We start from the raw sequence: 72089 nt of genomic DNA, 5'->3' as shown, positions 1-72089 counted from the left end.
AGAGCTGTGTACGGTATTCTAGTCCTCTAGTACCAAGGCACTTTCATTCTAACACTACATGTCACGTGCAGTACAATATGATAATTAACCTTCCTAAGGCAGGGTTTTGATGTAAACAATGAAAACTTTTATTGGTCTTTCCCTTTTTCCATTGTAATAGCAAGTTCCTTGTTTCATGTTAATAAAATGTTAGTATCAAAATGAAAATCGTAAATATATCAAATTTGCAGTAAAAGAGGTTACGATCACTAGGATATTAAAAGGCACTAAAATGGTAATTTTGGATTTAGATAAGTAAACTTTCATTTTATGTAAAGACTGACTATAAAGTTCTCTAAACAGAGATTTATCACTGCAGAAATGACAAAGTTAAAGAGGTGTTCAGTGACATAAAAAGGAAGTAGCAATTACATGTATAAAATTCATCATAAGTTTTAGGCTTGATTTTCAATTATATTAAGTATAGCAGTGTTGTATTTGGCTAGAATGTTCAAAGAATAAAATTAAAATGTTTATACTTGTACGTATTTCTGTGCATTTATTTGTTCATACTTCCCATTTCTTTTTTGGAGACTCATGATAACCTAAAACAGGCCTGACTTTATGCTTTTGCAATTTTCAATTCTGTGATTCTATGATTAAATGCTGTCATGAAATAGAATATTAATAAAAATAACTCATTGTATATCTGAAGAAGGAAATGTGTTTGTGAGACATTACCAGTGGACACGTGGGCTAATACCCAGCTCAGAACATGCTCCAGAGCTACCGTGTATGCACTGGCTTCAAGAGACCATCAGCTGGAAATAATAATATGCAGTGCTTCTTGGAAAGAAACTGATGTAATTTGTAAAATGATCAGTAGAAGAGAATTGTTTTTCTGTTTCTGATGCAGACTGCTCTGCATCACTTATAATTGCATGGTAAAATGTCTCATTTAACCCACACAGCAGTCCAAGAACTTCTGCCATGGCTCACAGAAAAGCAAAACTCTTGTTGATTTTCATAACCTTTTATGAAATGTGAATGAATAATAGTTAATAAAGAGAACAAAATATTCTGAGTGCTAACAAGGAGGCCCAGAAATTTTGGGAATGGCAGTAGGCAAGCACCAGTAGAAAATAATGAGCTCTTCTGGATTAGAACATTTGCAGGTTATCTGCTAATGTGAACCAGCAGAAACATTGGTACTCAACTGGGTAAAAACACAGGTAATGGTGAAAGCCTGGCTCCATTCCAATCTCAAACCATTATGCACACCAGTGTGATGCCATTGGGGCTCATATTTTTTGTATTCTTCTCTGTGAGGATGGAATGGACCTCTTGTTGGACTCTGGATCAGTGCTGGAATAATGCTGGAATAATATCTCTAATGAAATTGTCTCTTACTAACGTGAAATCTTTATCTGACAATGCTACCCTCCTTGTAAAACCAATCAAATGCTTGGCTTCAGTACGTCCACTGTAATTCTGAATCCTGTGTAGCTCTTGTTGTGATCCTATTTCATGCTATAAGGCACGCTTAGTCTTGGATGGAATTATGTCCTTGCAGGAGAAAATAATAATAAAGGATTTTGAAGAATACTCAGCTGATTAACTGTCTTGTAGAGAAGATGAAAAAATAAAATAAAAGCATTTCATTATCTGTGAGGTTTGTTAATTCCATGAACTGATCTTGCTCTGCAATTGGCAGTATAAGAATCTCTTACTAAAAAGAGAATGAAGATGGGGATATCAACATAAGTGGTGGATGTTAAAGAATTGTAAGACATTATCTTACACCATAATGTTGCTGAGCCTATACGAACCCATTTGAGCTCTATATTGGAAGTTGTTTGCAACATACTGGCTCATCCTTATGGGCTTGGGCAGGAAGTGCAAGTCCTCTACTTGAGGTACAGCCTTGCTCCTACACATCATCATACAGTACTTGTAACCTGCTGCCTGTAGATGACTTGTTTTGGAAATTTGATTCTACGTTAATGGTATGTATGTCTTCTGTATTGCTCTGTTTGACCCTACTTCCCTATTTATAAGGAAAACAAAACAAACAAACAAAAACTCAAATGAAATTGAGAAGTTTGATAAAAATAACTTTTGGAAAAAAAAATCAGTTCATCAATTCATGTTCTAACAATTTAATTTTAAATATAAAGGGTCATAAAATTAAAAATTAAGTTGATTATTAATATTACCTTGCAGAAGCTGCTACTGCATGTCAGAAATCCATCCATTCTCATTGATAAATAAGATCCTAGTTACATCACTGTTGAGACTTTTCCTGCAATTGTACCTTTTGAGAACTACAGTAAAACTTATGTTAATACCAACTCATACAGATGGAACTGAACTCACATCCTTTGGGCCAAGCCAGGTGTGATTTTGGTCCATTTCTCTGTGCTAATGTGATTTCTTGGAGAAGATGTTAGAAATAATACAATAAAGGTTATAAACAATCTATTTTCTGTGAAACAGACAGTATTGTACACAGTTACTTAACTTTAGTGTTTGCTTCTTCACCAACCAGTCACATCTTCTCTTATTTAATTCACAGAATCACAGAATCGTGTAGGTTGGAAGAGACCTCCAAGATCACCTAGTCCAACCTCTGACCTAACATTAACCAGTCCTCCACTAACCCATATCACTAAACTCTACATCTAAACATCTTTTAAAGGCCTCCAAGGATGGTGACTCAACCACTTCCCTGGGCAGCCCATTCCAATGCCTAACAACCCTTTCTGTAAAGATGTTCTTCATAATATCCAATCTAAACCTCCCCTGGTGCAACTTTAGGACATTTCCCCTCGTCCTGTTGCCGGGCACATGGGAGAATAGACCAATCCCCACCTCGCTACAGCCTCCTTTAATGTACCTATAGAGAGCATTAAGGTTGCCCCTGAGCCTCCTGTTCTCCAGGCTGAACAATCCCAGCTCCTTCAGCCGCTCCTCGTAAGACTTGTTCTCCAGGCCCCTCATCTGCTTCATTGCCCTTCTCTGGACTCCCTTGAGCACCTCCATGTCCTTCTTGTAAATTTGTATAAGTTCTCAGGTAATAAAGACAACTATCTAACTGGTATTTGGTTATATTTAAAATCTGGAGTGTATTCCTAATATTTTAGTAAGGAAATTCTTTGATTGTTCCAATCAGAGGAATAATATTCTAAAGAATATATTGCTTTATATATTAAAAAGTCTCATCACTGGAGCCTAAAGTTTCAGTGACTGCACTGGATAATTCTGTTCTTAATTCTCCGTCACCAGTCCCTTATAAACTGTTGACATTTTTGCTGCTAGTATTTGCTGGAATTTACAGTTATTAAACCAGAAAGATTTGTGATAATTTCCAAGTCTGTGATGACCATGAAAGTAAGGCATACATAAATGAAAGTGGTTTTGCTGCACAGTTGTTCTTTCAATGTAAAGACAGCTGAAAAAATAGACCAATATTGTTTCTTACTGGATTTGCTTTTGCCTGAATTCTTCTTCATTCTTAATCCAGTCATGGAAGCTTCATTTCGTTTCAAAGTGGTTGGTGCCAAACAGTTGTAATGCTGGTAACCTGTCTCCCGCAGAGCTATGTGAAGATGATAAGAAAGAAAACAAGCTCTGTATCCCGAAAAGCATGAAGGACAGTTTTTGCACGTGTCAGTGTTTTCCAAACTGTAATGCCCCACAGAAGAAAAAAATAATAATAATAAAAAATAAAAAATAAATGGACATGATATGTAGAAAATGACAGCAACATATCAGTTGGCCAACTGAGTGTCAGTAAACATGAATATATTTTTTCCCCCTTTATAATGAGAAGCCATTATACAGGATAAGACATAGTTTGGTAAGACATTCCATCTAGGTCATCCTTTCAACAGAACTACTCATGAAGACTGCTGCTTGCAAATGTATTGCAACAATCAAGAACTGTGCAAACATCAATAGTATTGACAGTGATGCTATTAATGGACATAGAGAACAACTCTGTGTTACTGTGGAATCAGTCCTTGACCTCTAGAAAGAGATTTTGCCTTTGCAAAATCTTAAAGTATGTTGAAGTTGAAACTCACCAGTCTGCTATCTTTGCCTATCTATTAGATTCCTATTCAGAAATATTTGAAGAACTGTAAATGGCTTTTTCAATACTGTGCAAAAATTACTTTTCCCTATCTTTTCTGCTTTCTGTGTCAACCCATTTCAGGGATAACTTGACACATCAGTGTCTTTTGTGAAGTACTTTATGTTGTGCTAAGAATACCGTCTTTTAATTTTGAACATTGTCAACAAAAATACTTTAGCCTCCAGATCTATCTGTCGCGTACAGGTGCCTCCTCTGTTCCATTAGCTTAGTTAGGTCTGGTATTTTATGAATGTAGAGAACAGATCATGCTTCTTTGGTGCAGTCATTGAACTAACTAGGTCTGCAGAGCCCATCCTACTCTGCATCTTGGTCTTGGTTCATTTTTCAGGTAAGGGAGAAAATGCTATCACTTTGTACATTGTACTCTTTTTTTTTTTTTTTTTTTTTTTTTTTAATGACAATTTAAAGGAATCTCTCTTTTTTTTTTTTTTTTTTTTTTTCATCTGTATCATGCACTGATACTTCATCCCTCTGAGCCAAATCATGCCCTAAGAAAAACTATCACTCTGCTTCCATGAAATGTTACTTAGTATGCAGAAGTGTTGCCTGTGTAATATTATATGGAATCTTTCTGTTCCTCTCAATCTTATTATGATTGATTTGGCTGAGCTGTCTGCAAATATCAGATTCTCTGCTTGTCTTAGCCAAGATATTCTTATCCAGCTCTTTTTGTTTCACAGTGAAAGTCTATCAATCACTTTATTAAAGAAATGTAAGACTTTCCCTTCATCTAATATCCCAGCTTACATGAATTGCAGTACTTTCCTAGCTATTTTACTGGTGATGGACATGAAGAAGAAAAGTGGTAATATACATGTATCAGAGTTCTCAGATGCCCAACAAACTACCTTGCTGACCCTTTAAAAGACAGCAAGCAGGCAGAAGTGCTAGTATTGGAGCAGGATGTGACAGAATATAAGTATTATTTTCCATAACATGGTAGAACCTAAAAGCCATCATAAGGCTGAAATTCTATTATCTGGAAGAGTGTTCAAAGGGGTAGAGAGATGCTGTCCTTGCTATTAATTCAAAGAAAGAAGCTTTCTGGGATGGGGCTTGAGGAAGGGGTGGGGGTAAGAAGTAATGCGGGTGGAAAGCTGTTCATTACTGGTACATTAATAATTAATAGAATAATCTTACAGTTTCACATATTCATAAACTATAAATACTGATTGCTTAAAATATGTTAAAATAATTTTTCGTATTAGCCCTCTGTGTTCTCATTTTACATATCTGTCATCCTGAAAAAGGCATTAATGTTTTTCTGGCTATTATTTCTATACTATTCATTCCTTTACTTATGCATTCAGTTGAAAAGATAGATAAAATGTTGGAATAGGTAAATTATAAGATGGCATCCATGCTGAAGCAGCTGAAAATGGGATAACCCAAGAGGATAATTCATGTACTGAAACAGGAGCAGATGTCAAAAGAGACAGCTTGTCTGGTTTGTTTGGATGATGATTCTCTAGCATGTATTGACGGAGCAAGATTGTCAGACAGCCTGTTTGTGAAGTTCAGTGTTGCCTGTCTTAATCGTTCTTTACGGGGAGGTGACATTTTGTTGCAGGCAATTGTTGAGTAAAATTTTTAATGAATTCTTTAAAGCAAACCAAAACTGCACTACCAAGTGAGATTCTTTGCAAATATCTGAAGTCCAGTGGAAACAACTGTCATTTTGATTTCTTAAAATTAAATTGGATGGAATGCCCTGTCCATGCATTGTGCACAGAATTTTTCTGTTCTCTTCCTCTGGTATCCAGAGAAAGAGAATTCAAATGAAACAATGAGAAGGAAGATGACATCCTTTCTGGACAGAAGTTTGAGAAAAACAAGACTTTTAAAAAATAATATACATCTTCTACACCTAGGGAGATGTGTTTTCTCAGGATGCATTTGTGTTATGATGAAGTTTCAGAGGAAAACATGAAGAATATGAAGAATTAGGTTTAGCATTTAATTAGTGTCCTGAAAAACAAACTTCTACCTTCTTGATCCTGTCTGGTAGGTAGCTAAGTACCACCACACTTCTCTCTCACTCTCCAGCCTCAGAAAGACAGGAGGAAAAAATATGATGAAAAAGGGCTCATGAGGTGAGGTAATGTCAGGGAAATCACTCACCAGTTACTGTCACAGACAAGACAGACTCAGCATAGGGAGATTAATGTAATTTATGGCCTCTTGATAACAGAATCGAACAGTGAGCACCTAAAAGCAAACTAGAAACAACTTCCCACCTACTCTCCCCCTCCTCTCCCCAGGCAGCGCAGGGAATGGGGAATGGGGGCTGCAGTCAATCCCTGACACTTTGTCTCCACTGCTCCATCATGTCACTCTGGGGTCCCTCCCACGGGATGCTGTCCTTCCCCAACTCAGCCTGCGGGGGCTGCCCACAGGCAGCAGCTCTTCAAGCACTGCTCCCATACGGCTCCGTACCACGGGATCCATCCCCCAGGAGCAAACTGCTCCAGCACGGGTCCCCCACGGGTGGGCGGCAGCTCCCCCCAGACCCCCTGCTCCTGCGTGGGCTCCTCTCCACGGGCTGCAGCTCTGGCCCGGGGCCTGCTCCTGCGGGGGCTCTCCATGGGCCACAGCCTCCTCCAGGCCACATCCCCCTGCTCCACCGGGGGCTCCTCCATGGGCTGCAGCGTGGAGATCTGCTCCATGTGGGACCCATGGGCTGCAGGGGGACAGCCTGCTCCACCAGGGGCCTCTCCACCAGCCGCAGGGGAACTGCTTTTGCTCCTTCCTTAAATCTGCTCTCTCATTCCATGGCTTGTCTCTGGCCAGCAGCAGGTCACTTCTGGAGCTGGCTGGAGCTGCCTCTGATCTGACATGGGGCAGCTGCAGGGCTCTGCGCACAGAGGCCGCCCCTTCAGCCCTCCTGCTACGAAACCCTTGCCTTGTAAACTCAATTGTAAACTCAATACAATCACATTTTCAAATTTCTGCTGTTTTGTGTAAGCAACTTCAAAGGAGTAAAACATTCAGCTGGAAATTTGGCATTACAGTGTTAAAGGGAATGAAGTTACCCCTTAGTTTTTGTGAATCCCACTGATACTAAGGATCAAGGGTCTACTTAGCTCCTTGTAGCAAAATATGAACATGCTCTCCCAGAAGAATAAGGAATAAAGGTTTGTAAAACCCTGACTTCAGAGACAGAAATGGAGGTGTAAGCCAACCTGATATGGTCACATACATCCACCCACCATCCACTTTTTTTTTTTTTTTTTTTTTTCCTTGAAATTAAATCTGTTTTCTTACCTATGTAACTATTTCAATTCTTCAATAGCTCTCTTACTGAAACAATTTCAGTGTCTCAGATTTTTCTCCTCTTGATGCTGTGGTCATTTCTGGTTGATGTACACAATATTCTGCTCCTCATCTCCCTTCTCCCAGTTTTACTAAGTCTGTGAAACACTGACAATGACTTTAGGTTTCTTCCTTTTCATTTTAAATCTAATTAATTGAACAAAAGATTGTTCAAGTCCAAATTGTTTACTTCTGCTCTTTCTATTTTTTGGTTTACTATTACTTCTGTGCTTTTTACTTGATTTCTCTGTCCATCACTTCTCCCATTACCTTTTGGGTGAGCTTCTCCATGTCGTTGAATCAACCTTCTATCTCCTCTATGCCAACCATCCAGTCCCTCTGCTTTGAAATCCATCCTTAACTCTTACTTTTTAACCTGCCAGTGATGACTTCTCTAGTAGATCAATTTCTCACCAAGCAAGTAACAAACAAAACAAAAACAAAAACAAAAATTAAATAAATAAATAAGGACATAAATAAATCAAGACACAGACTTTGCAGATATTATAGTTTGTTTTCCTTAATACCTCAGCATGATCACCCCTTCCATTTTGGATCTTCCATCTCTGAAAAGACACAGGTATGTATGCATTGCCTTTGTTTTTCTTCTTTTCTCTTGGTCTTTTAAAATGATCAATTTAAGTTGATATCAAAGCTTAGAGTAACACCATATCAAGGCCTTCAGATGAAAGGTCATGAGGTGAAGTCCTTTGTTTTGCTGTATCCTTGCTAAGTGAAATATATATTTAACTATACAAATAATACTAATAGATGGAATGAAAAGGCCTTCAGAGGTTAAACTTAACATTAGTAAGAAATCTGTGAAAACACAGGTGTTTTAACTACTTATGCTTTTGTGCCAGCCATGACATATGGAGCAGACACCAAGGAGATGGAGCTGAAGACTATTGTTAGAATTCATTAGTATCATCTTGCATTTTAAGCATTGCAATCTAATTTACTAATCAAATTTGTATCAGCATATGCATGCTTATGCTTAAATATATGATGAAACAGCCACATATTTTAAAAAGATGACATATTTTTATTTACACTTAATTTTGCACTTCCCAGAATTTTTCTGTCTTTTCATATTGCCTTATGGTGTGTTGCTTGACTCCCGTTCTCTGTAAGTGTGAAAAGTCAGGAGGAGAGTTCACAGCAGGTTGATGGCCTGGAGATTAAAAGTCTGTCTAAGGACATTTCAAAGTTGTAAAGGTATTATTCTCACATGTACTTATTTCTTGGTGGGTGTGAACAACAGCTACTCACCAAGCTGGTCTAGTGTGAAATAGTTTCCTGTGAAATGATGTGCAGACATATGCAGAGAGCCACATGTACAGCACATGCACAGACTCCATCCTTGACTTATGATTAGTGGGATTCTTGCTGATAACTGAGTTAGGAATGACCAGTGGGGCATCCAATGTTTTAATTACTCACACAACTAAGTGGATTTTCCATGTTTACCAGAATAAAACTGCAATCCTGTCCTGATGCTTTGAGATTAACACATTAGAAATGACCTTGACTTCTCATCAGTAGTTCCCTATCGCTAGGCCAATTGCAGACTGAGCATTTCCAGTGTGCATCTCTATACATGCCTTTGTTTGTCAATTTCTGGCATGAATTTTACCCATGCTTCATAAAAGTAACTTTTATTCTACTAAATAGTAAATGTTATTCTTTGTCAAACTAAATATGTCAGCTAAATTATACAAAAGAAAGTAGTCTTTTGAGCAATTTTTAAAACCTAAGAAATAATTTGGCATCTGGTTACTATGGGGGATGAATACAAAATATAGTAGAAACACTGCTGATAATTTTTATTTTATTTTATTTTATTTTATTTTATTTTATTTTATTTTATTTTATTTTATTATTTTATTTTATTTTATTTTATTTTATTTTATTTTATTTTATTTTATTTTATTTTATTTTATTTATTTTATTTTAAGGTAGTTTGTAGGACACTGAGGCAAAGCAAGACAATCCAGGTCTTCTGACAAAGCTCAGTCTTAGAAGTCCAGTGTGACTGTGACCAGAATAATAAGTCTTCTCATATGCACTAGAGTAAGCTCTTCCAGCCCTGCTACTCTACACAAGCATAGCCACACCATTTTGATGGACCAAAAACTAGTGTGTCATATTCCAGAAAAGACAAAAGGAACAGTAGGTGGGAACTGGGACAGGCAATGCATTGGAGGAGGCCCTTTGCATTAGGGGAATGAGAGTAAAGCAAAACTTGGATATAATTCCTGACAAATTTTAAATTATTTCTCTTTTTGTGTTACTTTGCTCAGTTGTAATGTATTTATTGTATTAATGACCCTATATTAATGATATGCTGAGTTTTGTTCTAGAAACAGATTTGCTACATCTGCTAGGGTGACATTTTTTTTGGAATAGGTCTTGCTGAATATTTACTAACCTATGCAGATACTTTAATCACCTTAAAGCCAGGCATTTCATCTTGTATAGTTATATAGACTCCTTCTGAAATCATTGAAGTCATTGAAGAGCCCTGGAAAAGCTGAATTCTCTCCATTGAATAGAAGGACTGCTTAGATATGGATAATACTCAGATGAGATTAATCCAGCTCCTGGTAAATATTTTCTGATCAGGAACTTAGAGGGATGTACCAGCATTGTGAGCTCTTCTCAGATAATTCCTGATAAATATCCTGATAAATTCAGAAATGAAGTGTAGGAACTAATGACATTTAAATGGCAAACAAATACTGCAGTGTGAATTTTTATACTGAACACTGGCAGGGATGCCACCCACTAGATCAGGTTGACCTAAGCCCCACACAAACTGGCCTTGAACACCTCCAGAAATGACTCTTCCTCAACTTCTCTGGGCCACTCATTGCTGTGCCTCATCACCCTCTGAGTGAAGAGTTTCCTCCTAACATCTAACATGTAATCTAATACTGTAGCCTTGTTACATTGATAATAAAACCTTATTTTATACTGAACAGAAAAAAAATCTTTGGTTTTGATTGCTAGTATTCGTCTCTGATGCTGCTTTTCTGTAGCATTGCCAGATCTCTTTGCTTTTGGGCTAGCATTGTAATTAATCTTTCCCTACTTAAGAATTATTTTTGTTGAGATTTTCTGCATATTCTCTCTTCCCAGTTCTATGTCCATTCTGGTATCTTTTCCACTCCTTTTCACTAGTAGAAAACTAAAATAAAACTTTGATAGCTATTGTCTTGAATACCAAAGATTTTAAACATAACTTCAGTATCAGTTAGCATTCTACATATGCTTCTGTAAATACTGAAGAAAATGTGATGAAACTCAAATCTCAGTGCTTCAGTTATTTCCTCAAGGATCTAGTGAGGTTCTTCTTGCAGTTTTTGTGCAGGAAGATGTCTGTGCATATAGAAAATCACAAATAATTTAATTCTAAATGATTTCTTTGAGTGCTTTGCCACATTTGCTTGCCAGATATCCCACCTCAAGCTCTAGTCTTACACCTTTTCCTATGGAGAACAATTAAAAGAACAAAGTAAAACTTCACATTTTCACAGATTACTCAGAGAGCAAAGAAATGTTCAATGTGAATAACCTGTCAAACTCTGACCCTAAAAAGAAAGTATTAATTTTTGCTCTGTCACAATCTGTTTAAGACAATGAAGATCCAAGCCAAAGAAAGAAGATCAAAGCTTTTACATGACATTCAACAACCTCTAGATGAATAGTCCCATCCATGCTGGCCATTAGCACATTTTCAGACAAAGAAATCAGACCCCAAACAAGATAAGCATGTTTCAGAATAAGGCCAATGATAGAAAATCCCAGGGGGAATAGGTAGCTATCTGATTCAGATAAAACAACTGCCTTTAACGTAAATTGTTCTTGACATTTTAAAGATATATTAAGGTGTTAAAATTTGTTGGATGCTTATTGACCAATGAGCATCCATGCAGTCTTGTATCAGTTCATCTGTCTATTTTACATACTTGTTTGCTGATGAGCAGAATTTCCCTAAAGGAAAGCAGAGAAAAACAAAGGTAAAAACAGCCCATTTAGTGAAATTATCATTAGACATGAATGTCATTATCTGTGATTGGGCACCATTTTCATTAAAAAAAAATGAATCCCAGAGGTGTTCATCATTACGCATGTGTTCTCATAATTGACTCACTATGTGGTTGTATGTCCAGGGTGTGACAGAGCTCCCTCTCTGGGAAAAGAGGTGGTTTGTTTTTTTCTTTGTTGTCTTTTTTTTTTTTTTTTTTTCTCCATATTCAGTCCTCTTTTTATTTCAAGTATTAGCAGAGAGTAGTTGGGCTTTGTCTTCATCTTTCTCCTAACTAAAATAAACTTTTTGGACATGACCATAGATTTTAGGCAGGCTGCTTGAGTCACAGTGACTCAAGGAAGAGGTGACATTATTGAATTTTTAAAATAAGCTTTATTGAAAGTGTGGGGATAGAGCTTTCCTCTTTCCAGGAACTTGAGAGGTAGTTTTTCAAACTCCTAAAAAGGCACAGGACAGTTTAGTTAAGAAATAAACTCCAAAGGCCAATTGGTCCAACACCTTTCTCAACACAGGACTACTTGTATCAGGTACCTTGTCTGACTATCTCCAAGGGTGGAGGTTCCACAGCTTCTGTAGGCAACATGTTCCAGTGTTTGCTCTCCTTCACAGGCAACATTTGCTTCCTGATGTCTTGATGGAATTTCCTTTACTGCAGCTTGTCTGTGGCCTTTGTGTTGTCCCTGTGCACTGTTAAGTTCTGTTCTCCAGACTGAACAATGTGGGGCTGGATGTGGTTGACCGTTGATGCTGGAGAGATGCATGATTGACTCATGCCCAACTGTTTGTACACTTGTCTTATCTCTCAAAATATAAACAAAATTTCCACAAAAGGAGGAGAACATGTTCATTTGCCTTCTAATATTTTTCACTTTCCAAAAGAAAAAGAAATATGCAGATGAATCACAGGTACTTGTGTTTACTTATGTTATAGAACCTAGAGTAAATCCATTGTTTGAATTCTTCATTGCTGAAATTTTTTCTTCCACAGACCTATAAACTTTCATGCACATAGTTTTGACTACTTAGAACTGGAAGTAAAGAGCATGTGGTGGATTGTCTTCATGTTCCTGTTACAAATCATTGTTAAATTTTGAATAAATAATTTAGAGGGACTATCTTAGACCTCTTTCTGATGGCTCCTACAAGGTAAGTAAAAGCTATTCTCAGAAGTAGTTACTTAATTGGAAGGTCCTGTAAAATATCTTAGACTGTGAACACATTGCAGCAAACTCCTCTGTGTCTGATTCCTGAAAAATAATAAAAAAAAAAAAAGTGGAGAAAAAAGGAGACTGAAATGCAGTTGTAATTATCTGCCTTCTAAAAAGCACATTGCAAGTATGTGTGCCATTCAGGTAAAAACAATGTCATTTTTATTTTTATTACTCTTACAATTGATATTTTTAATGGATTTATAATTAATCAGTTTCTGTATATAAATTTGTGTCTTACTGTATGTAAACAGTTGCACCAGAAAATATTTGTATCTACTATCTGTACAGAACATAAAACTACACCCTGAAGAGAATCAACTCATCATTACAGAATTAAATTAAGTTTATCAATTAAACTTTTGTATTGTGGTTGGGCTTTTTAAAGATATGGAGTAGTTTCATTCAGTTACATTCCAGCAGGGAGAAAGAGTATATTTAAGGCAAAGGGAATTTTTCTGCAGAACAATATTGATGTACATTTTTTTGTGACAAATGACAAATAAATTAAAAAAATGATAAATAAGTAAAAAGCAATTATAAACTGGGAGGATTATTTTTGCATGAGGTTTTTGGTGACAACAATTTTAAAAGCAAAGCTTGAATGACTTCTCAGGTTTCTACTGGCGGTCTTATGCCAGTCCTACTACCAGTCTAAGACCATGGACATTTGACAGATGTGAAAATCTGTCATTCTGTTGTCTTTCATGGTACGCATACACTACAGTGTGCTGAGATCAGGAATGTCACTCCAAATGGATTCTTCTTAGCATAACTTTTTCTTCTCTCCCCACATCACCTTCTTCCTTATCTAATATTGTTGCTGCATTCTCTTCTCTCCAATTCGCTATTTTCAAAAGGAATGCTGAAGAATTAAACTGTGTTAAATACTTTCTGCTCTTCTTAGGATTGGAAGGGAAGCATATGCTTTACCTGAATATCTCTTTCTAACAGTCCCCTTAGTATATATATAAAAAATAAATAATAATAATAATAATTTTTTTAAAATTACTCCTTTTGAGGACAGTTTCTGTCTCCAACAGAGGTAAAAAGTAAAATAGATAATTGGCAAAATGTCATCTGCTGACTGAAACCATGCAGTGCATAAAGGCATTTTGCTTATGACTTTGCTGCTGTGACTGACTTACAAACAACTTTGTTATTAAGTTTCTGGATCTTGAGTGGAGAACACTAACTGATCTAACCTGCCTGATAAGGCTAGGCTTCCACCAGATATTAGGAGGAAGCCAAAAGTCTCAAGCCTATCTGTAATCAATGGAAAATTTGAAACCAGGTATTTCAGAAGTGCAAGGATACTTTTCATCAACAATAGTGATTAGTGCCTTTGTTACATCATTTTATTGTTTAGGCATGTGTTGGTCTGTGTCAACACAGATTGACAAAGTCATAGAATTTTATTGGACAGTGTGAAAACTCATTTGCAAATTTTATTGCAGTCTATCATTGCCTGCATTCACAGTCCAGAGGCCTTGCATTGTTGTGAATAACAATTGGGAGTAATTTCTGGCTATGGTCAATGTAGAGGTTGCAGTCTTCCACCGACAGGTGTTCCTTTCTAATTGCTTCCATTAGTTTCTCTTTATTGCAGGGCTTCATCGCCCGATGAATGCAGTGCTTCAACGAATACCAGACCAGAACTATCAGCTCCAGTGTGTGGCATGATAATCAATGTACAGTCATCAAGCCCAACCTTAGTAAAATCCTCTAATCAAATGTACCGTACTTATTTCCCAATAAAATATTTATTATACCAAATGCAATGATTTAAACAGAAAATGCTATCAGTGCAAAATCTGTGGCAAAATACAAGTAATTGCCAACACTTGTAAATACGCTGACAAATCATGATGCCTATGGGAAGTAAAGAAACTTCTGACCCAACAATGTCAGTGCACCATAAAGCTTGATTTCATTCTAGATTGTCAACCTTCTTGATCATCAAACCTTTGTCTACTTTGGATTTGGAAATATAGATATTTTAGCAAAAAAAAAAAAGAGAGTGTATTTTGTATTTTTATTTGCCTTTCTTCTCATACTCATTGAAATATTCACATAGGTATGAGTGCAAATTGGATTCTTGCCTCCATCCTACATTCTGAATTATCTGAATTTTGTGGTATCACACAGAGTTAAATGAAAACTTATTGTGCCTTTCAGATCTTTTGCTATGTGTGGTAATTCTCAAACCAGACAGAATTTGTGTTTTTGTTGTTGTTGTTGGTGGTGGTGGTGGTGTTTTTGTGTGTGTGTGTGTATGCGTGTGTGTGTGCACTTTGTTTGTTTGTTTTTCAGATCTGAGGTTACATTTGCAGAAAACACATTTAAGAATGACAACAAATGCTTGGTGTCTTCTTACTAAGGAACTGAAGAAATTCAGTTGAGAATTAATGGAGATAAAAGACCCAGAGAACCATTGTGTGCATATTTAGAGTCTTTCTCCAGAATATAAGTGTACTTTAGCAAAACCCAACATCATATAAATCCATAGCTGCAATGAATTTATTCAGAAATACCTTTCTGCCAGGACATTACTTTGAAAATATTTTTCAGTGTCAACCATCCATTAAAATGAAGACTTTTTTTTTTTTTTTTCCTGATTTATTCAATTGTACTTTCAAGTCTTTTCCTAAAAGCAGTGATTTTTGTTTCTGTTCTCTATCATTGTCTTTTCACATTTGTTCTTTCCCTCTGTCTCTTTCTCTCCATGGTAACACAGAAGTTGTTAACAATGTACACCACTTACCAGCAGAAGGATTCAGAAGGGAGAAGTATAAAGTATAAGAAGTGCAGAAAAGTGTGCTTAAAGCTGCACAGTAGCTCTCTAACTTCTGCAGGCTTTAACCTTTTTTTTCTATGATGTTCGCATCTGGATCATTTTCCAACATAGCTGGGTCAAATTGATTTTGTCTGTTTTTTCACTTTACCCTTTTTCTATTCTCTCTCTGTTGCTTCCTCAAAGTGAAAAATACTTGTTTGTTGAATGTTGCAGGACTAACTGTTAGGAGGAGAGAATGACGTGGCTGTAAACCTGCACTCAAAGGCAAATAACAATACAGCCTATACCAATGGAGACTTGCAAGTGGAAGCAGAATCAGTCAGCAGCATAACCATGAAAACAATAGCCAGTCTCTGTTTCACAACCATTTTTTCAGGACAAACCAAAATTCTCTGGATCACATTCATCTGGGCCATATATTGACATCTTGTGACCATTCATTGACAAATTTGTGGCTGTTGTGCCTGGACCAGATTCTGTTGCTGGGAGAACTCTTTGCATGGAAACCAACCAGAAATTAGCTTTTTCAATCAATGTCATTTTGTCTCTTTGCTCTAGATGCCAAATTACAGGGTGTAAGAGCCTTCAGACCACTCATTTGGTTCAGTGAATGTATACAGATACATAGAAGTGCCCACAAATTCTCACTGGCCAATGCCCTTCCCTGCTACCTGATGTAAACAGGATGTCTCATTCACCGTGCTATTACTCAACCTGTACATTTTTGACCATGCTGCTTGTTCCTCAGCATCTCACAACTATGTTGGCCAAATTGCTTAGCCAAGTGAAAGGCCAAATTGGTCTGGAGGACTCGTAAAACATAGCTCATGACTACATTCTCCCTATAACTGAGAAATTCAAATAATCCTTATTTTTCTACTGGCCACCCAGAAAGAATGTAAATATCAGCATAATTAGATTAATTTGCAACATTTTTTACACACACACACACACACACACACATACTCCCCTTTGGTTTTGGGCATGCATCCAACAGAACAATATGTGTCGCTGAAGTTTAGGGCCATTTGCTTAATCTTACCTTCTGGCACACTCACCTGTGAGTCACAGCCACGGCTACCTATGGGACAGATAGAGCCTCCATGGTGCAAACCTCTGCTTCAGGCTTGCTCTCCCTTAAACTAGCTGGCAGAGGCAAGGATTTTCTGGCAAAAAGAGTTAGGTACTGGAATACTCATTGCTGGAAACCGGGGGGGTTGTGCATGTTTTGGAGGATGATTTTGGTAAAATGTGTGCACTGTGACATTTTCAGTCCAGAGTTATTTCTATTTTTGGTACCAAAAAAAAGCTTTTCAAAAACCAATCTTCATTTCAGCTAGTGAAATCAATTATTCATGGACCTTTATTGCACAGTGAAGTTATCTAGCTGTGTTTGGGCCCAATGCTTATAAACTCGTCTGCTTTTGCTCTCACATTTCAATTTTTGCTTGCTTGCTTCCCCAGATCTGTATTCCTTAGAAGCAACATATTTTGAGAACAAAGAGTGCATAAAGCAGCAAAAAAAGCCAACACGGGACTTAATATGCCACACCTCCCTTCCCATTTCAAAAGAAAGGGAGATTCGTCTTAGGAAGGATCATTTTGTGGGAGACACTGGTTTGCATGGGTGTGGATTGGGTGAATATAAAGTGCTTTGGGGTAGCACAGAGAGGAGGAGGTGCTGCTGGTATGAAGTCAAGAGACTACCTGTTGGGACAGGGTGGGTGACACCTCCTCCCACCACTGGCAGCCTTGTTGGAACGGCTACGAATTTGCCCTTTTTCTGCCAGAAGCCATGATCTCATATTTGTCAGGTATTGGAAGCAGTCAAAGTCAAAAACACTCCTACAGTTTCGAGGACGCGAGGATATTATTGTGCGGCTACGCTACAGCTAGTTATGCTGTGCTGCTCTCACTTACTACCTCCTGTGCTGCCACCTGCCAGACCCAGCCCGCCTCATCCGAGCGCCGTCTGGCATTGCTGGAGCGTGAGGGGCACGGCCTCCCCGTGAAGGTGGAGTATGTTGGCACCGCAGGCCAACAACCCTTCATTCTTCAATATGGCTGGCGCCCAGGGTCAGCACAGGAGAAGGTTTTTTTTTTTTTTTCCTTCTTTCTGGTCCAAGTAACTCAAACAAAAGCCAATTACTGCACATATGACGAAGCTAACAGTGCTCCCTGAAAGCAATGCTGGGATTGTATGATGGAGGCGTGCAAGTCCCCAGCACACTGCTGGGGAGCAAAATGTTGCATTGGCATGGCAAATTAAGAATTTAGATGCTGAACCTGTCTTATGATGAGTAAATTGAATAATATTTTATTGAAACCATGAAGCTGCTTCCATGAGGTCTGCATTTATCCGCTTATTTTCAGTCCTTATGGCTGGTAACAAGCAGTCCAACAGGTCTGAGTTTTTTTTTGTCCTTTTCTAGGACAAACCCACCACCCCCTTGAATGGTCAGGGTAAAACTCCAGAGCAGAGGCGTGGCAGGGCTCAGGCATGTGTTTCCATGGAAGAGCAGTGAAGGCGATGGCATGGCAGCTTGTGGCGTTATGGTATGTAGCCCATACAATTGCAGAGAGGCAGATTGGCTGGCCCAAGCAGAGCTTCTTCTGCCGAGGTGCGTTACCACAGGCTCACTGGAGTGAGGACCCGTAGGCTGCACCCACTCCTCCATTAGCCCCCGTCACTCACCGGTGTGGCCCTGGTCCAGACAGACGCAGAGTTATGCAGGCTGGAGATGAGGCTTTGTTCCCACTGTCTGCACTGTGGAGCCCATTTTTCTAAGGAAGCAGATTTCAGATATTTGGGTTTGTGCCAGGTGCTGATAATCCAGAAAATCCTGAATATAAGTATGTTCTTTTAAAAATAGCATTCCCTTCACCTTCCTGTGCCAGGCTACAAACACTGTTGTAGGAATAAGGGCACCATGTTTGACAGAGATTTTTGAAGGATCGTGTGGGGCTTTTGTTTTAAAATATATTAATTTATTATAATGTAAAGTCATATGCCTGAGGGATGCGAGATGTTGTTGGACTACAACCAAGTGCTGGCTTGTAGCCCCCTAAACCAGGGTGCTAAGAAATAAGTCTCAATAGAGATGGATGAATTGTTTATGTTGAAAATGTATTCAACAGACTTCACTTTTATTTTCTTATGTTTGTTCCTTAAAATAGTTAATGTTTTCTAGATTTGTTCAGTGCATGAAATGCTGTGTGCTAATACAGTATACAGCAAAAGTTGTTTGTATAATTGCAAATTATTTGAAACACCTTTTCCTTCTGTGAGGGTGCCATGGTCTTCCAATTACATTGCATTATTCCTTCTCTCTGATTAGGTGAGTAAAAAATTCATAGGCATAAAAGAGGTTAATTATAACTAGCTTCTTTCAGGTGCTTGCCTAGTATTCTTATATCTAAAGCAATGATCACAGAATATGAATAAGGAAAACATATTGAAAACCTATTGCAGAATGACTAAATTATGTCAAGCAAATATCACATTCTTTTCCTAAATAATTTTGAAATGTTCTTTCCTCCCATTGCAGCCACAACTCTACATTTTAATCATTCTACTAGCCACTTGATTTTCTGAGGTCTTATACAAAACTGCTTAAAGAGACCCCCAGAAGATAAGGATTAAAGTTTCACAGTTTTCCTTCCATTGGTGTTTCAGTACGACAATTCCAGAGAATCACTATAATATTGGCAGTGATACTTATAATTTCTCATACACTCGTTTACAGAATTTGTCAGACTTTTTTAACAAGTATGGTGAATCCTAATGACTTTTTTGGTCTGGTTATTACCATGTGAAATGTAAGCTTATGTACTGTTGTTATGTTGTTGATGTTAAAAATGCATATTTTTAACATCCAAAGGTCAGTGAGGACAGGTTAGCATCATGCCACTCCCTTTTTCAAACAAAAATTAGGTGAGCATTCTTAACATTACAGGTTTATAGATAGTCCTGTGGTGTTCCTGCAAGGGTGGTGTCTAAGGCAGCTTGCTGTGTCCACTGGCACCACATTGAGCTTAAAGGAGCTCCCTATGGGAATGGAATGTTCTCTTATTTTGCCGGTTATAAGACTGGAGAAAAAGATAGAGAAAAGAGACATAATGAGCAAGCAAGACTGGTGGACAGATATTAATCCAGGCCAGCCCAGTGCCATATGAAGTATTCAAATTTGTATTTGATGCATTACACATTGATTGTTCTCAGTACAAACCGAAATTGGACTAGAATGGTGTGCAGGAATTGTTAAAAGTATTATTTGACATATAATTAATCGTAGAATAATTAAAATTAATGTTACAGGATTACTTTTTTTTTTTTTTTTTTTTTTTTTAGAAGGAATTCACACTTAGGGGTTTGGAGGGATAATCAGAATATTGTGTTTGAAATTATTCTAGTGTCTCAAAAAAAAAAATTACTTTCTTCTTATTGGCACTCATTATGCTTAGGAAAAAGCTTCTATCTAAATCCAGAAATCTGCCATATTATGCTCCTGTAAATTCATATTTACAACTGGTTTTGAACACAGTGTCAGTAGAAGAATGCCAGTTGACAATGACTAAGCAGAGGGAGAGGAATCTATTTTTTACAGGGCAAAACATTTTTATTTTTTCATTTCTTCCTGTTTTATCCCTCACTTACCCACACCTATTTGTCTCTTTCCATCATCTCTTTTATCTCTTAACAAATCCAGGCTGTAAACTGTCTGATACAGGCACCCATTTTTCATTATCTGTGCAGGTAGCTTCTGTAATATAAATAAATATCAAAAATTCTTTGTAACTCCTCAGACAATAAAACATTTTGTGAAAGTACTGTGACTACTACTTCTGTGCTATTATGTTACATTGAGGTAACAGCTATAGATCACTTAGGTAGATCTAGAAGGTCTATGAAGAAACTACCATAGACTTCGAATACTTTGAGTTGAAAATATCCCCATCCAACCACCCTCTCCTAAGTTGCTTGAAAAAAAAAAAAAAAAAAAAAAAAAAAAAAAAAAGGACTATCATATGATAACACTAACTTTAACAGCATGGATATCTGCATGTTGACTGCCTTAGAAGAAATTTATAACTTTATGCTTGACTGCTTCAAAGATCTTGAAATTTGAGTTGGTAATGAAAAAGATTTTGATTGCAAGCTTTGTCTCTTGAGATGTTACAAGGAGGCTCTAATTTCATACAATTAACTAAGTAAATATGTAAACCAGACAATTATAGAAATATAGCTAAAACAGACTTCTGAGGGATTTGACAGATTACAGGCTGCTAACACTGTCATAATCACTGTTAAAATCTGTAATCTCATTAACATCAAAGAACAGAAACCAAACTGAACTAAACTGAAAAATGATTCAAAAAGATAAGAAACCTTTTTATTACAGCCACCAGAACTGTTGTGAAATATAAGAAGAAATGAAAGAGAGTGAGAACATTTCAGAAGAGGCTGATGAAATGAAAGCTGTGATGAAATATCTCCTGCCTTCCTTTACCACACTTAAAATTGAAGATCCCACACTTACTCCAAACTAGTGTTTGTTAAGCATGCTCTGTCATGAGGGACAAAGGGGTATATTCAAATGATGTATAACAGTAATAATAAAATCAAAAAAGACAGAATGGTTGAGCTCACAATTTTTTCCATTGTTAAAAATCCTGCCTATCTGTCCAACCATTTTGACATCAATCAACTGTTTTAGTACATTCATGTTGTTTATGTCAAAATTTCTGAACATGCTAGAGGCACAAATTCAGCATTTTTGCACTTTTATTTTTATCCAGGATAGAAAAAGCTGGTGAGCTTAGCTAGATTGTATACTTTGGTTATTGTTTGTTTTTTTGCAGACAGAATTCCCAGGTTTATGATGAAGATATATCATTATCATTATCAGGTAGTTTATGCATTTTTGTCACCCATGATATTTTTACAAGATTTTGAAGTTTCACTGTTTATAAGATAAATAAAAACGGGGCAGCTTTTTACTTGATGCAGGCAGCTATAATGCACAGATTCCAGAGAAACCCAAACTGTGATGATTCAGCTTAAAACATAGACATTCTTTTAACATTACAACATTCTATGTACATTACAAACAGCACCTCATAAAACAAACAAACAAACAAATAATAAAAATATTAAAAAAAAAAAACAAAAAAAAACAACAAACAAACAAAAAAAAACGACAAACAAGATGGTGAGCAGATTCTCCTATGTTAATACTGTGCAAGAAATAAACTCAAAAGGAAGAATGAATTACAGATGAATATATAAATTCCAGCTTTTTGCAGCAAGTGATACAATATGAGAGGTGGGTTTTCAGGCTTTTAGTGCTGTGAAGTTGAAATTGTCAAGTCCCTGGTCAATGAATGCAAGCCATGTAACTGTGCTAGAACTACGACAGTGGGGAACAAGCAACAGTTCTGCACTATCTCAAGTTTCTGTGATCATTTTAGAGTAATGTTAAATGTTACTCTAAACATACTCTTCTTTAGAGTATGTTCTGTCATACTCTAAACGAGTTTACTATACTTATGCTCTAAACAGGGGTATGTAATATTGAACAACTTCTATTCTGAAAGGCTGGAAGGTAGTTGATTGCCTCTGAAAGATAGAGTTAGTTTCTATCTGCATACATACGCATTTAAATGAAAAAAGATGCAAAACTCAAAAACCAACAACTGATCTGTTTGCAGCAACCAATTGATTTTCAAAGATTCTTAGATTTCAAATCTGATTATCTCTTTATTATTTTTTGTTGTTGCATAATTAAATCAAAATATTACAAGAGATATTGTTGAAGAAAACAGACTCCAGGTCTGTGATCCTCCAATATTTGATAAAGCTGGCATTTGATTGTAAGTGAAAATCAAGAAATGAATAAGAGAAATGTAGAACAGAAGTCACTCTTTTTAAGATATACTGCATGCTTCAGATTAAGTCTGAGACCGTCTCAGATACCTCATAGATAAGAAATACATGTTTTATATTCACAGAAGAAATACAACAGCAAGGTTATTAGAAACAAGACACAAGCATATGCATACAGAGATTTACATCTGCTGTTACATAGATGCTTCTAGTCCCTCAACTAATTGAGCTATTTAAGATCGAGGTCATGTGAAGGTTAAACAGACGGGGAGAAGGTTTCATAGGACAATCCCAGCTGCAATCATTCCAGAGGTTCTTCTGGGATCTAGAGTAGCAACAGTAGGAAAACTGAAAAGGTAATAATATAATAAGCAGGTAGGTTAACAGGGCCTCAAGGAAAAGGTTATCAAAACCTGATCTCATATTAAAGGAATTAGGATGGACACCTGACTGTTTCATAACCAAAACGTAATTATTCCAGTATAGTCAATCCTCTGGCTTAAAAGCAGACTGAATATAATCCAAAGTTTCTGTTTCTCTGAGTTGGCTATCAGAAAAATGAGAATTGTAGATGCTGCCAAGTTGCCTTTTTGCTGCCTTTTCATTAAGCTTCTCTTTACAGCTGTGTGCAGAATATATAACTATGTGTACAGGGGTATAATTTAGAGGAACAAAAATGGGGCACTTGCTCTCTGCTGGGACACAGCTAGACTGATCCTTCAGTAGGTGCAAAGGGAAAACTCATTCCCAACATCAATAGGCTTGATCCAATGAACACACTCTTGGAAGAGCAAGCCCTTCCAAACATAAAAACATCCAATACTTGAGTCTTGGTGTGGCTTTATACCAAATTAAGGTGATTATAACTACTGCTCTCAATGATGATACCAAGGTCCCTATGTAGCTTCTGTTGCATTGTGACCCATAAGAAGACCAGTGTTATCCTGCCTTCCCCCCGTCTGTCTGGACCATGTACTGATATGTCTGGATCAGCTACAGCATTTGAAGTTATGGGCACTGATTTTTCCCAAGCAGAGGAAGGCTTATATTTGTTAAGCCAGAACTGCTGGGTTCAGTCCCTGTAGCTAGGGTGCTACAGCATCTTCCAACAGGACAGATGGACAATATCAACAATGGCACTTTGAAAACAATTAAGAAGCATTATTGAGCAGAGGCCAGTCTGCCTACCATCATGGTAAGTAGTCAGTCTGTCTTGGGTAACCGTTCCTGTTAGACTGATAGAAAAGCAATGAGAAAGAAAGAAAAAAAGTCATTCATGAACAAAATGAGACCCATATTTGGATGTACTAAAAGCAAAGCATGCACTTTTTAAAATGGAAGTGGGTACTATTCAGGCGGTGCTCTACCATTTTGATACACCATGTGGACTCCGGTGTGGGGAAAAAAAAATAAAAAAAAATAATGCATATGTGTGGTAATAATCTGCACATGACTGGTTGCTGTAATGTGCACTGCTGTACTGCCAGCAGGGAAGTGAGTGATTGCATCTCGCCTACACAATGGACACTGGCTTTGCCTCACATGGTTTTTCAGCAGGAGAACAAATAAGAGGGGGGAATGAAAGGAATGAAAGCCACTGCCTGACCTGACTGCTCCCCAGGCCTATGGGGGCTTTGAATAGTTAGTGAGAAGTATTTTTTTTTTTTTTTAATCTTTTTTCTTTTCAAGCCTACTACTACGCTCAGGGAACTTGCTGAGCAAGAGGTGAAAGGCAGGTAGCTGCCTTTTGCTTTGACCTGTGTGTCTTTTAGCATAGGTGGTGAGACATATGTCACAGAAGCCATGCTCATCAGGAAAGTTTTACTTGTTTTGCTAGCCTGGTGGCTTATCCAGAGCAGTTTGATATTCAAATGAATCTGTCAGGAACAAGAGTGTGGTGCTTCAGTTCTTGCTTGGGCCTGATGACATTGATTTGTGAGCATACTGCTTGACTACGGGATGTGTGACAGATAAATTTTATCAAAATTAAGGCACAATTAAACATTTCATCTTCCTAATTACTGGCTGTAGATTCAGCCTGATGACCATGTGCTGTAAGAAATCAGCGACCATTACACATTTTAATGGAGCACAGCTGTCTTACAGCTTGGTAATATTTGCACAGTGCCACAGAACTGTAATTTATGATAAAAAGAAAAAATGTGTATTGGCTCTTTTTTGCCAAAATAGATTAAGGATTCATATACTTTAATGAGATTTGGACCTAGCCTTGGATTATCGTTATAAATGATTTATGTGCATGTTGGTGGACTCCTGTAGTTTTGAGTTGATTTGTGTTTTGGTCGACCAATATGTAATTCACTATTTCCTTGTGTGCCAGTATTTACATTCTTTCCCCTCTCTCAGTTTCAGTTCTATTTTTCTGCCATAACTTAGCGAGAAGGGCAAGCGGGAAGGTTAAGGAAGCACCGAGGCATATTTTCCAGGAGCCTCTCTCACAGCAAAACCAGCTCCCCAAATCCTTCCCCTGTTCCCTCCATGTGCACCTCAAGTGCAGAGAGGACAACAGGGAAAGAGGTGAGGGGAGGTGGGTGACACCAGCCTGGAGCAGGGTCACCCCTGCAGTGTGGAACTAGGGCACGGGGGAACAGATGCTACCCAAACCACTGCTTGGGCAGAGACCTGTTTGAACACTGTCACATCTCAAGGCAGAATAACAGAAACCTTCCTCCTGCAGGTTCAAAGCATGACCTACAAAACTGTGTTTGCTCCTCCACTTGATATTTCCCAGTTCCGGTCATTTATTTATTTATTTTCAGAAGAGGTGTTCCTTCTGTACAGGAAAACAAAAGAAAACAACAACATTATTATTCTCGGAAGTTATTATTCAAGTTATTATTCTCAGAACCACCTTTCTTTTCTATTCTTTTCTTCAATAGGTTTCTGCCACAGATTATTTAGAGAACGTGTGGAGCAGGGGAAACAATATAAAATTAGGTGTTTTATAGATACACATATCATATACAGTGGTTGTGCTTGTAATTGTTCATGCTTTATTTTTATATTAAACTTAGTAAATCAAATTCATACAGAGTTTAACTACCTAAATTTCCAAGGAGTCATGCTTAAGTCCAGAGTTTGGTCCCATATGTTGAAAAACACTGAGATCCATATGTGCAGAAGAAAAGAAAAACTAAATTCTAATTTTCATAATAAAAAAAAAAATCCTGTCCAAGCTTGATTTACTTCAGTGTTCATATGCTGGAATGTTTCATACTGTACCAGGTTGCATATGCTTGCACACTAATTCTCAATTGCCGTATGCAGTTTGTGACAACCATCTGCTAAGACCTCCCTTAGAGTTCTTTCTCCCACTCAGCCCAGCTGAAATAAAAATATGGACAGAAACAACTTCTGCAGGGAGATGAAAAAGTTAATAAGGGACTCAGAGTTAGACTACGTATCTGATATGAATCCCGTTGCTCCTACAACTTATGCCCTACTTATAAAACATTCCTGAAGTGTAAAACATTAAATATAACTGAAAACTGCAAAATAAAGCCATACTTCCTTTGACAGACTTGAATGTGCTAGAAAGGTAATAATAAAATATGTACACACAGCGCACATGTGTTAGCTCACTCTCACTAACGGTTCTAAAACAGCAGCTTAGACTAACTGTGTATAGCACCTTATCACATTAAAGCACCCTAAAGCAGGAGGGGGATGAGTGGTGAGAAAAAGAGGGTGTGAGAGAGAAAGGGCTGAAAAATCTGCTCTCAGCTTCATCGCCAGAGAAGTGACTCCATTTAAGCCAATCTCATCAGAAATCTGAGTGCCGGATGTTGGCTGCTCTAGATCAATCTGGAGGTGTAAGTCAGTGACCAGAGCATCTGAAAATCAGGTGCTGTGGGTGAGGGAAGGGGGCAGGGGAACAAGACACAAGCAATTGTAGAGGAGGGAGCCGTGGGGTAAGAAAGTGAATATGGACTGTTACCTTTGAGCATCTGATCATGTCCATTTTTTCCTTTCACCTTATCATGCAGTCAAGGGTTAAATTCCCTGTCACATCTGAACATAAGAGTGATAGAGAGTTCAAAAGGCTGTGTAGTCAGTCCCCTGCCCTAGAGCATTACCAGATATGGCAAAGCCATGGAGTGCAAGAGTCATTCTCAGCAAGTCACTGTTTAGCTACTTTGGTCTTTAAAACCTCCTGATACAATAACATTGATTCCACCATTTCCTAGGGTCAAATCTGTTTCCATTTCTACCATTTGAAGCCTCATGCTTCTTGTTGGAACATCATGGAAAAAGGTGGTGGTGGTGTTGGTTTTCCTTAGTGCTGTTCCTCTGCACATTTGGTGAGGTCCCAGTTGCATGGAGCAGAGGTGATGACTCCAGGTATCTTCCAGAAAACAAATCTATAAATATATGCCTGTATGATTGTCATTTGGTTCATAACAGCATGACATTTTTGCCCCATATTTGTTTTTTGATAGGAGATGAGTGCCCTGAGAAAAGAATGATGACAGAATTATATGTTGGAGCCAGAAATCATGGGGCTTGGGCTGCATTTTTGTGATGACTTGACTTCAGCAGGTTTTCATTGAAAGTGTGAGTGAAAAATCAAGCCCAACAATGAAGCCTAAGTGTTTTGACTTAAAAAGGGTAGAAAGGAAAAGGGAAAGGAGGAGTAATTTTAGAGCTGCTGTAAAAACATATGTGGAACTTGTGGTTTGTAGTTAGATTTTTAAAGACAACTTATTTGTATTTACCAATTTGGGTATTTGGCAAACACAGTATTCCTAGAATAGACTGTCTCAGGTAATACCTTGGGTTTTAAAGGCTCAGCAAGTTATAAGAAATTTGCCCTAGAAATTGTAAGGCTGCACATATGTAAACCTTGAAGCTGTAATAGGATTGGACTATTTTAAGAGCTTTTAAAAGACTAGCATATTAAGTTATATATCAATCTGTCTCCCATTGGTTATTATCTTAACAGCTGCTTTAAGTGTGGCCTATCAGTTTTAAATATAGAAAGAACAGTAAATAGTGTATTATGGTATTCCAGATGGAACACTTGTAATAAATTGAAATATACATGTATTTGAGAGCTTTATACAGCACCACTATTTTGCTCTCATTTTCTGTAGGTAGTGTAACAACCTCTTATCCCTACAGCATTAAGAAGTTTGAGGACGTGGATGGGTGGAGAACTGATGACAACCAAATATTCAGCAAGAGCTTCTGGTTTCAGAAAGCATTCCAGGGATCAATGCACGAATGATAAGAGAAAGGTGTGTGCCAAATCTGGGGTCTGATTTCTCTTTTTCTGGATTCTTTCCGCTCATGCCAGCCACTGGAAATGTCTAAGAGGCCATGGTGCTGTAAAACATCCATTGGTAACTTGTAGCATGTGGTGCCTTGAGGTGTGTCTGCTCTAGAAGGGAAATAACTAAATTAAATGGAATTAGGGAGAAGGGCAGCTCTAGTGACACAGCATTTCTGATGGAGAAAACACCCTGAGTCCACCTGGAGGTCACAGCTTTCCCATCACACAGCACTGCTGATGTGCTTTGTTTACAAAGTGAAGCAGAGCTGAAGGACATTGATCATTTTTCCTCTGCTGTAAAATTAGCTGTACCAGGGTAATGTAGTAGCTTACTTCTGAAGGACTGTGACACGATGTGAGGTGGTATGGTTCAATAGCTGAGCTGGGAGACTGGTTGGCCAAGCCCTCTATGTGATACCTGTACTATATCACTCTGTGATACCTACACTATATGTGTTAGTATTTGCACTAATAACCACACACAAGCCTCTGCATGTCCGCCTTTTTCCCCACTTGCATTGCTTACAGTGTTGAAGTCTGGGACAATGAATGACTGTTGTAGTGTGCTGGTCCCATTGCAGAAAGTGAGCTTAGCTGCTGGCCTTCCCATAGTGACTCCAGAGGCCCTGTAGCTCAGCAACTTTAGAAACTCAACAGGCAAGATATAGTATCTCTTTGTGCACCTGTGTTTGATCACCAAGTTCTGGAATAGGTCAGCCTAATCTTGCCTTAAAATCTGTGAAAGCAAGCTTCTTTAAAAAGTATATCCCAACATATATAAGAAGATAAGCCAGAAGGCAGGGTAACCGTGATGGTACAAAACTATGCAAGGAACCTTGGCTGTCACTGCTTGGTTTTAGAGCATCAGGTTATCTGGAAAATGCTTGGAAAAGACACTCAGCATGCTCCAGATATTGGTGCTTTTATTGCATGCAGGTATGCATTGCTGATAATCCTTTTTGTTAACTGAGTTGCTGTTATCCCGATACCCAGCAGCTATATATGTGATATCACACACACGGTGGATAAATGCACAGGTTTCACTTTAGAATTGAGGAGGCCAGTAATTGTCCTGGTCTGTACACTTGTAGCTTTTCTGAGGTACTTTTTAATGCATTGGCTCTATGTTTAAACTGCTGGAATTCATTAAAACAGTTAGACTATAAAGCACTCTGTTGCTGTGATCAGGCAGGTCTCTATCTCCTGTTAGCCTTGCATAGAAATATGTTTCTATCCAGTGGCTAATTGCCCCCCATGCCAGCGGGGATATCAAACTGGACAGTACTCATGCTTATCAGGCACAATGTAAAGGAAATGGGTTAGTTCACATCTCTGCAGAAAACAAGGTACCATGCAGATGGCACATGAAGAATAACAGAATAATTTACTGTCTCCTTCACAGTTCTGCTGATTAGCAGCAGGTACCTGCTCTGCTGCTGCTTCTCATTTGGGTAAAAGATCTTCAGATGGGTGGTGAAACCTCTTTAACTAGGAGTGCATGTGCTCACCAGGTCATGCCAAGAGACATGTCATTTATAGAATTCACTTCCTTTTGCAAGTGGGAGAAAAACCTCAAAACTCTTCACATCCCTGAGGTTCCAGAAATGTAGCCATCAAGTGATCAGTCTGTTTTTTCTACCTATTGGACTATGCCACACCTCAGCCTTATTTGTAGACAATATGATGTTTATTTATAGGAGTTCACAGTTGAGCAATCAAGAAAAAAATGACACTGGTATTAACTATAAAGCCTTCCGTAACACCCAGGTCATGGAGTCTCAACCCCTAATTTTGGGTGCAACCACAGCAATCCTGTAATTTTCAATAAAATTGCCACTTACAGACACCAATGTGAGCTGCTGAAAGCAATTACCTATACATTGCTCTGTATGCTGGGAAAAAGCACATTGCAGGATGCCTATAGCCCCATAATTCAGTTTCAGTAGTAAGAGTCACTATAGGAGAAACTCAATAACTGAATGCTGAAAAACCTCTGGTAGATTAGTTCCTCTTACTGGTAGGTGTTACAGTGACAATATATCAATCTTTTTAAAGTAATGCATTGCCATTCACAGGTCTGTGGGCTGCTTTTATACTTCCATCATCGTATCTGTGGCCTTCAAAGTTACAGCTGATGGACCTTCTGTCAAGACCCAGATACTTAATCAATGTGACAGCATCCTACATTTTTTTGAACCCCAGAGGCCTTGGAAAAGTTTAATGCAGCTTGCAGGTAAAGTTCAATCCACATGGCTGAGTCCCCTGAAGTATTTTCTGCAGAGAGCATCCCTCCCCCACACTTTACCATACTCAATGTCCTTTACATTTCAAGAAAGCAAAGAGCTAAGCTGGAAGTCCAAGCATTATTGCAACAGAAACAATGTGCTTTACAGAGCTCTGCTGCCCACTAACAAGTTGGATGAAAGACCTATGGTTAACCCCCTTCACTTGCAAAAAACTGGACAGGGCTGAGGGCTTTTGCCAACAGGAATAAGTTTCTCCCCATCACCATTACTGTTAAATGTAGTTTTCTGAGCATCTGTAGAGTAGAACATGAAGAGGAACATTTTTGAGGAAAGGGAAATATGTGTTAATTTTGGATGGATACTACAACAATTTTATTACTAAAGAAACAACCTGATGCTGATCTCATTTACAATGTGAATACACTGACACAGCCCCATCAGCATCAGCTTATTTCACACTGCTATACCTGAGCTCACCAAATGATGCCAGGGAAGCAGGATTAGTTGAGAAAGACACTGTGGGCTTGGGAGCATCTCTGCCTTCCCCAAACATAGCATCTGACTTCTGAAAGGATAACCTCTCTCTCTAAAGATCTTGCTTCCCCAGGATAAAATGATTTTGTCTCCCTCTCTGTACATATACATACACAAGCACACAGGGTCAGAATCTGGCCCACAGTGCTTTTGTTCCCAGCACTTGCCAATGAGTGCCAATTATCTCTAAAGTAAATAAATACTGGTCACATTATGATATGAATTTTCTGTGGAAGGGAATGTTCCAGAATCCTAATAGCTGCATTTTCTTTGTCTCTTTGAGTTTTACCTTTTACATGCAATACTATTATGTACAGTCATTAACCAACTTAAAAAAATAATGCCTGTAATTGCAGCAGAAGCCAGTTCACTTATGGTTAAGTTAAAACACCATATATCAGATATGTCAATGTGATCTGTATAAAAAATTTAAACAATGAAAAATAACATTATCAAACATGAAAATCCATTAATGCTTGTCATTAGATTTTAACTATGCTTTTCGGTATGATAATGTGGAGAAGAGGAAGACACTTCAGCTGACCATGTCTAATGCTGCAAGCATGCAGCAGAATTAAATTTTTTATTTTCTCAGTACCCGATAAAGAAAACAGGATCATTGCCTACTAAAATATAACAACTTTGATGAGAGATTCCTTAGTTCTCAGTGACTTACTATAGCTTCTATGCAGAAATTGTACCGCAGGTACCGCATTGCATAAATAAGCTGACCTGTCAGGTTTTTGGCAATTTATGGGGCTGGTCAGCCTGTACATTTGTGCAGTTTTTTGTTGCAATGAGATGTAATGGCTTTTCAGCGCACCATAAGCACAGTTGTGACCACAGGCTCACTAGTGTCATTTTGTGTGCAGTAATGAAGCCTGACGAGTGGTCTCCTGCTTGCAGATAGCCGGCTGTTGTCCTAAAAATGCAAACCATTGCCTCAGGCCATGGAATCAGGAACAGGCAAAGGACAGTGGCACAGGCACGGCTCCCCACTGCTCACCCTCCCTTCAGCACACTGTACTTGGATGCAGCAGAATAGTCTTTACCCTTGTACATAAGGACACAATGAGAGAAAGTGATAAAAGCAATTGTGTGAAGGCCATGTTGGAAATCAGGCTTTGTGATGTTGCTGAACTGATGTTTGGAAAAAAAAAAATCCATTGCCAGTACATTCCCCCCCATGCACGGGGAGCACTTCAAGAAAAGATGCTGCTACTTCATCATACTTTCCCTTTCTGTTCTTTGTATCTATATAAATATTTGTGTAGAAATGTGTGTGCATTGTTATTTATGTTTATTTATATTTTGAGAATGTGTACTTACACCCACACCAGCATACACATGCACACGTGTATGCATATATAGAGGGAGGCAGAGCTAGCAGGCACAGTGGCTCGCAGGAACAAGCCTGGCTGCTTTTTTTTCACAGTTCATCTATATTCCATGGCCCAGGAGTGGTACGGGGGCTCACACTTCCCCCAGCCCATCCAGCCCTGCAGCAAGCCCCCCTCTTTATTTAAACACTTGAGGGTCACCAGAGAGTTCCTTTGAGACAAAGAGCACAGAGCTACAAGGTGTCCTCTTTTCTGGAAAAAAAAGTGAAAAATTATTCTGTTCTGAGTCAGATAGTCCTGGAATTGGGTGATTTGTGATTTAATTAAGCTTTGTAGTGCAGAGCTCCTTCCTGCCCCCTTTCTCTATACCAGGCACCTGGTGCTCCTGGTAGAGGATCCTCTAAATTCTGACACCTGAAGGTGGTTTGCTCTTTTAAAAGGTAGGGACCATACCGGGGGTTTCTATATGCATACTCAGTGTTTTATAAACAACTACAGGCAAAGAATATTGGAGCAAAAGTGACAAACCTATTCCAGCTATAACCTCATTGTCATATTCCTTCTCCTTGTTTCATAGCTCTCTGGAAAGTCGTCCTTCCTCCTGGAACATTTCACTTGGTGGGAAGCATCTTCATAAAATGCCATGTTAGAGGAGAAGAGGGGAGCCAAAGGCTCTCATGTTCATCTTGGCTGTGACTTTCCAAATTTCCATCTTCAAAATACCTGTGTACTCATTTCACAGACTGCAGAAAGCTGCAGTTCATTTGGTGTTTCTCATGCAGGGGTAAAGCTGGGTTGTGCATGAGGAGGAAAACAAGGAAGGCCTGAGGGAGGCACAGGTATTCGATACAGGTATTGCTCAGCAGCTGCAATGTTTTCTGAAATTGACATCATGCTCCTCAGACATAAAACATAGACTGCCTGGTTTTGCATTACTTCACTTCTGAAGTAACGGCAAATATTTGGTGAAGTATCAGGACTGCTGCAAACAAGCACGCTTGTCACAATGAGCAGTTCACCTCCTTATATGACACAAAAGTGGCAAAAGCAAAAGTAGCAGATCCACTGTAGCCACCAGTCACTAACATGCCTTATATGTAATGCATTACCTTTGTCCTTATTTCTCAAAAGTGTAGCTAATAATGATATTTCTGAAATGTTAAATATAAACCAAACAAAAAACAAACAACAACAACAAAAACCCATACAGAATCATACAGAATGTACAATGTTGCCTTAGGAACCATTTTTTTTTTCTTTTTTAATTGTGAAATTTTATGATAGAAATTCTGCAAAGTTAAGGTAGCATTAACCCAGTCTCTGGGTATATATAATACAAAATGCTTGAACTTCTGGGACAGCAGCTATTTCTATGGATACAGTATGTTGAACAGACATGGAACAAAGAAAACCAAAACAGTTGGTTCTCTGCTGTCAAGGAAACAAGCTGCTCTTTCTGCTTAAATATCTCTTACCAAAACTAAGAGGAAAAATCCTCCAAAACTCAAGTTTACACTTAAAAAGATCTTACAGGCACTGGACTGAATGCATTTTCAGATGTTTCGGGAAAGAATATTGTGGTGTCTTATATGCCTAGATCAACACATCTCCTTGAAAGACTTTAAGGTTAAGGTTATTCTTCAAGGTAAATATTAAATCATTTTTTTGGGAACAGTATGGGAACAGTAGGAGTCCAGAAGGAAAGTGAGAAAACATTTTGCATTTTTATTTTTTTTTGTGCTACATGCAGATGACTTATTTAGATTGAGTCTGGTTATTTGTGCTCCTGTGATTTAAACTCCTTTTTTTTTATTTTTTTTTTACACCCATTTAAGCTACTCTGAGACTTGTGGTTTAAAATAATGAAAACTAAACCTTACGTTTGTTGGAGAACAGAAAGATTTAATGAGTATATTTCTTTCAAAAGTATTTAAAAATAGGCTAAATAGAATTACTTGCTCTCATTTAAAACTTAACTGAGGATGCACACGCATGTCCTATATGACACCTCCTGTGTACAAATGACATGGGAGATGGCAGCTACTCAGAAACATGGTTAAGGTTACATGAAAGAAATGAGCAATAGGAAAAAATGAAATGACCCACAACATTTTTAAAATATCAGTGAGTGACGTGAGTTCAGGTTAGAAAAAAATCTTCAGTTGGAGTTTCTGCACTTTGTTGGAGGATATTGCAAGACTCTCTGGGAGCACCACAGAAGAAAATAGGTCTCTGCTAAGACAGGAAAATATCCTGGGAAAATGGCTGTGACCTGACACATGCCACATAAGCCCATAGCATTTCTAGATACATGAGTAGACCTAAAATGCCCAGCTAGCTTTGACACAAGCTCACAGACACGGGTCCTTGCTTATTCACTGCAACATTTCGTGTTTGAAGCAGAAAGTACAAATGAGGTTGAAGGCAAATAATCTGTTTATTTATTTATTTATTTTTGTTTCTGGACCAGCGCATTCTCTGCCAGGTTTTATAACACCACTGGTGGGCTTATGTGTATGATGGCTGGGTACTGAGTGCCCTCCCAGGAATGGTTACTCTCCACATGTACATTCCTAGCCCCAGGTAACAGAAAAGGTGCAGGCATTCAGTACCTCACAATTCTGTGAACAGGAATCAAAGTAAAACTTGTCACCATATTCTTCCCGTGGGTTAGGAGCATGCAGAGGAACCTGGGCGTGTAAAACCGTCTTGTTTCCAGAGCTAGCATCTGCCTTGGTAGGAACTTATGAAGAAATTCAGTGTATTTGGCCCTTCACATACAAGTGATTAAGGTTGATTATGAAGAGAATTGCCATGAATGGCCCCACTCCTTAATTCCCTGCTCTTATTTCTAGTAAGCCCTTTGCTTAGGTACTCTCTTTTGCTATGTTAGCTTTGTTTGTCGTGTAGGCTAGAATTATTTTGTAGTGCTTTTCTTGAGAAAAGGTTGTGAAATGATCATAAAACATTGCCCTTAGGGCAGAAGAAATTGATAGATTCAAAAGACATATTTTGAAATGTCATTAAAGTTGTTACACAAAATCCCACTTCAATAAGAATTCCTATTGGAGACCTCATACTCATCCACGATTAACTTTACAGTGTCTTTTTCACAAGTTCATGGATTATAAAATTATGTAAAGTAACCTTATCTTTGAATTTCCTGGCTTTTCTTACTTTGTTTAGACACTATTGTAGCAGAAATAAGGAGTGGGTTTGGGGGGAAGGGCTAGTTTGTACACTTCTGAATATTTGAGTTGTGCTTAATCATCCTCATGTGTGAAATCTTTTATTAAAAAAAAAAAAAAATCAGTTTATCTGATACTTACTGCTCTTTAGTACAGCACAGCTTGGTAGCACTAGGTACGTCTTGTTGAAAGTATGTCCATAAATATGTCCCTTGCAGCACAGAACAGCTTGTTAACTTGGCAATCCTCAGCAATTTGCTTTGAAAAGTTTGCCTCAGTTTTGATAGTCCAAATGTAGGGCAAAAACTCAGAGTAACTTTTCAGCTAATTTTACCAATTGACACTTTCCTCCCAGTTTTAACTGCCTGCTTACTAGAACAATAACTGCAGTGTTTCTTCCTCCTTATTCACTAAGATTTTTTCACAAAGTTCTTCATTTTTAATGGGATGGAATGACTGATTTTCTGTTTTTCTAATATATAATGTAAAAAAGCATCCATTATCTTAATGATATTCTATTATCTTGTACATACATAAATAACAAGAACAACACAGTGCCACTAAGCAATATTATATATAGGGAGGTTATACTATGAATTAGAAGTGTTTTCAATCAAAAGAGAATTACAAAAGTGGGCAAATGCTATCTGTCCCTATGTCACAGATGGAGAAAATGTGACACAGAGAGGAAAAGTAAACTGCCCAATGCCCAAAGGCTACAGAGGATTGGTAACCTTAAAGAAATCATAGATTTTTGCGTGGATGGTATTAAAAATTTCTATGCTCCTTTTTTCTTTGTTTTAGTGATTGTTTTGGCCATCTTTGTTGGATATCTTTTAAAATGTGAGAAGTAGGATGGCTCCATTATTTCTATACCAAAGATATTAGGCTGACTTATGGGAGAAATCCTGAAGTGAAAACTCTTGAGTATATCTTCTAATTTAATGACATGAGGATGGTGATTGTAACCTTCAAAGTGGGTTACAATGGTTAAGTAAGTGAAAGATAGTATCTCTTTGCCATTATTGTCTAGTAGGTCTCATTGTTCCTCTGGGCATGCTCCTTAGAATAAATTAAAAGGATCCACTGAGAACCATTTTGCTTTGAGGTCTTTTTTTTTTTTTTTTTTTTTTTTTTTTTTTTTTTTTTAAATGATTGCCAAAAGCTATTTGCTAGAATAGTACAGAATGTTTACAGATGCCTTAGGAAAAAAACAGCAGAATGTGGAACTAATTGTGTTTATTCAAGATAATTATGAAACACAAATGACCATTACTTACAACAAGTCCCTTGACAGCTAGAGTTTGACTCATGGGGCCAGGATCAAACCCAGTAAAGAAAGGCCTTAATGTTAAGTTATACTGTCCATATGGACACCATATATCAACACAAACTATTGCCAATACTGCTCACCCCTCTTTGCTCCTGTACCAAACTTCTTCAATACAGAGCAACAGCTGCTAACTTTGAAGAAGAAAGGTTGGTAGAAATTATGAGTGACTCAGAAGGGAGCAAAGAGGCTGTTTGGGGTGAGAAGTTCTGAGAAATGCAACCAAAGCATTTTCTGACAATTAAGTGGAAGTTCTGCCATAGGAAAACAAGCCAGCTTTCCTGCACCAGTGATGGATATTTAATTTCATTAGAAAAAGACAAGCATAAAGCAATCTGAAGACATGATAATTTACTGTAAAGAACAATGCAATGCATATTGCATCTGTGTTCATCCTCAAACAGTTTGTAAGGCCATCTTTATGTATTCATGTCAAACTGCTATGCAAATTTCATTCTCAATTCAGAGGATAAGAGAAAGCTGGTGCAGTGCAGTGTCGGAATTACACAGAGGTAAATGGAAAAGAAAAATAGTGAAAAATTACATAATGAAAAATTTCAAAGAAATCCATACCTAGACTAAAGGATCTAGACATAATCTGATTTTCTAGTTTTGTACGGGGCATAAAAGTGTTTTTTAAATTGATCTAGGAGATTATTTACCTAGTTTGTTTTAATTGATCTACCTCATTCAGATAATGACACTCAAATGGGTCAATATTGTCATTATGGTTTCATTTTGATTACTTCATTTTGTGGTTGTTTTAGTTGAATCATTTCTGCTTTGGAGAAAATACAAAAATAAATAGAAATAAAAAGATATTTAGGTTACCAAAAATTTCATTAGTGTGTGGTACTCATATAGAGCAGTCATTCGTATAGTTAACAGTGTGAAAAAAATGATGCAGGCTCTACTGTTTTTGTTGATTTCATTTTCTGGTGACACTTATGAAATCCAAATTAAGCAATGTTCAAATGAAAAAAATAGCAAGATCTTTATTGACTTTGAGTCTTGCTTGCCCATATGGATGAGGGCACACTTTGGTGAAGTCCTGGTCCTTAAATCACTGCAAGTTTTGCTTCAATGGTCACTTAATATACCATGTATGTAACTTATGTTGAATGCTATAAAACAGCATTCAGTGTATATTTCACAATTCCAGGGGAAAGGATGTATGTGAGGATAGGCACACTAATACAGAACTGCTGATCAGGGTTGAAACCCATCAGCAAACACACAGTGACTGAAGAATACTAGAGGTTCAAGAGGACCATAAATGGTCTCAGTATACAGGTTAGTTCTGAGCAGAAAGGGTCACTGTTAACTACATTCCCACATTTCAGTGTTGGTATATTTTCCTGGGGAAGAAAATCTCCACTTAGCTCTGCATTTAATATATCTGGAATAAACTCAAATCAATTCTCAGAAAATTTTTCAGATGGTTTATCATACCCCCTGTGGTTGTTCAATTTTGGAGGTAAGTAATAGTTGCAGGATTCGCATCTAATTCATATCCACTACTGAGCCCCTGATTGTCATAGTTTTTCCTTGTGCTTTTCCTTATTCTCTTCTCAAATGAGATTGCAGATTTTCAGGCAGATGCAGGTATCTGCAGGTATGTGCTGATGCCACGTAGGACTGACCCACCATGGGCAGGAGTCACTTAGGTGAGTGAGAGGGAGAGTTTTGCAGGAAAACAAAAGGGAATGAACTGAGATCTTGCTCAACCAGGGGAGCAGCCACAGGCACTATTCAGTTGCTTTTTGTCATGGTTGTGAGACAGTAGCAGGAGAGACAGCTCTAGCAGCAAGGTCCACATGCTGCTGGTGTCTGGGAAAGTGACCCCGGCAGGGTCTTCTCCATTTTCCACTTGGTTCATGGCAGCACCAGGCACTTCATGGAGAAGGAATGAGCAAAAAGGGGTTTTTTAAAAAGACTGGAATCACTCATGGAGCTGGGTGGAGTTTGGTGGTTCCTGGTTGTTTGGAACAGACAGGGCTTTGAAAGAACACAGAAATATAGAAATCTTTTACTGTAACGTTTCTGTTTTGATATATATGTATATTCATGTAACATGTGATCTAGACATAAGAAGGAGAAAATTATTTTTAAAAGATTGAAGAACCTCAGAATGAAATTAAACAAAAACTGTCAAGCAAAAAGCTTCAGTAGGGTTCAAAAATCAATTTTCTTATTGACTTTTCAGTTCAGTTAGAACAGACCAGGGGATCTGGATCAGTCCCTCCTGGTGGCAGCCCTTTCCCCTGCCTGTTACAATTACCGGGCTGTGCTGAGTTCTCCAATTTCCCAAACCATATTTTTAGCTAGGAGGAACTCTTACCTCTGCTTTATGGGGCCATTGTTTTCTTATACCAATACATTCAGTGATAGAGGTTGAAGGTATATGTGAGGCAAAAAAGGGGAGGAAGTGGAAGGCAAATAATGTTCATACTCTTACCCCTTGGGCGAACAGTTTATACTAATGAGAGCTCCTTGAATCTGTTGCCCAGTGCATCTGGGCAAGGAAAAGCATGGGAATTAATTCAATGGGAGATGATAAATAAATCCCGGCAATAAAAAAAAGGGTAGAAAACCACATTTGAGAGGACTGCCTTCCTCTGCTGCAAGCAGTTTCTGGTGACACCACTCAGCCGGGCAGAACCAGAGCAAAGGACCTCTGCTCGTCTCCTTCCCTTGCTGGTCATACTCCATAAGGGTTAATGACCTGTCCGTCAGCTGCCAGGCCCTGCGTAACCACCTTGCTCTTCTCAGCCACCAGCTGATCCCCTTGCCGTGCTGCTGAGGTGAGAGTTCACAGGCAGAGGTTAAAGATAATAAGAGCCTGGACATCCATGGGGAGTTCAGCTCATGTACAAAGTCATAATTACATGAGCCATTACCATTGTCCGGGTGAAAAGACATCGCTGCAAGCAGGGGTAGAAAACATTTGCAAAGACGGGCTTAAGAAGCAGGGATGGAAAATATCCGACTTTCTTCAGTGGATGCTCTCTGGTTTTAGATAGGCTATAAAAAGTGGATTGTTTGGTTATTCAAGTAGAAACCTGTTAAATGCATAACCTTGTTGCAACAAACTTTAATTCTTTTAGCAGGTCTGTTCTTTCAACAGGTATTGATTTGAGCAGCCTTGGCTATTTTTATCAAATGCATTTTAGATGCACAGAAAATGCCACCGAGGATTTTAAACCCCCAGTAAGCTGCACAGAGGCAGTGTTTGTAATACACTGCTTGCTGCTTTCACAAGCTGGACTAACCTCATACATTATGGGCCAAATTATGCCCTTGGATGAGTACGCCTGATTCCCACTGCTGTCAATGTGGCTGTCATTGAAATCTGTGGGAGACCAGCTTGTGCATCCAAGGAGGAATCTGGCCTAAAATCTATTGTGCTCGTGTTCCTTGTTACTTGGATATTTCTTGTGTCTGCCTGACTCCCTCTTTTCTTTGTCAAGATAAAATAAACACATTTAAAGATGTTGTGAAAAAAAAACACAAAACACTAGTACTACAATGTTTTGTTTGTGCATGTGACAGTAATTAATGGATATCCTTTATCACAGGTTTCCTGGAAAAGACACTACATAGATGGATTTACAGAAATCTACAGACTTTGTGCTCTCTTATGAGTTTTGGACAAGCCTCACTGATACCCCCTCCCTCCCCCCCCCAAAAAAAAAAAAAAAAGGCAAACATGGTTATTTCACCTCAAAGTTTATTCTCTGCCAATTTTCAGCTGCTCCTCAGTGCTGCCTTCCCCAAAGTGAGTGACTGAACAGAGCCTTTCTGGAAAACATTAATCTGCCTCCATAACGCAGGAGTGTTCTCCTAATTGCTCGGGTGGCTTCTCTGGAAGAAAAGCATGGTCTACACAAAATCATTTGCAAACATAAAAATGCTTTTGGGTCATCTAGACACCACAAAACTCAAGCTGGATGTACCTTGTGCATCCCCCATGGGTACTTCTGTGGGGAACGTGAAGCAGAAGCTATATGGATGACCATAGGAAAGGCAACTCTAGGGGTCAGCTCCCCTGGAGTTGTTCCTCTGGCCCCTCTGAATGTCTCCTTGTGTCCTGGCCACTTCTACGAGATGGATAGCACGCTCAAGATTTACTCTTCTCTGCATGGTTGCTTTGAATTCATTTTATTCCTAAGCAGCTAGTTGGAGTGGTAAATTTATACATGCATTCAGCATTGTCATAATCATATCTTGCCTGAGGGCATATTGATCCTTGTTACCATATTGACTCGATGCTTTTACATCTGCCAGCAGTAGGTCTACACATTTTTTTTTCTACAAAGATTGCACATTTTCCTTTCCCTGCCCCAAATTCTCCTTCCACACACAGTCTCTTTTATTACAGTAAAACACTTTTTAAATTTTAATTTAATTTTATTTTATTTCAGTGTAGCTTTTTAAATGTGCCTGTGTTTGCTCAGGTGAAGGTTGCAGTGATTTCTGACTCTAATGAAAAGCCAGACTAAAGCAAACAGCTGAAAATTAATTGGCAACAGAACTTTCTTTCTAAATTATAAGTACATTGGAACCATATTTTGTATTTGCTTTCCAGGGTGAAAGAAAAAATGAAAGCAAAGGGGAAGTTACCTGCTCATTTGTAATTGGATCACTTAAGATGAGGGGAGAAGTATCAAGTTGGTGCAGCAGCAGAATTGCCACCACAAGCAATTTTCAATTTTCACTCATGCTCTCCATACAGTTTTAGCTATAAAGGTCACCAATCAAAAGCAGACATTAAAACGGGTCCAAAATAGGTTTTGCTTAACTTTTAGCATTTACTTAACTGATTACTAGTTACAAACCTGACATGCAGCAGACATAACAGTGCTCTCGAGGAGATTAAAGGATTAGCCACTCACTAGCTTAATCAGATTAATCAGAGATTTTGAACACAATATATAATTCTATCCACAGAGGGGATACATGATAGCCACATGCTAGCCTAATTTGGGAAGGGATACTAGGATGGACAGGCCAAGACAAAAGAGGGCAGATAAAATTGCTAGATGTCACAATGCTTTTCCTTGTACTGCACTTGTAATTACCACTTAGAGACCTTATATTTTCTAGGAAAATTACTAATTCACTAAATATGACACCAACATCAGCAAGTAGCCTATGCAAAACTGCAAGGTGACTAATATAATGTCCTATTATATGCTTGTGATATTAGTACATGGTAAACATATATGTATGTTTTTCCTAATTTCACATTTGAAAACTAATTTGTAATATATGGTGATAAGCTCTTTTGTGACAAAATTGAAATGTTTTTGATACTGTAAATTATTCTACAATATAAAAAAAAAAAAAAAGATCCACTGTCACCTGTGAGAGCTGCCAAAGCTAGAATTTAAGCCTGTTTTCACCTGTGAAGAAATCTAATATTTTAAAAGAAAACCTGTTTCTCTCTTCCACACAATTTGATTAAATAGAAAGTGGGGCAGAATCACAGTGAAAGTGAGGTTTTCCTGTAGTCAAAGTTATTCACAAACTGAAGTATTTCAACCAGCAGTGAATACAGAAAAGTCATAGGCAACATTAGTTTGAGACCTGTTTTCACATGTAAAAGACAGAAGCAAGGAAAAATCAATATAAGTGATGCTATCTAAAGCTATCATTCATTTCTTGACAAAACCCCAGAATGTTCTCTTGTTCTCTTCTTTCTTAATGCTTTTTTTTTTTTTTTTCTTTCTCCTCATGTTTTTTTCCTTTTCTGGGATAGTGACCTTAACAAGTTTCCTTAGCATTTCTGAATGTGTGGGTCTCCTGTCTGAATCATATCTCCCTGACATTGAGTCTTCAGGAAAGAAGCGCTTTTAAGAAAGAAACAAACAAATTAATCTCAATGTGCTTCAGGAAAGACACTGGAGTTGGAAGGAGGCCAGCTTTTCACTCTGAAGGATGCTCTGTGCTTGGCAAAGCCCAGAAATGTGCGTCTGTAATGGCTCTTCTGCAAAGATTTTAAGATTTAACAATTAACGTTCTTTAAAAGAGGAAATGCAGCTTAGCAGGAACATAGCGACTAACAAGTAAGATCCGTGCTGCCAGCAATAAGGCATTTGCTATGCAGAAACTGCAATAAGAAACTGAACTCTTGGGGAGAAATGCTCAAGCCCTGCAATCTGGCAGCTCGCACCCGGGGCTGTGCACAGGGTGCGCGTATTCAATGAGCCGAGGTGCGCACGTGCTGCGCGCGGGCTGTGGGTGCTCCGTTCTCCCTCAGCAAAGAGTAGCTTTAGGATGACTCTCTGCATCTATAGGATGACAAAGCTATTTGCTATTTGTGCAGTACTGATGCATTTCTGGCAGTGCCTCCGCTACCTCTCCCCACCCAGTCCCGGCTGCGTCGCAGCTCCACGCGGCCGAATTTCTCTTCCCTGAGTGGCGGCAGCTGCGGTTCGGCCCCACAACCCGTGGCAACCAGCATCCCAAACCAGATCCCCAATAGGAGCGGCACAGCCACAAGCACAAAGCTGCCTTTTGGAAAATAGCAATTGCGCGCTCGGGCTGTGCTTTCACGAAGGGATGGGCTGAATTCACAATGTGCCAAGAGCGGCCGGGATGGCGTTGCTTTATTTTCACAAAGAAGTCTCTCCTAATTGCATGCGGGCTGTCTTTTTGCAAAGAAACTTGTTTCCACCTAACGCTGACAGTCACGGGAGCCTGTGTGTGTGTGTGTGTGTGTGTGTGTCTGCGTGTGTGTCTGTGCAGGGGGGGGCTGCTTTGTGGCAGTGCCTGTACGTCTCGTGCCTGCGCTGATGGAATTATTGTTTATTTTTTTAATTTTCAGAGGTAGGTTGATGACAGCTGAAGAAGACTGTATTTGCCGAAGAGCAGCATGATGGTAGAGAGGAGCGGAGCTCCTGAGGGAGATCTAATGGTGCCTCTCCTTCCTGCACAGAGATAAAGACTTATAATAAGCGTGTATGTTCACCATCTGGCTCTGTGCATGTGGTCCTTATGGAGGCGAAAGCAGCACAATCTGTAAATGATCAGGAGCCATCGCACTCTCTCCAGAGAATCCACGATGCAATCAAGGTGACAGATGGCATGGCCGCTGCTGTGGCCTCATGGAGAAGATCAAAATCACCTTCAATAAACTCTGACTGAAATGGGCATGAGCACCTCAAAAAAGTCAGTTTGTCAGTCAAACTGCGACAGCAAGCTGCATTGGGGAAACATAGCGGCCAGCTCTCTGTTTTCAATCGTTTCCGTCTGACTGAGCCTGAACTATGATCTTTCTCAAATTGTCCTTTCTGTTTAGCTGAAGCAGGCCAGCAAATTGCCAGATTCATAGCTTTATTGAAGGAAATTGAAAACATGATGTCCTCAATTCAAGGGACAAACAGCTGGCAGGTGCTTGGACACCCAAGCACATAAAATGGACCCCTAGTCTTTTGGACAAGTTTGTCCAACTTTTGTCGGAATAAATACAGATATATAATAAAATAGATATAATAAAATTCCAATTTAGGCAGGGTTTATCAGGCATTAGCTGATGACGATTATATGACTGCAGATGAACTTTGTGCTACATATTAAATGCTGGGTTTTCCAATTTGTGCTAAAAATACTACATCTACTGCTAATTATAGCGATTTTTGTTTCCCTGTTTTCAAAGAATACTTTAGTAGCGTCTTTTTGCCATGACTGCTTACCAAGTAGGGTCATGAAGGGCCCAATCCTGCCAGGTGTCCAACACCCCTGATGGAGTGCCTGGTAGCTCAGCATCTGAAAGGCTCAGGGGGCAGACCCAGCACTCCGAAAACCGACCCCTCTTACTTCCAGTTACACCAATGGGAGTCCAAAAAGCCACAAGCCCAATTTCCATCCTCATGCAGGTGGATTTCCTGTAACCTTGACTTGATAAGTTCCACTATTTTCAGGAAAGCTGAAGTAATGTTATTTGCCACAGTTTTCAAGCTTATCTATGAGGGCTTCCAGGCTGAAGCCCCATTGATGGGTTGAAGTGAGAAGGACATGCTGGGAGGTGACAGAGGAAGAAAAGGGTGGTCTTCCTCCCATCCCAGGGTCCTGCCCCAGGGTCTTCCCAGCACCCAATGCAGGGCTGCTTCGGTATGAGGAGCGGATGGAGGGCTGCATCCCCGCTCTGCGTGGCAGATGGTCACTGTCTTTCTCAGTTTGCTTGCTTGAGTGTTGGGTTTTCTACTACTACATTTTAAAACATCCACATTGCCCTTAGCCTTTTCAGCTACTTGTTTTTTGTTTTGTTGCCCCTGAAATATTCTAGAGAGTCCTTTGGCCTGGTTCGGGATCTGTTATGGGAGTGCACTTTTTCATCAACTTCTGTGGCTTTTAAGGAGTCCTTAGCACTTATATACATATCTGTATTCAACAAAGCATTATCAATGGCCTTTTTTTTTTTTGTCAGCTACTTGGTGGTCAACATAGCTAACCATAAGTTGCTGGGTTGCACATTTTATGCCTGAAAATAGCAACAACAAAAAGCCAACCACACTCAATAACTTGGTTTTGTACTAGCTACCCCTATTGTTCTCTACTAATGTCACGTTTTGCATGCACAGGAGAAGAGCCATGCCTTCTCTCACCAGTACATGGAGACCAAGAGACTAAGACATCATTTCTACCAGGCAGAATGGTATTTTGCTACTCCAGCACTCTGTGATCTAGATAGAAACAGTGGCAAAACTGATCTCACTGACAGAGTTGCTAAAAGGAGAATGAGAGGGGAGTTTTCGAGCTAAGCTCCTGAGGGTGTCTGACCTCTCTGTTTGATTTGGGATTACTGGGTCTTGTACTGCTTTTTGCTCTAATGTAGTACTAGAGAACACAGCAGACCAGGTAGATGAACAGTTTCTCCCAGACGTGAACCTTTTCACAGTTGTCTGTCTGGCAGTGTCCTCCTGTTCATCTTCAGAGAAATATCTGAGTATTGCATGGACATTTCCTCTAGTACAGGTTCCAAGACAGTGTTAGTATAATAGTGTAAAATATTCATGTGTACACAACAGTATGATAAGTTTGAGATTATTGTGTGAACCTTGTCAAAAAATCCAAATAGCTGACGTTATTAAGGCAATCAACTTGCGTGGGCAAACATTAAGTCATTTCTACATTAAGGTTTTGAAACTAAGGCATTTTGAAAAATTCTTACACTTGCCACAGGCAACAACTTAGGTCTTCCCAGCTGAACCATAGTAGTCTTCATTCTTTGGCCTATCTCCTTACTGCTATTTTATTTGCTGTCAGTTTCTCACACTGACCTGTAACACACAACAGGAATAGCAGGGAAGTCTGCTCTGCTCCTCCCATGACAAAAGGTAAGTCCAGGTCAGGTAATTTTGTTGACAAGCCTCAGTCTACAGCTACACTATGGAGAGACCTGGTTCTGCAGCTTATTTTTTCCTGCCTTGATCTTCAGAAGGCCACTGCAGGGGCTCTGACTTCTGTTAGAGAAAAGGCCCAGCTGGGTTCATGTATCAGAAGATGAATGCAATCACCTTCAGAGACTATTTTGAATGTCATGAATGGTTTTACTTTTTGTTTAGTGTGTGACATAATACATGTCACATACAGCACAGTGGATTTCCATAAATATGTGAATTACATCAACTGAGAAAAAGACAGGTCCAATGGAAATTTGCTGCTATGTGGCTCAGAAATCTGGAGGTCTTCCTGTGATGGAAGGAAATTTCACTTAATGCATAGAAACTTGGTGTCATATATTATGCGAACAGAAAAAGGATATGTTCCTAGATAACTGAATGAAGTTAAGGGAAATTTAGGGCCAGAAATGCTTTTGTCCTTGAATGTTCTTTTATCCTATTCCAAATAGGGACTCTGTGTCATGGACCTGTGAATACAAAGACTGGTTTTAAATCTCTACTTCTTGCATGACTGACGCTTACAATTCAGTAACATCTTTCAAGACATCCTTTGTGCACATTTATTTCAAAATAATGTATTGAACCTGTAAAACCTTATTAGAATATTTTTACTGCAATTACACTCCCAGATTCTATGATCAACATTTAAGCTGATCGTCCCTTGTTTTAATATGACCTTACATGATGACAGCATAAATACAATGACAGACACTGTCTGAAATTAAACAGCTTTTTTTACTATGTACTGTGGGTATTTTGTTACATATTGATGGAGAGGATAGTTGATTGAAAAAGGAAAATGTTTTGTTTTCTGGAAGAAAAATACGGAATTTGGAACCTAGCAACGTTGCCTGGGGAACATTTAATAATATTGCCATGCTTGCCACATACCAGGGAAATGAACTTCCCAGCTATGCCTAGAAACCCAGGATCACTCCTTATCCTCATTTTGCTTGTTTGCTTGCTTCATCTCTTTGACCCTCATTCTAGTTAGGCCATTTAATAAGAAGAAAAACATATTGCTTGAGTCTTTTTTAGAAATCTTTTAAAATTTAAGGAAATAGGGAGGAGGGGATATCAACCTAGAGCAATCCACTCTCAGGAGTGGAGCCTCTTCTTTTGGCAGTTCAAGGCAATTTCCATTCCAGTTCCCTGGACAGCTTTATGGGGAAATGGGATGTTCTACTTCCATGGTTATCACTGCAGCAAAGGCAATGAAATATCCCCTTAAGAGGAGGTCAACAGAGTCCACTATCAAGAGCAGGAGGTTTCGATGGAGAATAAAGGATGAGAAAATTGAAATAAAGGATGGATTTCAAACAACAATGCCAGTGCTTCATACATAAGAATGTCTTTTAGCTACCAAAAGTACCTCATGGAGAGGAAAAACAAAATACATCAACATAACAGATACCTTGTGCATTCAAACTAACATGAATTTCTCATGTTACTCTGACCAGTTATTATCAGGAAACAGGAATGATGATCATAGCATTCTACTGTGAACTTTTCTTTTAAAATTTTGGGGACATTTTGCATTGTCTGAACAGTGGGTATGCTGGGATCAGCAGTAAAATCTAAGATATACAGGAAAACAAACTAATATGGAGTAGCAATTTAAAGTATTTGGGTATCTGGATTAAGACTGCAAAAGTTCATACAATCAAAAAGGGGATGTTTTGTATGCACTTTTTATTTTGTGCATGGGGACACAGAATTAACATCACAAAAGACGGAGAGAGAGATTTGTGGATGGTATTAAATAGCCACAAAATGCTCACATTTTATGCCATAACCATTGTAACCAAACCCCCATTTGTAAAGGTCCATTTTCACAGTGGCTTCAGCCTGTTTTCTAATTGTTTGTATACGATTCTTTGAACATAAAATCTTGTAATTGCTCCTGTGGTGGGAGACAATCAGTGAACTCAGAATGGTCTATCTAAAATCAGAAACTGGGAGCTGAATATATTCATGACAATGGTGATATATTTCGTATTATAAATGTACCAGAGCCCTCAGACCATTAGGTACTTGCATTAATATTTTGACAGCAGCTGCTACATCTGGGTGGTAGGTAGAGTCTGCTCCTACCTACTTGCAGCTCCACCAGAGGCAAAAGAATGGAGGTCTGATAAGAGGAGATGCATTGCTTTGTATGATAAAAGGTACTTTCTTTGTCTGGCAAACCACTCCTTTTGTATGCACATCAACCAGATGGCCATTTCAGTTTGTCTCCGGCTGTGAATCAGACGATATGGCAGAATTAAGGGAAAAGCAAAACCTTCCCCTCCACCCCTCCTCTCTGTACATAAAATTAGAAATCAACAGTCTTTGGGGAGATTTAATTTTAATACTTTGTTTCTTTGGTGATTCAGGGAATTTTGACTTAGGCAGGTACCGTGCATCATTCCCTTTAAGCTGGGACAGGAAAAAAAAGGGTGGGGTTGGGTGGTAAAGGGATTATGTAATAAAAGAGGTATGAAGGAGAGTATTTATTTAAATTAAAAAAAAAAAAAAAAAAAAAAAAGGAAGGGGGGGGAGAGGGGGAGAAGAAGAAAAAGATAATTCCAGTGCTTTCATTTGATATAAGCTACATTTTTCATCATGAGATTCCTGATGATCTCAGTCAGGGACTGTGGCTCTCTTTCATATCCTTCTTTGATCATCTGTACTCCTTTCTCCTACACTGTAGATTCTCCTGTGAATTTTGGGCATCGACATCCCCCCTGCAGAATTTAAAATAAGTTGGGAGACAAGTTTTTTTTCAGGAACAGGAGGTGAAAGACACTTACCACACAGGTGGCAAATGTTACACACTCTTGATTCCCAAATCTGATGGGTTCAACTGGAGAGGATGAAACAAGGGAAGGAAAAGAGAGGCCACAGAAATCTCAGTAAACTAGTCTGCAACAGGAGCTCTAAGGACCTTGTCTGTTTTCCTCTCATGGCAAAAAGCCCTTGCAGGTTTTACAAAGACACATTGAACACTGCATGTTGTTATTAACATCACTTTGAGTATCCTGACAGTGTCCATTTGTCTGATTTGGCACAACTGGGTGGGATAACTCTACAGTCTGTAGTCACTAGCTTTTGAAAATAGCTAGAAAGAGAATGAAAGCCACAATGCCAGGAGAGAAACTGTGGTCCCCAGTAGGAGATGGCAGGTCTACATCAAATCCTGTATTTGTCTGGGGTTAATTAAAATACTTCAGTGAACACTTAAAACATGTATCTCTATTTTAACAACTGCAGGCACAAACTAAAACCATGAGTTAAATCTTCAGTTTGCCTGCTGTTTCCACCTACTAGTATTTAAGGTACTTCAGGCATTTCTCAAATGTGTGAATAGAAATATTGCACAGTCTGTATTCACTGTGAGTACAAGTTGACTCTTGGAAAAACTCTTTGTTAAAAAGAAGACAGGCTGCTCCTCTGGCAAATTGTAGAGAGCTCAGTCTCAAGGACAGGACAGTAGATAGTGCTGGTCTATAGATGTAAGCTTGTAACATGCTTTTGGCACATACAAGATCTCCAAGAATGGCAATGAAAGTTTATATAAAATTAAGGACACCAGAGGTCCTAAGAAATAATAAAATCAGGTGCTCTCAGGATCCTCCTTACAGTTGGTAAGAATTCCTGTTGACTTTTATTAAATCAGAGTTTCAAAATCCTGCTCTAAATGTTTAGTCAGCAAACACTGTAACTACATTCAAGTGGCATTTAACAGTGAGTGGGCAGAGGAGAAGATCAGTGGAGAAGATAACTTTCCTATGCAACCCTTCTGGCCATTCAGAATTTATGCAAACAGTGACAACAAACATATTTCATGATTTTCTTCATGTTATATGTACCTGGTTAAAGCATAACTTTAATAAAAACCACGCAGTGTTCCATTTATAATTACTAACTTTGCCATAGACCATGGGAAGAAAACAGCAGTAAAAATATTTGGGAAAGTATGAATTGTTATTGAATACCACCTTACACAAGAATAAGAAAATAAGATGTAACTAACTCAGTTTCAAGAGAATTTGGGAAGTTATATATCTTCAATCATGTATCCTAAGGTTCTGCAAATCAGATTTCCTGAGGCTAGCTGCTGTTGTAGTGAAAGTAAACATAGCAGGCAAAAAAATAGTTGAAATGTGTAGTTGCAATTCTCATGTATTAACTTATGGTAAGAAAATGCCGTCAGGGCCAATGGACTTTTTACTGATGTACAAGGATGAACTTGCCAATGCAAAAAATGAGTGAGACAAAAGAATAACATTAATTGTCATGATTTTACATGTCTGAAGGTTTGGTTTGGTTACATGAAAAACCTCTACTGGGACTGGGAATGAACTCTGGAATGCAAGGCACATGCTACCAAAAAATCAGGTTTCATTTCAACAATTTGATATCTGTATATAAAATCTCAGGAGTATAAAACTGTGACTAAAATATTCCACATTTTCTGTTACTGAGGCAAAAATTCTGGAAAAAAAGTTGCACAAGTGTTCATCAAGTACTTTTAAAATGGATTTTCTAGTCAGGGAAAGACAAAAGTAGAAGCGGACATTCAAGTAATTTATGAATTTTCTCTCCTTGTCTCAAAACTTGTATTCTAAGATTAAAGCACTTAAACTAAAGTGGTTTGATTTTCAAAAGTATTTGAGACCCATTTTCATCTTTACATAAAATGTCTTTCACTTTACAAACTTGTTTAAGCTTTGTCTATTCTTTACTATGCATAGGTCAGGAAAGACATCCATTAGAGTCTGAACTCTGTGAGATCCTTGAAAAATCTGTGAAATTAAAATACCTCAGTGCAAATCAGATCTGTGGGGAATAACCACGTCTGTCTGGCAAGGAGTTTCTTTGCACATCAACATTTTCTCCATCCTTTACTGGATGCGGGGGGAAACTTAGTTACAAGAGATGAGGAAAAGGCGGAGGTGCTCAATGCCTTCTTTGCCTCAGTCTTTAGCGGCAATACCGGATGTTCTCTGGATACCCAGTACCCTGAGCTGGTGGAAGGGGATGGGGAGCAGGATGTGGCCCTCATTATCCATGAAGAACTGGTTGGTGACCTACTACGGCACTTAGATGTGCACAAGTCGATGGGGCCAGATGGGATCCACCCAAGGGTACTGAGGGAACTGGCAGAGGAGCTGGCCAAGCCGCTGTCCATCATTTATCAACAGTCCTGGCTATCGGGGGAGGTCCCAATCGACTGGCGGCTAGCAAACGTGACGCCCATCTACAAGAAGGGCCGGAGGGCAGACCCAGGAAACTACAGGCCTGTCAGTTTGACCTCAGTGCCAGGAAAGCTCATGGAGCAGATCCTCCTGAGAGTCATCATGCAGCACTTGAAGGGGAAGCAGGCGATCAGGCCCAGTCAGCATGGCTTTATGAAAGGCAGGTCATGCCTGACGAACCTGATCTCCTTCTATGACAGAGTGACGCGCTGGGTGGATGAGGGAAAGGCTGTGGATGTGGTCTACCTTGACTTCAGCAAGGCTTTTGACACCGTCTCCCACAGCATTCTCCTCAAAAAACTGGCTGCTCTTGGCTTGGACTGGCGCACGCTTCGTTGGGTTAGAAACTGGCTGGATAGCCGGGCCCAAAGAGTCGTGGTGAATGGAGCCAAGTCCAGTTGGAGGCCAGTCACTAGTGGCGTCCCCCAGGGCTCGGTGCTGGGGCCGGTCCTCTTTAATATCTTCATCGATGATCTGGACGAGGGCATCGAGTGCACCCTCAGTAAGTTCGCAGATGACACCAAGTTAGGTGCGTGTGTCGATCTGCTTGAGGGTAGGAAAGCTCTGCAGGAGGATCTGGATAGGCTGCACCGATGGGCTGAGGTCAACTGCATGAAGTTTAACAAGGCCAAGTGCCGGGTCCTGCACCTGGGGCGCAATAACCCCAAGCAGAGCTACAGGCTGGGAGAGGAATGGTTGGAAAGCTGCCAGGCAGAGAAGGACCTGGGAGTGATGGTGGACAGTCGGCTGAATATGAGCCAGCAGTGTGCTCAGGTGGCCAAGAAGGCCAACGGCATCCTGGCTTGTATTAGGAACAGCGTGACCAGCAGGGCTAGGGAGGTGATCGTCCCCCTGTACTCAGCTCTGGTGAGGCCGCACCTCGAGTACTGTGTTCAGTTTTGGGCCCCTCGCTACAAGAAGGACATCGAGGTGCTTGAGCGGGTGCAGAGAAGGGCGACGAAGCTGGTGAGGGGCCTGGAGAACAAGTCCTACGAGGAGCGGCTGAGGGAGCTGGGCTTGTTCAGCCTGGAGAAGAGGAGGCTCAGGGGTGACCTTATTGCTCTTTACAGATACCTTAAAGGAGGCTGTAGAGAGGTGGGGGTTGGCCTGTTCTCCCACGTGCCTGGTGACAGGACGAGGGGGAATGGGCTTAAGTTGAGCCAGGGGAGTTTTAGGCTAGATGTTAGGAAGAACTTCTTTACAGAAAGGGTTGTGAGGCATTGGAACAGGCTGCCCAGGGAAGTGGTGGAGTCACCATCCCTGGAAGTCTTCAAAAGACGCTTAGATGTAGAGCTTAGGGATATGGTTTAGTGGAGGGCTGTTAGCGTTAGGTTGGAGGTTGGACTCGATGACCTTGAGGTCTCTTCCAACCTAGAAAATTCTGTGATTCTGTGATCTGTGATTCCTTTCTGTAGAGGAGAGACAGAAAGATGTAACTCCTTTGCAAAATACATTGAGATCTGAAATCATTTAACATAGTATGTAGTAACCAAGTTATGTTATCAGTTTGTACATTGTTGGTAGATGTATTAAAGAAAGATAGAAGTGACCATGTGATGGATGAAATGGAATAAACTCCTCAAAGGAAATTCCTTCTGTAGTGATGATATTTTGTCTAAATGTGGAGGGGAAAAAAAATATTCTGAAAAGAATCTATGATAAAATTGTTGTCTTGTTTTTGTGTTTGTGTTTTGCTTGTTTGTTTGTTAAACCAACTAGTGGAAGAACTAACATGTTGTCTGGTGTGTGGTAACTGACTGGGAGAAAGAATATATTCGCCAGTGTAATATCTGCATTTTGATACCATAGAAATCTGACATACTAGATTTCAAATCCAAGCCCAAAAATCTACATAACCATGTTTATCATAATGATTACAATAAAAAGGAAGACTAATTTTAGTTTGCTTGACAATTAAAAAAACCCTTATCTTAACTGGCAGAAAAAGGTAGCAGTAAATCTTGGCACAGTTCTCTTATCAGATGATGTGAAATCTGACTATATAGTCACTTCAAAACTAGTGGAATAAAATCCCAAAGGTCAACAACAACAATAACAACAACAAAACATTTTTATTCTTCTAACTGGCATGCAATTTTTACATTAAATAATATTTATAAACCTATATAAACAGATCGTTCCAAATTAATGTCTTCCTACCTTTATCCAGTTATCTTCTCATGACTTTAAATAATCAGAATTCTCAATGTATAACATGTTGAATATTTAATATATTGCTATCATTCCTGAGCATGTCTTCCACAGATGTATGTATAGCCTGCAGTGTGTATATAGGTTCTCCTGCTAATAACTAGTGAGCCTCTGGAGACAAAGCCACCTCTTGTGCAGTTCTTGAGTACATGAATAACCTTAAGCACATGACTCATTCTGTTGACTTGGATATCTCATACATTTAAAGTTACATATGTGCTAAAGTGCTTTTATGGATCAGGGCCAAAACAAGTAGGGACTATAGCACTGTGGTGCTAATGATGCTCTCATTGAAAGACTCATTATCCCTGTTTTTACATGAATATTAACAAAGCAAAGGTTTTGTGATTAGTGGGAATTCTTTAAGGTTTATTTTAATTTGTTTGATTTCATTTCATTGTGCATGGCCCATTTTTATGCCTGTGTTTCCAAGGAAACAGTTGTAAAATGGAATTTGATATGATGTGTTATCAGGTTCCTTGTCAGCAAGTTTCAAGTGATAGTTATGAACTTGACAAATTAAGTTTAAAAAAATTATGATAGGAGCATTAAGATAGAACTACATGTATAATGTCTGTTGTCATGTGAATTATCTTCTAATGCTTCTAATGTTTGGGGACAGAGGAATAGTTTTGATTGCTGCAAAGTTGTCATAGTATTGATAGCACAAATACAATATACAATGCATGCAACACTGAAATCAGTGTTTTAATGTGCTGTTGTTCTGATCCCAGCAATACAATCTCACGAGGAAGTGCATTGAGTTAAATCAGACTGACTCCATCTATCTTTACTGGAAGGCTAATGATAAAAGGAAAATGAAACCGCATCAGGGTTTGTGTCTTATATTCTAAAATCCAAGTAGAAGCTGTGGATACAACGCGTCGTGGACAGGGTACTTTGGATGGTATTTACAAATTTTTATCTTCTGTGCAAGTAAAACTACAAAAGTTTATTCCAAGACATTTGTATAAGTGTATATGCTTTAGAGAGCAACTTACAAACTGCAGTCCTGCTCCTCAGCTTCTTTGTTATTCTTGTTGCAGTAATGAAGATGACTTGAGTAAAAATGAGTTAGAAAAAAAAAAAAAGACATTGCTACAAAGAAAAAGATGTTTTCATTAAAAAAAAAAAAAAGCCTGAGTTTGTGACATTTTTCAGTTATTGAACTCAAGAACAAGATGAGCAGGAAACTGAGTATACTGAGGACTCCATTTCACACATATATATTTTTTTTTTTCAATGACTTATTGCAAGAGAAAATATTTCAGTTCAGTAGTTCAATTTTCCATTGAAGGCAGGTTTTTGTAAATCTGTATTGCCCCAGTTACCTTGGCTGCTGTCTGAGGAGCTCAGCAAGGCCTGAAAAGACCTTTGAAGGTGTTATGAAATCCCTGGATTTGAGGGAAGGAAAATAGGGATTTCTCATAAACTATCCTGAGTTGGAAGGGACCCACAAGAATCATTGGGTCCAGCTCCTGACTCCACACAGGACCACCCAAAAAACAGACCATGTGTCTGAGAGCATTGTCCAAATGCTTCTTGAACTCTGGCAGGCTCGGCGCTGTGACTACTTCCCTGGGGGAGCCTGTCCCAGTGCCCAACCACCCTCTGGGTGCAGAACCTTTCCCTAACACCCAACCTGACCCTCCCCTGTCCCAGCTCCATGCCATTCCCCTGGGTCATGTCGCTGTCTCCAGAGAGCAGAGCTCAGCGCCTGTCCTTCCGCTCCCCTCGTGCTTGAGCTGCAGGCTGCCATGAGGCCTCCCCTCAGCATGCTCTGCTCTGGGCTGAACAAACCTGATGACTTCATGCGCTCCCCATATGTTTTGCCCTCTAGACCCTTCACTGTCTTTGTAGTCATCCTTTGGGCACTCTATTTGTTTTATGTCCTTCTTATACTGTGCGTGCAGGATTCAGTTGGCCTTTTTGGCTGTCAGGGCACAGTTTCAACTCATTGACTGTTGATCATTGGAGTGTGTTCCACCAAAGCTCCCTTTCCAAGTCAAGAAATTATTTGGTTTAGTTTTAATTCAATCAGCATTTGTTTCATATATTTAATAAGGGTCATGTTAAGACTCTTAATGTCATGGCTTCTTTGTCTTTTGTCTGAGCATCTCTGTGAGGTATGCCCTGAGGACCCAATATCTCTGTTGAGAAGATGTTGAACCACATCAAAGCCCCCCTCTCTTTTCTCTGGCATCTGCACTCACTTTCCATTAAACTTAGGGTGTTTTAGAGGACAGTGTGGGCATTTCCCCAGCATCAGGATGCATGTCAACACACACGATTAGAAGCAATTCTGCTTCCCCATATTTAGAGCTCAAATGTTAAGCACGAATGAGTTTGAGGAAGTGGACAGTATCATAATTACAGCCTAAGGAACTGGAACCATGCACAAAAGTTTTGGCAGAGCAAGGAACCAAGCCTGTTTTTTCTCACGTATAGGCTGTTGCCTTAATGTCTGTGCTGACTTTCTTGACATTTGGGGATTTAAAATTTAAAATATAGAGAATTTTCTCTGCTTTTTCTGTGTTGTAAATCTTGTAGATTTAGGGGCTAAACCCCCCCAAACTTAGCGTTTTTATGCACAAGAAAGTTGATGCCTCTTCCTCATTTGTTGAGGAACTTAGGGTAAGCATGATGCCAGGGAGGTGAATCCTAAGACTAGAAAAGAATAACTCATTTCCATGTAAACTAAAAAGTGTTTGTGGCTGCCCAGAAATTTGGCATTGTTAAGATTACCATCAGTTCTTGAAGAGATATGTTTCTTGTCAAAGGCAGGTAAGTTGTCATAACTGAATTCGTTGGAATGAACAGGGCTCTGCATGGAGAATTCACCATTTGTATAGCTGTATGTGTGTACATATGCAGACAATACATACATTATGTATTTTTGCTTTTCCATACATTAAGCCTAATTGCAATTTATGTTTTTGTATTAATGAAATAAGGTCATTTAAAATCATAGTAGCTTGACTTGGTAGGGCAAGGGTGAAGTGTACTCTGCATTTGCAGAAGAAAGTAATTTAATTAAAAATGTTGCATGATTATAGTTATATTTTTTCCCTTTAGTAACACTTAAAAAGAAGGAAAAGGAAAACAGTACATCTTGAAGACAATTGAACCTGACACAAAAGACTGTAAAAGCTCGAAAGATGGTCTAATGTGGAAATACATATTTCAACAATTTGTAAATTGTGCATTATACACTCAATGAATAATTGTGGTCTGTTTACCAAATATGAATATAGACAGTTGCTAATGTAGTATCATGTCAGTCCATGCGACAGAGACTTCTGTATTCTTGTTAAAAAAATGCGCATTGAAGAAACAGCACCAAAAAAAATAAATACTTGCCACTGTTCAAGCATTAATAAAAGAGCTGCTTTAATGTCACTAGAGGTTTGGAAGAAGTCTCATTTGGAGGCAACTGAAACTTTTAAGACTCTCTTCCCTAAATATATATTATAAAAGTGTAGAATGCATCCACATATGATGTGTTGTTATCTTGTCTGTCTCTTTTTCTAATTCTGTCTTTTGATGTCATTTAAAAATGTCTAGGGGAGTGTTTTGAAGTCTTGTAAGAAAAAAGAAGAAAAAAAAATAAGAAAAAAATAACAGAAAAACAAAACAAAACAAAAAAAAACCACCCTGATCTCATTTCCAAGGCAAGCCTTGCTATGAAGTCTCAGGAATCAGTTTGGGTGAAGTATTACAAACCCTTTAAGAAAATGGGAGTACACAGGCTGTAACAGCTCTATTTAAAATAGTAAATCTACTTTCTCTGTCTATGTGAGTGTGTGTGTGCATGCAGGCAAACATGGCATTCAGGAGAGTGAAATGAAATGAGCCAGAAACTTCTCACATTTTCCTGGCATCTGTGGCGTGTCGCCATATGAGAACCATATGACTGCTGGCAGATTGGCATGTCAGCTCAAGCATGTACAACTTGACCTCACTGAGCTCTGTGTTTATCAGTTTATAACAGGAATATTGATACAATTTTAGCTGCAGTCTTTCTGTGCAAGGACACTTCATCCTTTCACAGTCCTAATTCTCCTTTGCTAAAATGACAGCACCTTGTTTTTGAAGTTGCTTTTCCACTTGGGGAAAAAAAAAAAAAAGAAAAGGCGGCAGAAGACAGCAGAAAGCTGTTCTGCATGGCAGAATGATGTTTCATTCATTGTTTTGTTAACTGTGAAGTCCTTAGTGGAGTTTGTCGTGGGATTGCCTGGCTGACTTGCTCTATCTTTGTGGTTGAAAAAGCACAGCAGTGTTGAAGATAGAGGTGGAGTCGTTTTGGGTGGAAACAAAAATCGGGATTGATGTTAAAGGTGAAAATCAGCACTGAAGTAATTTGGCACAGAGCAGGATGATGTTATTCTTATTTTCACTTAGAAGAAAGAAAATACAGAAAAATGTGGATGGACAGGTTTCCACCTCTTTTGATGTTCTCATCTCCAAAAGAGTAGAATTTATCTAGGCATAGATGTAGTTGCCACAGCTCATATATATGCAGTTAAATATCAGAATTATGTACATGATATAAAATCTGAGACAAATAACTCTCCAAGAATGAGAAACTGGATAGAAGTGTAATCATAAATCTGAGTTTGCTTCAAAAAAAAAATCAGATGGCATAGAAACTTGTCTGGCTGTTTATGGCTGTGTGAGAGTCAATAACAGTGAAATGATGTGGGTATGGCCTGACCACGACCTGGATTGCTGAGAGAAATAAAGTGTAGAGAGTACTTCTGACCATAGTATTTCAGTTAAACTGCCTTCATCACCATTATTTCCTTCAAGAATAAGAGTATCTCTCTGATTCTGAAGCACTTAATCGCACACTTACACCATGACTTGTTCCACTTAACAGTCTGGAAAGATGTTCTAATGAACATGCATCACTTCATATTAGCATTTGCAACTGCACTCACACAGTCTTTCAGAAATAACATTATTCATATCCATTCAAGCTTCCTTGAAGGTTAAGCTTTAAACTGCTGTGATTTTCTAATTTTCTCTTTACTGGCAACTTAATTAGGATGTCACTAGGGCAGATTCTAGAACTGAAGATCAAACTTGCTCATAAACCCACTGTCCTGACCAGAAACATGATGGAGATGGTACTATTATGACTAGGTGCTTTGTAAAGACCAGCAAGAAGGGTAAATGGAAGACTAGTGACAAACACCTGCAGGAAATGAGTTAAAATTTTTCCAGAAGTAAAAAAAAAAAATAAAAAATTAAAAAAATAGGATAATAAAAAAAATTGCTTGTTCATTTTTATTTTGTTTTTATTTTAAAATAGAAACTGAGAAAGTGAGATTTGATTTATTTATTTATTTATTTTTCTGCTAGAGGCAAAGGATAAGAAAGAGCAATACAAAGAAACATCCTGCCACATGCAACTATATAACTCTCTAACTCAGGGAGTCTGTAGTGATCAAAATTGCAATTTACAATGTCCCTAAAGAAATTTACTGAAAAGCCCCAGATATTTGGATATATTTTCCAGAATTTCATTTAAAAGTTCTTTCACTGTCATGGATTGGAAGAAAGAGAATAATAGAAATATAAAAGGAAGGAAAATGGCTCTGTTATGATGAAAATTGAGTACAATTTATTTTTAGTTTGCTTTGGCAGGTGGTATTTGGCTAGCAAATCTAATTTTGCTCAGAGGCCAAACTGCTTTGAATTTACCACCTGTAACCTTCAAGCAAGGTATGGAATTTAAAAAAAAAAAAAAAAAAGGTTTCAGTCTTTCATGTATGACAAACTCTGATTTAGTTTTCATTATCATCTGTAGTCTGAATCTCTGTTGACAGATTAAGAAAACTTTTTATATCATATTACTGCAAAAAGATGTCCAGTCTCTGGGAATGAACAACGAATAACATCTACTTGATAATTGTCTTTTCTGTTGGCCAAGAGATACTCTAATATGACATCTAAGGGGCAAAACGCATACTCAGAAAGATTATTCAAAATCTAATATGAACACAAATTCTCATGACTGTGTCAGTTCAGGAATTTGCACACACATTTAAACTCTTACACACTAACATTCAACTTGGAGAACTCACCAACATTTACGAGTGGTCTAGACTCTCTCCAAAACATACACATAAGTCTGCAATCCTTTTTCTTTATTAGGAAAAAATATAGATTTGCCACTACAGCCACATTTTCTTACTGTGTTTATCATATATACATATATACCTTGAGAAGTAGTAAGAGAGAACTGAAAATATGACTGTGATTCATGATGGTGATATGCCTTTTTAAGAAAAGGTAATACCACTTCTGAGCATTGAGCTGTATTTATACAATGGGCACCAAATAATCAAACTGTTGTCATCCGGAGAGAATGACATAAATCTGCACAAAACAATATAACAGCTCTTATAATAATTACAATATAAACTTGATTAAATAGTATATTTATACACCAACAAGCAAATCCCCTCATTAAATAGTATTTAATGTAAACAGACAAGCCAAGCTGTTTGTGACTTTGTGTTCCCATAGAAGTATAGTGTGCAGGGGGATACTTCAGTGCGTGATTCAGAAGGCAGGGAAAATCATTTACTGCAGCATGTAGACAGGTTTGAGTGAGAGCAGATTTCCATGCAGGAATGAAATATGAGCAAGGGAAAACACCCCTTTTTGAACACATTCACAAGCCCTGATTACACAGCCCACAGCTGGAGTTAATCCAGATTCCTGTTTAATTAAATAGTAGCAGTCATTCTGCTGCATTACATCAAAATACACAAAGGTGACATGGAGGTGAAATACAAAATGTGATATCCACCCCTCGTCAGTGCTACTGAGAAAAGAAATGATTTATTTGAAATCTTTCAATGAAAATCTATTAACTGTCCAGGATAAATTCTAACTGCATAAAGAAATGTGTGGGATAATGTGAGAAATGTGTGGCCTTATAACATATCACATTTAGTTATTAAATAAACTCTGTACCAAATAACTTCTGGTATAATTTGCTATGAGAAAATCTATCCTATTCTGGGCCCATACTATCTTGATTTTGAAAAAGAATCATGCAGAGTTTTGGGTTTTTGTGTGTGTGGGTTTTTTTTGTTTGTTTGTTTTGGTTTGGTTTGGTTTGGTTTGGTTTTTGTTTTTTTCCTTCATAGGAACTTCAGCTGAAGGATCTGTAGGTGAAATGACCAAGACAGGCTGTCCCATTATAAATCTGAGCACTTAGTTAACCTACGTGCAGTTTCTGTCCTTCAGAATCTACCTATTTATATGCATCTCTCTCACGTGTGAGAGTTTGAAATATACCCCCATCTTTGGGGGCTAGTGCCTCATATGCTGACCAAGTGAGATGTGAAATTCACCATCCAAGCCTAAAGCGTGTAAGGGGGTGATGAAAGTAGCTAGGTGAAAACTTTCTTCCAAACTTAGAATTAGAGTCTATATTCTACTTCTCCCTAGAAGGAAGATATTTTCTTTGCTGCTCTGTTTGTCTGTGCAATGATATCCTGATATGCTAGAGACTCCCCCACTTACAACACAAAAATACTGAGGGAAATACAGACCACAAATACAACAACAAAAAAAAACACCATGTTTTCCTCTTGTTAGGGAATTGAGTTCTCTTTATTTGGTTGAAGCCAACAGTAAAGAAAATTGTTGACCACAGACAGCAGAGAGGGTTTGGTTCCTTGAAGAAAAAAGCTACTTTTAGGTGAGTAAGCAAAAGTAGAGGTAAGACAAAAAGATTAGGGCAGCAACATTTCCCCACACATTTCCCAACACTTTTAGATTTCTTTCTTTATCCTTCCTTAAAAGCATAAGCTGAGAGCAATAAACAAAACTGACTGGTGGACAGGTTAACACTGACTGAAGTTAAATATTGTCTTTATGTAGCTCCTTATTAACTGGTGTAACTCATTTCACAGATATTACTGAGCCAAAAATCAGCAGGATTCAGCAAAGTATAAAACCTTTCTGTGGATATTGATATTGAGAGCATTCATTCACACTAAATTAGAGAAAATTACTTCCTAGCATTATGACTTAAGGATATATCTTAAGGAATTAAATATTCTGACTGTCTGCTCATCCTGGCTAGGGCATTATTTCCAGTGCAGGCAGACGACTTCATATGTTTTTTTAAACCTTGCTCTGACAGTTCAGAGGCAAATTAGATGGACTATTGATCTGACCTGGAATGTTTTTCTTCTATTGCTTCTGATGCTGTATATCTATCTTTGTGTCTGTCTTAGCATCATCATTCTTATCACTTAGGCATATCTTTGTGTAAGAATATGTTATTTCCTTGGCTATCCATATCCCATTGCCCTCAACTCCAACTCTGACAGTCTGGATATGCTGTCTCTTCCCAGAGTTTCCCTAAGAGTTTCTACTCATCCCCTGACACCTTTCAACTCTATGGGAACAAGACAAAAATCCCCTTAAAGACTAAATTTCTGCTTCCCAATGACCAAGGTCTCATCTCCTTTCCCATCTTTGGCAGCACTCTGCCCTCTTACATGCAGCAGAACATTCCTCAATGGAAAATTTCCCCGTTCTTGATTTTCAGAAAATAATTGCTTTCCCCCTTTACCCCATTAGCATATTTTGGGGCATTATCTCCACATCTGTTGGTATTTACCCCTAGGTATCTTTCCACCATCCTCTTCCCACTCCCTTGCTATTCTTCAATAGCCTTCACTACTAAGTCCATTACTTCTTTCCACAGGCTTGCTGCTGCAGCAGGCTTGGAAGGGATGGGAAGGATGATGGTAAACACATTTAACATGTCCTGACTTCTAGGAAAAAAGAGCAGCATTTCAGAGAAAGATGAGTATTCCTCTGAATTCTGCTTAATGCATCCACAAAATCTTTCCAAAGTACATGATTTTCAAATGCAGCCTCAATTTGCCTCTTTTTCATCTCTGGTTTTGAGACTCCTGGGTTGCCTTCTCCCCACACACCTGGAAGAGGGGCCTTAGGAGAGGTGTTTTGCTGCAGATCTCCTCTCTCAGGAAGCACACCGGATGCAGCTGGCCCTGGCTCATCCCACCCTGCCAGTCCTGGCTCCCGTCTCACCCTCCCTCATGTTCCTGGCAATGGGGCTGTGCTGGAGACATGATTCTGGGCACTGTGTTCCAGGCAGTGCCTGCTAGGATACAAACCACAGGTAAATCGTCCTCTACAAAATGAAGCATTTTGATCCAAGATTAGAGGGATGTCATCTCCATTTCTTGCCAACCATGTCGCAGCCTGTGCAGTACATTTACTTTATGACACTTAAACAAGGCGAGGATGTGGCATCACAGCTGCTTCATCTATATGAGTTTTGCAGTTTTGCATGTGTTCCCTACACATGTAGTGTGCCTGTGGCCAGTCTGGGACTCTCAAGAAACTCTTACAGGGTTCCTGTGTTGGCAGCAGCTCCCCTGGGTGACAGTGGGCTTTCCTGCCATGAGGGATGCAGGTCCCACCCCTGCTGCAGGAGGCTAGGTGCAGGCAGGGTATGGCTGCTGTCCTACAGCTGAGTCTAGGATCCTGGTGCTGCTAGGAGAAGTCTGGAGCACCCTAGGTAGTACATAGTCTCATTTCCTTGTCAGTGTATGTTCTCTTGTTTTGGTCTTCCTCTGGTCATATTTGACTATCTGCTTTTTCTTCTTTCTTTGATTTTTCTGTAATGTCTTGATTGTTGCAGCTTGTTCCTTTTTGCATTTTTACAACTGTTTTTTCTGGCCAAAACAGAGAACCTAATATCTTAAGAGAAACAAGCCCTGTTTTGAAACACAGGTTCTCATCTTGGCAGAACACTTTCCTCTCCTCCTGATAATGTCCTTCCCTTTTCCCAAATCCAATTAAACAAAAACAAAAACAAAAACAAAAACACACACACACACACACAAAAAAAAAAAAAAAAAAAAAAAAAAAAAAAAAAAAACCTTGAAATGTAGGTCAAACTGGATTAAAAAGAAACCCAGTGTTACGAAAATGTCATTCCGGTTTTGAATGACAGAGTGAGGCTCTATATTCGATATACTATAAAAAGCCTCAAATACCAGTATATTATGTGAAAAAGTAACCACTATTCATTGTGAGGGTGCCATTTATCAGCATCTGAAGAGGTTATTCAAGTGAATAGATTAACAAACACGAACTAAAGTGTAATGTTTATCAGCTGTCCTGTTTAACTCTAAATAATATAGCAGAAGATGGCTCTTAAAGATGAAATGGCCATCAATCAATATGTGTTGCCATTTCACACAAGACGTTATATATAGCCCTATGGAAACAATGCACATTTGAGGTGTGCCGCCGGGGGTCACTCCACCAGGCAGATGAGAGAGGCTGAATAACGCACCTTGGGCAGGCACAGCCAAGCACTCTGTCATTTTAATAACACTCTCATTCCAGAAAGTTTCACCAGTTATGGCCATGATGCTTAATTGCTCTCATTTATCTCCCTAATAAATGATGTCATTGGGTTAGAGCTGTTGTACAAATACAACTGGCAAGTCCGTAAGTAAACCTGCTCTCCACACCTATTGATGAGACTGGGGGAATAAATAGGCATAAGAAATACAGCTAAGCCCTTAACAGTGTAGACAGATGAAATTTAGGACAGCAAAACAGATATTTTACTGCATATTTTTCTCTTTGTCTGAGATAATCTAAATTTATTGAGCAATGATAAACTACAAATACATACAAAGAAACCCCAAATACACTGAGTGCAAAAGCAAGCCTAATTTTGTAATGTTGGCTGGAGAGTTTGAGGTATGACAGTTGTCCTTTGGTCCTGCTTCATCTTCGAATGGGTGGAGATAGATGCATGGTTGATTCCTGGCTCTCTGCATAGAAAAAAAGGCTTTCAGCTCCATATTCACCTTTGCAGCACAGATTTATTCTTTCATGAGGTAGAATAATGAAAGTTATACAGTAAAAAAAAAAAATCAAACAAGAAAACCTAAACGAACAAAAAACCCTACGGTTTTACTCAAGCTGATAGAACAAACAGGAAAAAGAAAAATAAATAAATAGATGAACATCCTTAGCAGTGACTTCACTCTGTCTCCATAGGGTAAAAATCACTGCCATTTCCAAGTCTGTATCTCCTTGCAGGGGTTACCACCTGCTGCGTTTCCAGCAGGTCTGGATGGCTTTGCTGTGGCCTGGCCAGGGGACGTCAGAACTACTGTGCCCAGGGAGGGTGATCTGCGAGCGTGCAGCCTCAGCTTTTGGAACCAGTCTGGACTTCTTGTCTCAATTCTGCCCCTTAATGGGGGGGAAATGTAAGAGGGCTGCTAATGTCCTGCTTCCTAGAAATCCTCTTTTTCCTGTCTCAGGGATTAAATGGCTAGAGTTTGACAAGTAAGAAAAGTTGCCTAATCTCAGTTAACCTTTGTGCCTACAAGGGCAGGAAGCAGCAGGACTTTACAAGTCTGAGTGCGCTAAAAGTGGCCATGCGAGATGATGAGAGTCTTGGGGCGTCCTGTGCTGTTTCATGCAGGAAATTAGGTGATTATTGGAAATAAACTTCTTGGGAATTGTTAGATTCCTCAACACAGAATAAATAATAAAAAAAAAAGTTCCTTTCAGGAAAGCATAAAGGGAGTGAGGGAGACAGAGCGTGAGCAGAGAAAAGCCAAGGGGCTTCTGCAGGGCCAGAAGGAGGTAATCACCTGTGCAAGCAAATGAGAGGTGGGCCAGGGGAGGATTGATGACCCTGCAGCTTCTCAGAGCATTTTGCTTCTCTTTCTGTTGCTCCATTGATTTCCAAGGTGGGAAAAAATGATTTATTTTTTAAGATGATTTATTATTTTTAAATGCCCCCTGTTTATGGCATGGCTTTAGATTTTTTTCAAGGTCTTGCACCTTTATCTAGAGCACTCAAACCGCCAGTGGGCAGATAGCTTGCTGCTGCGGTGCCGAGAGACTTCCTCAGCAGAGTTCACAACTGCGGCTAACAGTTTTGGTGCTTTTACTAAAAATACATTGCACCTGGAGATACTTGATGACTCTTTTCCTGGAGCTGATAAAAATTACTGTTAGTTTTTTGAAGGGAATTTTCAGGAAGTGTTAAAAAATATCTATAATAAGAGGACTTGGCTTTAAATGTAATATTCACCACAGCTTTGAACTGTTGGTAAATCCAGTTTGCTTCCTACAATTTCTCCACATTTCTTTATGGAAATAACTTCACACAGTTGGAATCTGTGAGAAAGAAGGTGATGCAGGTCAGGAGATGATACCAGATTTTAATTTCTACTGTATGAAATTCAGTGTGCAGGATCTCAAACAGAAGCTAACAAGTTAGATCGTATTCTTAATATAGACCCTCAAACCTGTGGCTCATTTTTATGATCAGGCATTGACTTTTTCTACATGAAAGCATAGAAGGTTGATGGTGTGTGGGAAGTTCAAGGCAGATTACAGGGTGTAAAAACACGGAGGAAAAGGATTTTTTTTTTTCCATTTTTGTATCCTTTTAAAAAGTTGGAAAAATATTTCAGGCCTTTTCAAAGCCAGTGCTTTTGAAGCATTGGTAACATGAAAAGCTATAAAAAGTCAATGGAATGAAACCTTGTTTTTTTAAATGGCTTTCACTGGTGTTAAAGAAAACTGTAAACCAATATGCACTAATTATTCTAAACCCACAAATTCAAATTTGCTCTTAAAAATGATGCGGCAAAAACCTCAATATCTTTAAAGCCTTTAAAATTTCCTAAGTGAATACTTTGGAATAAAGTAATACAGCTTTAAAAAATGTTTCATTTTTTCTGACACTAACTCATCAACATTTCACCATCTGTGGTAGGAGTAAGGAAGAAATATTTTGGGACAGGTACTTGGTCTTTGAAGGACCAGCAGTTTACTAGGACCAGAAGACTGAAATGAAAAAAAAAAGGAATAAATACAGTGGGCACTCAGGGAAGTCAAGAAGCTACTGCATAAATCAGAGACATAAAAAAAATTGATAACATGACTCAACAACTGAGATGGAGAAACTATTGAGAATATGAACTATAGATGGAAAGCCAGTGCATTGCCTTGACATAGCGAGAGAAGCATTAAAAGGCTTTATGAGAAAAATATCAAAAAACAAAAGCAGAAGAAAAGACCACAACGGGGCACTGGTGAGAGATCAGAAAAAGGATCCAAAAGAGTGGAAGACATGAGACATAGTGAAAGAAGAGAAATACGTTGTAGAGGATATGAAATGGCAGCTGAAAATGTCTGTAGAAGCCAACTGCCCATACAAGTTCCACAATAACACATATTCATTTATTCTCTCGGGGTGAAATCCTGGTTTAGTCACAAACCATGGGAGTTTTGCCATTGACTTCACTAGAGCCAGGATTTGCTGCTTTTGGTTCCACAAACAGTGTTTGTCTCATTTTAAGTGCAGAAAGATGTTTAAAAATTAAGAAGAAAATGAAGTCTGAAAAACAACTTGAAAAATTGGACTAGGGGTATAGAAACCTCTTGCTCAGAAACCAGTTGGGTGAACAACTTCTGCATTAATGAATTCTCTTGTCTGTGACTGGCTGGAAATGGTAATAAATGTTGTAATGTTTATATCAGCTACCAGCCATTTTTGCTGTGTTTATGTATATCTATATAATAGATATAAGATATGTTCTTCTCCTCTCCTATTTATGCATTCTGGAAGAAAATTCCCACTAAAATGAAATTTCAAGAAAAGTTGCAAAGAATTACTTTGCCTTTTCTTTTACTCAATGGGTAGAGAATACAAAAAGTAATAAAGAAGCAAATTCTTAATAATCTGTAAACTAAGTATAGTTTTATAATGAATGAAGGATAAAGGTATATTTTAAAGTAAGAGTCAAATCTTGATCTTTTGGAAAACAACAGGGTTTCTTAGCTGAGTTTCAGTAAAGTTGGTCTTGATGTCTAAGTAAATATCACTTGGGAACATTTGCATAAGAGAAGAAGATATTATTTGATTAATATATGGATATATAATATACCTAATGATATGCAAATAGAGCTTCTTAGGGTGTTAGCAGCATAATGACATTATATAATGTTATTTCTGACTGACAACCTTAACTTTCACACCCTTTGCAAGATATCTAAAATGTCATATTAAGATAATTAATTAAATAAATAAAAAATCATCCAGTTCCTGAAGTGTTTTTTATCAGAACAAAAATTTATTATAAAAAAACTTTTGCATTTTTTCTGAAAAATTAAACACCGAACCATTGACAAAAATATATTTACATAATTCAGGCTAAAGATCTTTTGTAAATGTTTAGTTACCACATTCAAACCTTTCAACACTTCTCCTGATATCACATTTACCTTACAAAGACACAACAAGAATTCAAAGAAAAAAAAAAAACGTTAAAAAACTCCGATAATACAAAGGTTGTGAAATGAGCTGTCAGAATCCCGGAAGCTAGAAGTTATGGCTGACAGACTGTCCTTAATGCATGCTGTGTGAAAAAAGCAAATGGCACTAATGCATGTCAGCTGAGTTTGAAATCTGAACCTCTCAGCCCATCCTTCCTTCTCTGTTGGAGTTATGGTAGCTGTTCCTTTCAGGTCTGATCTTCAAACTTGGCCTCACTGTTGTGGTTAGAAAATGTGTGTGTCAGCTGCACGCAAAATAAATCATTGCTCCAACAGCTCCATTTTGTTCAGGCACACTCTGATGCAACAACCAGAACATGAGAGGTGAGTTACAAATATTTAGTTCTTTCCTTGGGCTTCTGAGGTTTAGTCAAATGGGCAACAGTTCAATGTACACATATTCAGAACACATTTGTTTTTACCTGCATTCTATCTTCGACCCCCACTATAGTTTATTGCCCTTTTATGTATTTCTAATTTGCAATGCTCAATAAAGACAGAACTTAGAAAGTGAAATATTTGTTTAAAACCTATGGAAACTCACAGATGTAACTCACAGACCTGTGCTGAAGTTTGTTCCCCGTTAGGAACTGGCTCATGCCTATAACTGCATGAGGATAGACAACACTTCCTAGGATTGCTCTGTTCCCAAAACTGTCTCTGGTAGTACTTGTGGAAAATAACTATATTTCAACACATCATGAAGCTAGCTTAAAGGAAGGAGGACATACTTCCACTCATGCCTTTAAAAGTTTAAGAGTACAAATAAGCATGAAAGCAGCCTTTACTAGTTGTCAGCCTAAGAAATCTCTCCTGCATTTCCTAAGATGCCACCAACATTAATTCAGATAAAAAGAAACTTTCTCAAACTGTTCAAAACCCTTCTACACCTTCTAAAAATAGAGTTTAGCTTGGCAATATGGATAAAATACTATCTTCTACTATATCTGATTTCCAAACCAGTTATCAAATATTCAGTACTTGTAACCTATAAATGCAAAGGTTTCCCTGTATTTCAATTTAAGCAAAGTGCCTGCTGGATTTGGTGTTCACCTTTTTTGAATGCTCCATTTCTTTAGCCTTGATTTCCAAGGTACTGTGTACTTGTATCACTGATTAACCTGAATAGCTTCAATAAGAGCAAGTCTTGACAACGTTCACTGGTTCTTGTGGGATAACACTTCCATGACCCCTATTTGTGAAACCTGTCTGCCTATTCCTGACAACAATAAACCTGAGCTCAAACAAATAGTGGAAGGTGGTGGTGGCAGAATAATAATACTGAAGATTAAAAAAAATATATATATAGAAACACATGCACACAAAAATCCACACAGTGCAGGAGGTATTTAAAAAAATTAGAACATCTGAGATAAAAAGGTGTAGAGAACATGACAGTCTGTCAGTAGAAGTCTGAGCTGATAAAGCCAGCAGTTTGTTGAAATGTAACGGTGTTCTGCTAAAATGCTAGGAGAGTAACAAGGCACCCATGCAAAAAGAAAAAAAAAAAAAAAAAGATGGGATGAACATTTTAATTAACTCATGTGCAATTTTAATTAAAAACATAATGTGTCAGGAAAATGAATAATGCCTTGGGGCAATAAAATAGCTAGATTTTTTGTTCAGTCTTCTGCTTCATATCTTTTATGGAAGTAGGATATTATTGTTAAAAGAAAAAATAAAATAAAATAAATAAATAAATAAATAAACAAACAAACACCCTCTCCAGCCTTCTAACGCTCTCCACACACATCCCAAAAAGAACATGTAATAAAAAGCAAACATGTGTGTGTGGGGGGAAAATATATATATATGTATATATATATATATATATATGTATATCAAAGAAGATATTCTATGTGTTGCCATTATGCTGGTTGTGCCATGATTTTTCTGGATTTTGACACAAAAACTGGCATTCAGCTATGAAATCATTGTCTTTGTCTTAAAGTATGTGTAGAAGATGTGGATGTCCCCATATTTTTTGAGTGAAAACTTGAAATGTCAGAGTATTACCGGGCCTTGACGAAGAGGTGGTGGTTTCCACCCTTTGCAGAAGAAGCTGTTTAAAGTCACTGTGATTCTCTCACCTGAGATGCCAGATATCTCTACACTTTTAAATGAGAAAAAGAAAGCTTTCAAATCTTAAAAAGGAAAAGGATTAAAATAAACGAAAGGAAAAAAATTTGGGGAAAGTTAAGTTTTCCCCAAACGGAAAATGTGGAATGTCCAAACCTATTTATTTCTTCTTTTTTGCCCAGATACCACTGGGCCCTCACTGAAGGAGATGTGAAATTCTAGCAGCTATAGCATTGCCTGGGGCAAAGGCAGGGTCACGAGCACCATCATGTAACACATTTTAAAGGCTGTCAGAGATACTTCTTCAGTCCCTGTGTCCTCAGCAGTACCAGTCACTGGCTTGCTGCAGGGACCTGCTACCTGGTCATACCTTTTCTGCAGCTCACATCATTTTGACCGTAAATCACATCTAAATTGTGAGAAGGCTGTTTTCCTTAATGCACTCTGAAAGCGTATGAAGCTTTGTGTGCAAACAGTCGTGGGCCACATCCGGTCTGCAGCAGATCTTCCAGATCTCTGGCAATACACTGGCTTTGCTAGGAAGAGCTGACACCCAGGATCTCCTCTAAATACCCCTATATGTATCCAAGACCCTAAATTTAGGTTTCTGACTTTGAAATCCTGTTGCCAGTTATAAACCATGTTTCCAGCCTGATTTAGCTTTTGCCCTTCTGAAAGCAAGCAGAAAAAGTAGGTGCAGGGCTGTGATGAGCTAGAGGCTGTGATGAGCTAGAGCCCGTGAGTGCCCAGGAGAGAAGACCCACCCAGCACCACTCACGGTCCACCTGCTGCCTGCTGTGCCACTATGGACAATATACTGAGTCTGAAAGTAGAGGTAACAATACTGAGCTTGGACAAATGCTTTGAGAGCAAACAGTGTTCGTAGCATGAGATATTACCACTAGCAATGAAGTGACAATCCCTACAAGACCTACATTTAAAAAGCAGATCTTGACACTTGCAATGAGCAGCCCATTCCCCAGTCTGAGCAACAGACTGAAGCAACAGCACAGGAGTTCCCCTCAGAGCAGATGCTCAAGAATGAACAGCTGCAATATTTCATGGCAAACTTTCTCCCTCCTCAGGGCAATGGGTAGGGTGAGGGCTCACTGCACAGCCTGAAGATCACCCCACAGAAGCACCTCTGCCACTGGAGCTGTGGCAGTGTCAGCAAGCACTGTCACCTTTACCAGGAAAAACTCAAAGAACCAAGCAAAGCTATGGTTTTGAGTAATACAGAAAGTAGTAGAGAGCTTGCCACATGCAGGGTTCAGAACCTGAACAAACAAAAAGTTAGAATTAGCTTACTAAAATGAGCCACTGCCACTGCCTCCCAGGACACTGCATTTGGATCTTTTATATGTTTGTGTTCACTTAAAACAACTAAATTCCTGTATGCAAAGTTATAATGTCTGTTTTCCAGAGCCTAAAGGGAAAATCTGAATTGATTTTCACTGTACAGAAAATTCCTTAGCAAAAATGTCTCCTATTATTTGTTTTGTTTTTCCTTTTTGTTTCCCATCAAATAATAGGCTATAGCACATCTAATAAGTAAAAAGTATAATTCCAGGTTGCACACACTATTGCTGAACAAATTATGTTTTAACAACTGTGTTTAACAAGGTGCATGCCATTTACTTCTCAAAATGAGCTTGCTTTTTGTCATGGCAGGACTGCCCACAATAAGAGTTATTTTTATGCAAGTTCTGGGAAATATTCTAATTTAATTATTTTTTTCTTTTTCTCTCTCCTTCCCCTCCCCCCGCTGCCACTCATTCACTTGAGTCTAAGACTGAAGGAATAGTAAAACACCATTTGGTTTAGGAGAGCAATAACAGTTCATGTTTCAGATCCTGAATATTCACAATAAACTGAAACAAATTATTACAGAATTATTCATCAAATTGCTTTGAATAACAAACGCGTGCTGTGGAACTATGGTCTGAAAAGCAGACAGTTCACAAAGAGGCAAATACGGTAAAATGAATTAAGTAAATTCTTCAGTTCTAATTAGGGTTTAGACTACTATACTCCTGGATCCTCTGAACAGCAAATTACTTCATAGCTGCCCCATTGATTTTGGTGAGATGATCTGATACTGGGATTATTTACAATATAAAGATTTTGCCATGGAAACATCCAAGTAATAGAAAAGAAAAGCAATCTGATAACTTGACCCAGTATATTTGTTTCTGGCCATAAACTAGAAGGATCTGAAGAATGTACTTATTTCCTTGAGCCAGAAAGCAAATTTCTTGGCTTGTCTCTCAGAACCTGTTTTCAAGCTTGCACCAAATATTAAGGACTGAATATTGCAGGTCTTTCTCATTATTCCTCTCTAGGTTTGGCCAACAACAAGATTGTCTGCTCTGGGTACTGTGAGTTGCACAGCCTGAACTGAGTAGTCAGTGACTAAGGAGAGAATCTTGAAGGGTATTTCCAGA

The sequence above is a fragment of the Aythya ferina genome, assembly GCF_964211825.1.
Source record: "Aythya ferina genome assembly, chromosome: 2".
Lineage (NCBI taxonomy): Eukaryota > Metazoa > Chordata > Aves > Anseriformes > Anatidae > Aythya > Aythya ferina.
The sequence above is the reverse complement of the archived record's forward strand: the minus strand, read 5'-3'. Positions refer to the sequence as shown.